At 33.9% G+C, this 65,612-nt stretch overlaps 1 protein-coding gene and 1 long non-coding RNA gene across 3 annotated transcripts; one reads left to right on the top strand and one right to left on the bottom strand.

Moving 5' to 3' along the window:
- Nucleotides 1-10,122: 10,122 nt before the first annotated feature.
- On the bottom strand, nt 10,123-30,458 carry LOC119068575 (probable cytochrome P450 313a4). 2 transcript variants are annotated; one of them, XM_037172221.1, is made up of 10 exons: nt 30,269-30,458; nt 30,006-30,212; nt 23,464-23,652; nt 23,340-23,406; nt 22,981-23,281; nt 22,258-22,495; nt 22,038-22,202; nt 21,957-21,974; nt 21,702-21,892; nt 10,123-10,171 (listed from the first exon to the last, which is right to left on the bottom strand). In XM_037172221.1, the coding sequence occupies exons 1-9, from the start codon at nt 30,420-30,422 to the stop codon at nt 21,726-21,728; spliced, it is 1,506 nt and encodes a 501-aa protein (XP_037028116.1). In that variant the 5' UTR covers nt 30,423-30,458; the 3' UTR covers nt 10,123-10,171; nt 21,702-21,725. The 2 variants fall into 2 exon arrangements, 1 of the variants encoding a protein (XP_037028116.1); XR_005086182.1 differs by lacking the exon at nt 10,123-10,171 and adding an exon at nt 20,498-20,606 and having other exon boundaries at nt 20,659-21,892.
- LOC119068604 lies at nt 12,103-36,179 on the top strand. The gene is made up of 6 exons (XR_005086188.1): nt 12,103-12,230; nt 16,084-16,087; nt 26,093-26,099; nt 29,622-29,628; nt 34,189-34,194; nt 36,169-36,179. It is a non-coding gene; the product is annotated as an uncharacterized LOC119068604 (long non-coding RNA).
- The last annotated feature ends 29,433 nt before the right edge of the window (nt 36,180-65,612 follow it).

Genomic DNA, 65,612 nt, shown 5'->3' with positions numbered 1-65,612 from the left:
TCGTAGGACAATTAAATTTTTCTTCTACTTCCAAAACATGATAGGGACCTATTCCGTTTCGTTACGGTCAAGTAAGTCGTCAAAATTTTTGATGTTATTAAGTGCAACTGATTGCTAACGCCGTTCGTGCAGTATGTTGCATGGTATGTAAAATTGGTATTTTCAACGAGGAATAATAGCCCTCGTCTTCGGCTCTGGCTACAAACCTTCCTCTCGGCGCAATAAAAGTCTCCAAACAAGGACGTAATGTACGATTACGTTGCCTAATCATGTAAAGGTCAGTTCTGTGAAATTTCAGCATGAATTTACTTCAGCTGTTTTTCAGCTGATCCACACATGCAATTCAATTGTGAGTTGAAGCTGCAACACGCACGCGCCTGGTAGTGGTAAAACCGTTTTGATTGTATATGTGGATCAGCTGAAATATGATTCCAAATTTTTATTTTGACCCCTTCGGGTCGAGCTATAACGTGTCTTGATTAATTCATGTCATGGGTACGAAAATTTAAGAAGCAGAAAAAGCGTAGGGTATGTGGAAACCCTTCAAAACGAGGTTGTTACACCGAAAAAGAAAATCTATTTTAGGCATTACATGAGGACGGTGACAACATACATTATCCACATCAGAATCGTACCGCTGTAAGTAAGTCAAAATGCAATCTACGTGGATAGTTGTACTGTCCCGCTATGTACACTTCGAGACGGTCCCGATTTTTATAGGTGCACGTTAGACTTGGTCAAAATTGTCGTAGAATACGCAAGTTAATAAAACGATAAAACTGCTTTGCATAATCGCTAAGAAAATTCGGCACTGTGTTAAATGGGAAATTTCGAGGCAGTGTACTAAATTTATCCGAATACAATGATCAAATTATCACAGAATCATTCTATTTTTAAAGAAAGGTAAGAAGTAGAAGTAGAAAAATGTCCAAATTAATTCGATAAACACTTATTTTGTTGACCGCACACAAAGCACATATAATACGCTCTTAACGGGGAGGAGGATGATCATTGATCAGATGAAACTGTTGAGTGTATCAATATATTCAAAAATGTTTAACCACAAATTTCATACTTAACATATATACACAGGTTGTTCATCTTGTTTCGAAAATATGTACTTTGTGAATCGCACCTAACGCTACGGGAAGGTGTTAATTTTCATTATGCAAATTTATTAGATTCATTTCTTCAATACTTTCGTAAACTAAATGCGAACGTGTTGTCTATTTCGGTAATCCCTATTCTTAATACCATATTCAGTAAGTTGATATTCGCCGTTGAAAACAACACATTTAATGTATATTAATAACCATTGTTCAAACGAAAGCCTATAAAATTTTCTTTGAGAAGGATTTGTGAGTCATGATGTGTGTTTTTCCACGTACCGACCATTCTTAAATATGAAACAAACAAAAAAAAATCGTTTTACATCATATTTTGCGCGTGTGGCGCGTATTATAGGTGTTCGCCTCCCTAAAATTCAGATTAACATTTTTAATTTTGATTCATCCGTTCTTGACCTATATCAATATTTTAATCTATTTTCGATAATGAAGCAGAACTTAAGTCTAAAAATAAACACGCTCTGCCATAAACCCATTCTATTTACAGATAAGTCAATTAAGTTTTTTCTAAAAAAAAAAGAAGAAATTAATTTATTGTTAAGATTATTACAAACAAGGCGGATATAATAAAGCTCTGTTCAAAAAACTATATTTCATTATCAGAACATGAAATCAATGTGTTAAAATTGTAATTAAATGTATCTCTAATGCGGGGATTCCGTTTTATTATTCATCTATTCAAATATAACAAAAATAAGATACAAACGGTGTTATAATGTATACGTTGAAATGTGTGCACAATTACAAAAGATGAAGAAGAAGAAGTAAAAAAAACCTATACATTTCTGAGGTGATCTCAGTTTGTGTCAAAAGACGTCATTTATAAGTGAGACGGTGTGTTTGGTGTGTTTGTACTTACATTATGTTTGTAATTGATGAGAATTGAAAAAAGCAACGTGCTGCTTAGTCGTGATGATTTGAACGTTTGGTATTTTCGTTTATATTAAATAAACTGTACTGTACGTAGAGCACACGCTTTCGGAAATTCTATACAAATTTGATTTCCAGAAGAATGTTTTTTTTATTCTAGTTGATGTGCTTAGAGAATTTCAGAGAATCGGTTTGGATTTCTATTTTTTTCTGTTTCTTTTCGATGGTGGGCTTTTTTTATGTATCCAGCTTATTGAAATGGTTAATTATAGATACATCTCATTATAACATTTCTTCTCCATTTGATTCGTTGAACTATTTGCTTCGAAAACAAATTGTACGTATAAATAATGATGTTGGCATATTCGCATCGAACAAATATTATATCCTCTAATTGACTGATGTCATTATCGTCCACAAATTGATGCATAATCGCCAAAGAATTACACTTCTCGTGAGAATTTTACTTATTAACTGTATGTTGCACGCACGGATAATAACTTAATAAAGCTTTCATCAATTATTATTAGCATTTTTAAAACGCGAATATTTTATAATGCTAGTGATTAGTATAAACAATTTCAATGAAATTTAGTGTCAATTTTTGAATAACAGTAGTAAATAATACATATCACAGCCAATTAGTTAAATTTAGATTTGTTTCAACTTATTATTGAGGGTGGATCGTTTTGAATTGTAAATTTCCTTTGCAACGAACCATATCTTTGAGTTCGCAAAGTCCAAAGGCACCATCAATTTTTGTTTGCTCTTCGACACATTTACTTTTTGTACACACCACGGATTCGCCTTGGATCACAAAACTTAGCTTTTCAACTTCACCCCACATTGCTAAAGCAAAAATGACATGAGGGAGTGAAGTTAGTTGAATGTTATTGTACTAACATTTGACACCGAAAAGTGGTCCACTATATGTACCTATAGATCTCTTCGTTTGGTGAAACTGATGACGGACAATGAAAGTGTAAAACAGGTATGGTCTATTGTCCGCCCGGAGGACATAAAAATTTTCGTACTTAAACACACTCATTTTCATATTATTTTGACATAAAATGTGAGTGCGTTTAAGACGAATTTGGCGATCGACCATACCTGTTCTCTACTTTCATTGATGACGGAAACGTGAGGAATGGTGGGAAAAATTGTGCAAACTAATCGAAACCAACTTCACAATTTCACATAGTAATGAATAAGTGAGTGCGTCCAATTCTTTGAAATGAATGCAAATGAACTAAATACGGGGAATTCCATTAGAAGCAAAGTTGGTTGTCATTAGTTCGCACACAAAACCGAACCGTCGATCGTCACGCCAGCGGTCATTTTAGTGATCTTAAATACCTACTCCTAAATAATAATACCTAAAATTTTCTAAACTTTGCTTTTCAAAAATTTGCTAAATATAATTTGGGATCATTAATGAAAAAGGCAACTGGTGAGGTTAGATCAAAGGACTATCTTTTGAAACGAATTTCAATCGCTATCCAACGTGGAAACGCTGCCTGTATTTTGGGCACATTAGGGAAAAGCAGGATAGATGATTTTTATTTATTGTAAATTTAATTTTAGAAAAGATCGCTTTTTTACTGGCTGCGTCATTATTGTGAGCAGTCTTTTTTTGCGCATTTTCCTTTAATAAAAAATAATTTGGGCAAAGTTTTAACAAATTTTAGAAAATCTTTAGCAATTAGAAATTAATTTTCCCTGGTTACACCCTAGTTACAGTAAATACTAACCTTTTAGGCACGAATAGTCAAGTCATCTGTTATCTAATATCAACAACAGAAATATGTAGTCAGAAACAGTCCGTGTGGAATTTATTGCATGAGTTCTAAATACACTGTTAAAAAACGTTCCACCCTATATAAAGTAATTATATGAAACGATTTGTTCCCATATTAACCATGGACTATAGAAAGCTTACGGAGAAGCTTTCTCTTATGGATAAGTCGTGACGGTTATTATAAATGGTTAATTTTTAATTTTGCCAGTTTGCGTATAGGCATCCTTGGTAGAATGTTTTTTTATGTATAAATTGGTCAGATCGCTTTCACAGTTAAATGAAGAGGGACGTTCTGTTGATTTTTTTCTTTAGTAAAAGACAAATATAACATACAAAAAAACCAATTCAAGTCCAAGGCCGGATTGGCTATCCGGAAGCCCGAATGCTTATAGTTTCAAACCGGATCCGATGTTCACTCATTGACCAAATTTTGCTCTTTTGCAATGGGAAACACAGTTTCGATCTATATACTTACTTACTTTCAGTTTAATCATTTTGGCATTGTGAAACACTCTTGAATCATTGTTTACAATTTCGATCGAAGGAATTCCGTCGTCCGGAAGCAGCTGGTTAGAAATTAAGATTGCAGTCAAGAATCTGTAAGTCAACATAAAATCACCAAGATGGACCTACAGAGCTATTATGGTAACGAGAATGTTTGTTCGTAATGCACTGTTGTTTCGCGTCTGAATAAACGGAATAAATTGAATTCAATTCATTCCGAAAATTCTCCGAAAAACAATATCACTTCAGGAGAAATTCATGTTACAGTTTTTCGATGGCGTAATTGTCTCTGATAACAACATTTTTAAATTAATCAAAGAATGATGAATTTCGGATGACTCAATGTCATACCAATTCCGAGAATAATCGATTGTCTTATGAGAACTAAAACAATTGCTAGTTTTATTAACGCCAGATATGTGTGTGCAACTCACTTTGACCAATTTTTTTTTATTTTGTTTTTCCTTTTCATTTCAGAACGAAAGTGTAACATCATCATCATATATTCGTTCGTTATACACATTAAAAATGGTACCGCGCGGAATGCGTGTAGGTTAATATTATAGAGAATTTTGCTTTGGTATATTTATGTAAGATCGTTGTTATTTGTACAATTTATTTGTTATTTGATTTTCGCTAAATACGTCATACCCTAGGTCATACCTTTATAAAGATAAATGAACAAGTACAAGAGTATGCAATCAATGTAGTGTAGCATCGAACACGATTCCTAAAGAAGTATGATTTGCTATTTAGTCAATGAGTTTGAGTAGGTATCGAGGATATAATATTATAGAGTTTTTTGGCCCATATGATATCGGTTGATTCATGTTTGTTACTTTACATCAAAACATTTCGGTATAATAATCATCGCAATGTATACGCTGTGTATGACTTACGTTCATGCCAGTGCTAGCTGCGTTAGAGAGTTACATATGATAGCGTTTGGGTTTGTTGAAATACGTCATAGCGCATTGTAAGTCAACATTTAACAGTTGTGAATTGTGTCGATAAATATGTAGAATGGTTTTTTTTAACATTTTGTTTGTCGTGGACAGATAGACAAATAGAGGTATAATCAGAATTTGATTGATATACAATATTTGTGAATGAAGATATTTTAATATTTGATTTTTTATTTGCGTCAATTTTTTTCCCATGTTGCTTTTCACGTTAATAATCTGATGTGTTAGCTCAATTCTGTCTGTTATGGTAACGCAAAAAAGTAAATTGTTTACTTTTCGGCATTTTATGACCATATATGAATATGACGAGCGTACGATAGTTGATAGCAATTAATTAGTGTATTGATATGGATTAATTGGTCTCAATTGTGGGCCATTACTGTGATTGCGAAATGTATAGATGTTTGGACGCGGTTTTGTTTGCGTAGGATGGCTGGCTTGCGTAGACATTTTAAATGTCCTGATAAAATGAACAGCTGCCAGAGACAGTCAGAAATAAATTATTTTGTATTGATTGGGACACATATACATTTGGCGTTTAGATGATTAGATGGACGTTGATGTTTTAGATTGTCCGAATTCAGATTGTTTTCAGATGTACGTTCTACTTCTTTAGAGATATTATATGATGTATGGAAACCTATATCGACATCTCCGCAAAACTGTTTAGAAAGTGTTATCGTTACAAAGCTGAAACTTGTCGAAACGTGAGCAGAGAGCTCGAAGTTCTTAAATGCCTTTCTATATAACCGGCGAACAGATCGAAAACCATGAAAAAATGTACAAGAAATTCTTATTAATAATCGAATTCATTCAACAACAAGTAACTTCTAGAATCCACTCTTTTTTCTCTGTAGTTATTCGTCAGATGCTGATTAATGGTCGATTGAAATTTTGACCACTTCGACGCAGAACATTATTCTAAACAAAAAATTGCTCTACGGTATGCCTCTAAAATGCAAAAAAAAAACATATTTAGTTTACAAAGTGCGACCCCAAATCGATCCAATTTTGTCAGCCGCCTAAAATGCGCCGGAGGCCGTTTATAGTCTCGATGAAAACAAGTATGTGTAAGCCTTCACGGAAAATCCCAATACACGTGTGAGATCTATAAGTGCCCCTATTTTTTGGCACATAGCTGTGATATGTATATTGCGAAGACTGTAGTTAAAATAGCTGTGTAACTTATATTATAGCTGTGAGCCGCATTTCAAATCTATCACGATAAATAAACTTTTTTTTCCCTAAACTTTCATGAATTTTACGGTCACCCAAGTACTAACGGCGCCGATTGATGCTTAACGCGAGAAACTGAGCGTCACCTATGCTGCCGTTGTGTTAACTTTGCTTGTGCTTAACACGTTCTTATTTCGAAGCGTTGCTACCACAATATAAATTCTGCACTTCTGCAGCTATATTATGCGGCACACAGCCTAATTCAAGTTTACAGTTTTTATATTAAGCATTTTTACTTTGGTGAGTTATCACTTAGAGCATTGTTTTAGGTTCTGAAAGAAAGTGAATTGAAACTGCGTGAAGAATCGCCAATTCAATTATTTTCCATGAAATAACGATTTTGATTTTTAGGAGCAATACTTAACTAATTACTTAATTCGTTTCTAATGTAGTGAAATTTCTGATATTTTCGTTCGTCTGTGTTTCTATGGATTGTGACTATTGAAGGGGCGTTACCATTTACCTGATGATGAAGCCTCATTAAAATCAGCCACGCTATTTTACAACCGTTTTTTGTGCGATTTTTCTTTATCCATTAACATTAATGTCAATCGAGCATCAGCACGGATGACTTGAATGCATGGTCCCATACATTTTATGATATGCAGCCCACTGCTATATTTTTCTTACGTCAAATATGCGTTACACAGCTATGATATAGAGTACACAGCCGACAGCCACAATATGCAAATCCTAGCTATAACATATGTTGTCGGTGCGTAATGTAACTGTGTAATCCATAGTTGTGTAACTCATATTGCACGTAAATAACCAATGTTAATAGAATATGCGTTCAGTAGCTATATTTTTATAAGTCTTGCAGCTATATTATGAAAATTACAGCCACATTATAAGTTACCCAGCCTTTATCGAAATCCACGAATTTTTCGTGTTACTAAGGTGTTCTGCAGCAAGAAATACATGGGTATCGACAATTCTGATCATAAGAATTTCCAAAAACAGTGTAAAATCAAAAATATGGGGCCGCCATTCTGTAATTTTCTTACTGGCTTCCAAGTTCAGATGAACTTTTGAAAAAATTAGTTCATTTTAGAGACATGCTGTTGAACAATTTTTTGTTTACAATAATGTTTTACGTCGATCAAAAATAAAAAAAAACTTGTCAAAACTTCAGTCCCCTATTAAGTAATTGTATATTTCAACATACCCCAATACACACAAGATGTGTGTGCACGCGTGGGCGAAGCCCAAGCGAAAACACACATCGAGTATGTATTGGGGTATTTTGAAAGATATTTTTCTGTAATAGTGAGAGTATGTTGGTGCATTCCTTTCCAACCGTTACTTTCCTTCTCGACCGTTTAATTTCACTACCGACCGATTCATATCATAGCTCACCAATACACTCTCACGTATACAAAAAAATTTATATTCTTCATCCAATTCTAGCTTCTGCTTTCAACAGTTGAAGTACTGTATATATGTACAGTACATTGAGATCAAAGTAGTGCGTATATGGATTTTCATAAGTGACTTTTGGAAAAATGAAGATCGAACTTCTGTACATAAAATCTTGTTGCTAACTTGTGCCTAAATTGGAATTTTGCGCATACGATGTGTTGACAATTTTCACATCTGTTGCGCAAAATTTCCATTAAAGCACAGGTTAGCAAAATAGCTATTGATGATATGGCGATACGTTTGATGTTGCTTAGTTCGCTTAGTCTAGAAATCGTAATCCAATAAATTGATCAGACGAACAAAAAAAATGAATCAAAAAATGCATGTTAATCTTTTTTCTGTAACATTGTTAAACTTTTGTTAATTATGCATAATTGTGCATCATCTTTATATAAAATGCACGTATCCATTGCCGTTCCACAATTAGATGTATTTGTTTATATTCGCAGAATTATGTATCTAATAATAGCTATCATCGCAGAAAATACCTCTTCGATTGCTTATAAATAAAATTTTATTTTTAATTATTTTATTTTTAAAATAGATCAATTAAACAAGTAATCTATTTTCAGACTTCAATTCCTAAATAACACACAAATATTTAAAGAGTTATTACACCCGAAATAATTTATTGTTAAACGGTGAGAGAATGCTTAAAATTACTTACACGAAGAGTATACCCGCGAACAAAACCTACTCGAATCAAACGTTTTGTTATTTTCAATTTTTCTTCGATATTTTCGATACAAAAAAGTGTTATTGTTGCACAGTGTTTTCTGTAAAATATACAAATGAGCAAAAAAATACATTAATAATAAAATCTCATGAGGCACATATTTAAAAACTGTCAGATTGAAAAATTTACATGAGCACCAGTTCGATTTCGTATGGACTCTTTTGAGCGGAGTAGTACAACGGGTTATATGTATTTTCAAAAGTTAACAAAAGTCTACTTTAAATGATCTAAATTTTGTATACATTACATTACATACATTACCACAAAATCACGACTCACTGAACTCACAGACTTCCTGACTCACTGAACTTTTAAGTCTGCTAGTCACATAACGCCTTTTTTAAGGAAGATCGAGGTAAGATTTAGTCAGATTTATTTCAACAAGCAGCGATTCATTCACATTGATGGTTAAAACAACAACAACAGCCACCGACGGATTAACAAACGGTAAGAATAGAAAACCACTCTAAATTTCAAATACAATTTTTTTTACTTCATTTGTTTTAAAATGCATGGTCTATTTGTCACAATTAACTGAAATAGATATTTATGCTACTAGAACTAGAACTGTGAAACGGTATCTCGCTTCGAGATGGAGTAAACGGTACGAGACGAGATCGACAATCCTGATGTGTACTATATTCGATATAGTATATCGAGGACCAAGATACCGTTCTACATTTCTGGTAGAATAAATAGTTTTATGCATCGAGCGTGTGAAATCGGCCAAAAGTAGTGACAATATTTCGCACAATTCTCCTGGCATGGCGGTGACTTCGAAGCATGTTCTATCAGTTATTGTCACTGGGAAATGCTTTTTAGTTCTCATGTCAATTAAGTAACACATTTTTAAAATAATTTAAGTAAAAAATCAGAAAAAGTAAGTTCCTTATACAAAATGTGTCATTTTGTCAATTAGGTTCTCTCCTAAAATTTTTTGTATTTTATTTGGATGTCGAAAATTATTTTCAGCGTTTTCATATTCTATCATACATCAAAATTTTGCTAATTTGTTTTCCAATTGTAAAAAGTATTGGTAAAGTTAGCAGAATTACCAACGTTTGTCAGCATGCGACCAGCGCGCCATCTTAATTATTCACAAGAAGCTGGTACAATTTACATGTAAAAGTATTGGTATTTTTAGCAAAGGCTCAAACGAAATCTCCTTTAAATTTTCGAGTTCGACCCTTTAAATTTTGTTATTTAAATTCGTCACTTTTAATCAACTTTATAAAAAAACAGCACATTTTTATATGGAATTGAAATAAATTCATATGCGAGAGCCTAATTATTGTGAATGTGACGCGAAATTCCTAGCAGCCATCGAAGGTACCGAGCCGAAGGCACAATGTAAAGCTCAGAGAAATGAGTTGTAACGGTCATATCAATGTAGTAATAGCACATTTTTCGGGGGTGCAGTGAGTAAAGAAGATATAAACACTCAGAAAAAGTAATGCAACTCCGTGTAAACAAACGAGAAATTTTATTTGAATATTGATATCCAATTCACATATATTGGCCTGGAACAAATAATTTAATTTTGCCAATTGTTTTTCAATTCTGAGTGGATAACAGGATAGATAACCTTGGTTCGTTTTCAACACGACCATCCACTTAAGTGATAACTCCTCGAATTTCAGGTCGGTGGTAAATTTAAAATTGCGCACCAGCCATACGATAAACATACGAACAACAATTTGAGCGTACTTCTTGCCTGCAACTGGGGATGCGAATCAGTAAAAAGAACGTATTTCAACCTATGCAATTCCTGAGGCCTGCAAGTGAAAAGGAAAATTAAAATAGGAAACTGAACGAGAAATATACTCGAATGAATTTACCGGTACTGTATGGTATGTATGAGTACGGATGTTGTTTTTCAAATCTTTCCAGTAAGAAATGGTCAGGATTGTATGTATTGGCATCGTTTCCCCAAACCTTTTTATTCCGATGCAACTCATATAAAGATACGACGACTTCACATCCGGCTGGCACATACGTTTAACCTGAAAAACATTTTAAATTCAGATGTTAAAATCAAGGGAACTATCCTTACCGACATAAAAATCTTCCGTAGCTAAACGAGATGTGAGCGGCACCGTTGGGATCAATCTCATTGACTCCTTAATACATTGTTCTGTGAAAAACAGTTCTTTCAAATGTTCTGTTGTTACACCTTCATCGATGTTTGGGCAAATTTTTTGAATTTCCTCGTAGATCATCTCCTGGTACTGTGGATGCATTTCGAGCATTAGAACAACGTTCATAGTCTGCTGCCATTTCGAATCGCTAAAATAAGCAAAAATAGCACGGAATTACTTTGAAATCAGTAAAGAAGAACATAAGCTTTCGCCGACCCGCAAAAAGCAAAGTCCGTCTAAATCCGTTCAAGTTTGACCGACCTACAAGCAAAAACTGCTTGGCGCACTGTATCTGGTTCACGAATGGCTCTAACTCACGAGTCGGTCATCCGATTTCTATAAACTTTTTTTTTTGTCGATCGGTATTGTAAATACGTAATTAACGTACAGACGGACATCTTTTTTCTCGCTGATGGCATCTCTGGACAACCACAATCGGCTTCCCTTAAAAAATCTCTTCTACTGCCGCACAGAGGCGCTTCTAGCATACTGCGCGCCCTGGACCACTACAATCTAGCGCCTCGTTTTTGATTGTTTTTATTTTGTAAATATATTTATAGGTCAAAATTTATTTGTGAGATTAGAGTAAAAAAATTGAGACATGCGTCTTCGACTTCAAGCAAGCCTTTACCAAACACTACCCTTGATCATATCTGATTCAGTCTTCCAGGATTGAACAAATACCCCGAGAAAATTTTTCTTTCTTTAGGAGACATCAATGCTTAGCTAAAATTACAGCCATTTGTGTGTCACGTACTTCATTTTTGTTAATATCTTTTCATCAGAATCTGATTTAAAAAAATGTACGACCGCAATATGTGTTACGAATGTGTAAGCTTTAAATAAAACTTAGTTTTCGTTGTATTCGTTTAACCACTGGTCAATGACCAACTCCAAGAAAAGTGAGCAAAAAAATTTAACGAAATTTCCATAAACTGCTCAGTTTCCTCAGAGCTGTTCAAACTGCTACAGCCAAATCTATTCTCTGTTGAAAGCTAACAAACTCGTGGTCGTTATTGCGGTCGTCATTGGTCTACATTTTTGAGAAAGGATTCTGGTGGAAAGGTACAATCAAAAGTAAATGGAAATCCAGTGTCCAAATGTATGTTTCGTGTCCTGCAGCAGGACATGTAGGACATTTTTTTGAGATACATGAAAAAAGCAGGATTCCAATTAAGGTTCAAAAACTGCCAGTCCCTTAATCCATTCACATTATTCTGCGGTTAAGCTCGAAAATAAAAAAAATCCGTTACAGTCGAAATATAGATTTCGGGATTTTTAGAGATACCATCGTTTCTGTAATTCTCTCAATTGCCATTTGAAATTACATGCGAAATGAGAGAATACAGAAAAACGATGAAAACGATGATGCCTCTTAAAATCCCGAAATCTATGTTTCTCCGACTGTAAATTGAACCAGAGACGAGGAGAAAAGTACATTCCGTTTTGGCGGATTTGCACTTTGATTCCTATTATTTCCTATAATTCCTAATAATTTCTAAGAATTCCACGATATTTTCTGTTACTATCCAATTCATTGTCTACTTTTTAGAAACAATTTTCTAAAATTTTTCTTTCCTTTTCTTTATTCCGATAATTTTCTAAGATTTCCTCCAAATTTAAAGAAAACGAACAAAAACCGTCGAAATTACTGCAGTGTCGTAGCTGCCGAAGTATCCGGTAAATAATAAGAATTGAAGTAAATACTAGAAATTGAAGGAGTTACAAGAATTGACTGGTAATACGAGAAATTGAAAGTAAATGAAAGGATCAATCAGTGAGTGAACTGTATTTTACAAACCGAACAGCTAGGACCGGAAACCTGCAGCGAGTGAGAAGATCAAGTTTTTTTTTCATTCGCTTAGTTCTTTCGTTTGTCATAGTTATCCGTATTTCCTTTCATTTACGTCAAATTTCTCGTATTTCCAGTCAATTCCTTGTAACTTTTCAACTTCTAGTATTTCCTTCAATTCCTCGTTTAGAGATATGATCTAAATCAATAAAGTAAACTATCAATTTCTACACTGACGGGATGACGATAAAGACTTGAGCGGTCTGCGTAATTTCCTCATACTGTATTCGAAAGATGTCAGTGTTATGATAGGAAGGCCGCGCAGCGGACTTTTTTTTCCTTTGAGGCAACATCCCATGAATTTTCATGCAAAGTATGAAATTTTTGTTCGCATATTCCAGCGCCCCATTTTACCAGCGCCCTGGACCATGGTCCAATTGGTCTCTATGAAGAAGCGTCACTGCTGCCGCACTAGGCAATTCATGCGATCCCTTTTTCATGGGGCTAAAGAATTTTTCAATAGTAATCGCCTCATAAAATCATAACTCACCGTCATTAATATAGTCAACGCTTCGGTAATCAACTCATCTTCTGTAAAGCATTTCTGTTCGGTCGTCAACTGAATGGCTTCATCGACAAAGATTCTTAATCGTTTATCATATTCGTCGTCATATTCCTCTCGATGGCTCTGATTGCTACTAGCGAGCACGGCCATTCTTTTTCAAATAATGTCTTGAACGACGGCTCGCATATCTGAATATTGGTTTTATATTATAGATCGGCTCGAACACTCTTTTACGTACAATGAAAAGAGTTCTGAAATATACAAAATTAAATTTATTTTCCACTCCATTAACTCAAGCATACTCGTTGAGTGATTCAAAAAATGAACAATGCTCCCTCTGAACGTTGCTTGATAATAGCTGTTCAGAATCTTGGTATTTTGAATCGTAGCATCCAGAAGTTTTCTGTGATATTTCCAATAATCGCCTAAATAAATAAAAAAAAGTCGAGTTTCAACCAAAAATGTTGGAATTAGTACCTCCTTTAAGTCCCCGACAATTTTTGTGATGACAATTTTTGTGATGTCACAAATAATTTGTGACAACACAAAATATTTGTGACAACACAAATTATTTGTGACATCACAAAAATTGTCATAACAAAATATTTGTGTTGTCACAAATAATTTGTGACAACACAAATGTTGAGCATCACAAATATTTTGTGATGCTCAATTTTTGTGACAACACAAATTATTTGTGACAACACAAAAATTTTGTGATAAATTTTTTTTTTTAGAAAACGGGAAAATATGGGTTATTTGTAAATAACTGAGGGTGTGGGGGTCAAAAGGATTAGAACGTTTGAATGTCACTAGAAAAACAGGTAAGTCGAGCACACATTTATAAGTTAGACGACTCGATCTATCTGACTTCTATCTCAAGATTCTGAGATAACAATGACAACACCTACGAAATCCGATGTTATCCAAATTATACTCTTGATTTTCTTACAATGAGAACGAAGAAAACTTAGACGTCGCACAAGAAAAGTGTTTGGCTACTGAATTAATCCTTCTATGAATCGTAGAACGAAGTTGTTTGGTTCAATCAAACTGAATTCATCCTTCTACGAATTGTACAAAGAAGGTGTTTGGTTCGATCCTACTGAATTCATCCTCATACGAATCGTACAAGGAAGTTGTTCTGTTCGATCCAACTAAATTCATCCTACTACGAATCGTACAAAGAAGGTGTTTGGTTCGATCCTACTGAATTCATCCTTCTACGAATTGTACAAGGAAGGTGTTTGGCTCGATCCAACTAAATTCATCCTTCTACGAATTGTACAAGGAAGGTGTTTGGTTCGATCCTACTGAATTCATCCTTCTATGAATCGCACAAGGAAGGTGTTTGGTTCGATCCTATTGAATTCATCTTTGTACGAATCGCACAAACAAGGGGTTTGGTTCGATACCACTGAACTCATCCTCCCACGAATCGTACAAATAAGGTGTTTGGTTCGATCCTACTGAATTCATCCTCATACGAATCGTACAAGGAAGTTGTTCTGTTCGATCCAACTAAATTCATCCTACTACGAATCGTACAAAGAAGGTGTTTGGTTCGATCCTACTGAATTCATCCTTCTACGAATTGTACAAGGAAGGTGTTTGGCTCGATCCAACTAAATTCATCCTTCTACGAATTGTACAAGGAAGGTGTTTGGTTCGATCCTACTGAATTCATCCTTCTACGAATTGTACAAGGAAGGTGTTTGGTTCGATCTTACTGAATTCATCCTTCTACGAATCGCACAAGGAAAGTGTTTGATTCGATCCTATTGAAGTCATCCTCGTACGAATCGTACAAAGAAGGTGTTTGGTTCGATTTTACTGAAATCATCCTTCTACGCATTAGACAAGGAAGGTGTTTGGATCGATCCTACTGAATTCACCCTTCTACGAAATGTACAAGGAAGGTGTTTGGTTCGATCCTACTGAATTCATCCTTCTACGAATCGCACAAGGAAGGTGTTTGGTTCGATCCTACTGAATTCACCCTTCTACGAATTGTACAAGGAAGGTGTTTGGTTCGATCCTACTGAATTCATCCTTCTACGAATCGCACAAGGAAGGTGTTTGGTTCGATCCTACTGAATTCATCCTTCTACGACACGAATTGTAAAAGGAGGGTGTTTGGTTCGATCCTACTGAATTCATCCTTCTACGAATTGTACAAGAAAGCTGTTTGGTTCCATCCTATTGAATTCATCCTTCTACGAATTGTACAAGGAAGATGTTTGGTTTGATCCTACTGAATTCATCCTTCTACGACACGAATTGTACAAGGAGGGTGTTTGGTTCGATCCTACTGAATTCATCCTTCTACGAATCGAACAAGGAAAGTGTTTGGTTCGATCCTATTGAAGTCATCCTCGTACGAATCGTACAAAGAAGGTGTTTTGTTCGATTTTACTGAAATCATCCTTCTACGCATTAGACAAGGAAGGTGTTTGGATCGATCCTACTGAATTCACCCTTCTACGAATTGTACAAGGAAGGTGTTTGGTTCGATCCTACTGAATTCATACTTCTACGAATCGCACAAAGGTGTTTGGTTCGATCCTATTGAATTCATCCTTCTACGAATTGTACAAGGAAGGTGTTTGGTTCGATACTATTGAATTCATCCTTGTACGAATTTTTAAAGAGAGTAAAAGTTTTAAATGGGCGCGTGAAACGGAAAGCGGCTGTAAAGCGTAGAATGGTTTTAAATAATTAAAAATTTGAATATCATTTGTAAATTGTCGATTTATTTGTTAACATTGCAGTTCCTTTGAAAATGTTCTAAATCGAGCTCGCACCCAATTCCAACTTTCAGCTCCTTTGTAAATGCTCTAAATCGATTAGTACAAAGAACGTGTTTGGTTCGATACCACTAAATTAATTCTTCCTAGGTTCTGAAAGAACAGGTTAAGACATCCACGAAGGCGGGTGACACCGAAATCGATAAACGCACTCAGTACAGATTGTGTGTGAAATCAACTTGAAGAAAATGCTTTTTAGGAAAATTCGGAATTTTGTTTTTGTTACGTTGCCTTTTTCATATAAACTTCGTAACCACTGAACTCAATTTGTGTGTCACCGCCTTCGTGATCAACTCAGAGTTGTCTTAACCTGGTTCTTTCAGATTCTTGAATTCTTCTACATAATGTATATAAAAATGAAAAAGAAGAGAACTTTGAAAATGAAGATAAAACAGATTGAATAGCCTACTTGTGCTAATAGACGGATTCTAAGCTCTTAACTACGGACATAGACAAGACCAATAAGATGCAAAAACGAATGCAACCTTCTTCACTGAACTAAAAAGACTGCTCAAAGACGGCTTCCTTCTGGAGGAGTTACTATTCCCAACTCAGAAATTCCGTGGAAAGATTCCTTGAAGTACTGAAGTGTTATTCTAGATAAAACTATTACTTTCAAGATTATTTAAACGAAAGGACTTAAGTTCCTGGGAGTGCTTTACCCGTTTTTAAACAAAAGATCGAGGTTAAATACTTCTAAAAAAGATCAGAATTTTCAGTGCAATAATTCAGTCCTGCTTAGCGCTTGCCCAGTATGGTGCGGCTGCGCCCAGATCCACGACCAAGAGCTTCAGATTATTCAAAACAAGTGCCTAAAAATAATCTAAATCTCCCACCACATTATGAGGGTAAAGATTTGCATAGAATAGCTTCTATACCCTTGAGCAACACTTGATAAAGTGTCTATTTTTTAGGCAACGCAATCCTTCTTCATTTTTTTGTAAGTTTTATAGAAGGATTGATTTAGTGGGATCGAACCAAACAACTTCCTTGAACGATTCATAGAAGGATGAATTCAGTATCCAAACACTTTTCTTGTGCGATGTCTAAGTTTTCTTCGTTCTCGTTGTATGAAAATAAAGAGTTATAATTTGGATAACATCGGATTTCGTAGGTGTTGTCATTGTTATCTCGGAATCTTGAGATAGAAGTCAGATAGATCGAGTCGTCTAACTTTTAAATGTGTGCTCGGCTTACCTGTTTTTCTTGCGACATTCAAACGTTCTAATCCTTCTGACCCCCACACCCTCAGTTATTTACGAATAACCCATATTTTCCCGTTTTCTAATAAAAAAAATTTTTATCACAAAATTTTTGTGTTGTCACAAATAATTTGTGTTGTCACAAAAATTGAGCATCACAAAATATTTGTGATGCTCAACATTTGTGTTGTCACAAATATTGAGTATCACAAATATTTTGTGATGACAATTTTTGTGACGTCACAAATAATTTGTGTTATCACAAATATTTTGTGTTGTCACAAATTATTTGTGACATCACAAAAATTGTCATCACAAAAATTGTCATCACAAAAATTGTCATCACAAAAATTGTCGGGGACTTAAAGGAGGTGAATTAGTTTCAGAATCTTTTCTTGTCACGCTTAATGTATTCTTCAGGTAAAAGAATTTGGCAAGAATTTGCAAAATTGATTTACTGAGTTTGCTAAAATTGTCCAAGATTTCACCAAATTTACAGAAAAAAATCCCAACAAATTAAAGTCAGTGTTATCAGATTTCAGGAAGTTTTAACACAATGGAAATTATATATTATTCGCATTGAAATTGACCACATTTCAATTGATTACATGCAAACAACAAGGATTCCTCCTTATACAAATGTTTGGGAGAAAAACCATAATACAGAAAATTATACTAAAAGAATAAAGAAGTGAAAAACAAATAGTGAAAAGAAGAAATGCCTCAACTGCCTGAAATAACAAAAGGAAATGTACAATTAAAAGCTCGGACTGTACGGAAAAATAATGATAGACTGTAGAACGTGATTGGCATGCAGTGGTAGCTATGAAATTCCATGTTACGAGACCAAATGGTCGAAACAGCATCTTTTGAAACTGTTGATAGCGCGACACGTCTTGATGGAATGCGGCAGCATATTATAACTAACAGCATCATTAACGAAGAATGACTCGAATTGTGCCGTGGCAAAATCAGAAGTTTTGATCTAGACGACCTCAGCAGTTTGTTGAAAAGATATTCCGGTTCCTTGTAGATGAGGACCTTAAACATGAAGATCGTTCTGCGGTAACTGAGGAATTTGATAAACCGGCACCCCACAATTCGCTTGACAGGCTCATCGATGTTGTCTCGTCTTCCAAATGCAAATACAAATCATGTACACGCAGCAAAAGCTCTCCTCCAGCACATGTTGTGATTTTGCATTCAAGTTTGTGGAGTAAACGGAATCGCAGTACATGAATTAGTATGCACCATTGCACAATATATCCCAGATATTTGGATATGCAAATACTAACTGCAGTTTTAGCAACGTTTTTAAAGGCTGACTTTTGACAAAGGGAAACAGAAACGTGAAACAGTCTTTTCAAGCGGAAAGAGATGGAAATAATGACTGATACGAGAATTATTATTTTTTTAAAGAAAGACACACGTTTTTAATGCCCGAAATAGGCTCTGAGCGATGTACCACTCTGGTTTTAGCACTTTCTCCTCTATGTTATCACAATTCATCATGAAAATGTTGGCAACTTGTGTATAAACAACTCTTGGAACAACTGAACCTTTATACAGGTATTGAATTGAAACAATATTTTATTCCTAGAATAAAATGAAAAATAATTATATTTATGCCACTCAGCATCATAATATGCAATAATAATTATTTATGCAACTTGATAACATAATGATAGAAAACTGCGAACTTTGGATCCCTCTATTGCATAAAACGTTGTATGAATCTCGGTGCGAAGTACTTTATTAGGCTCTAGATGTGTAATTATGACACGAGGCCGCATCTAGAGCCTAATAAAGTACTTCGAACTCGACGTCATAAATAACTATTAATGACTGAAGGTTGACAATTAAAATCGATTACTATTTGCATTCCCTTGATTATATTGTTTGTATGTTGAATTGTTATTTACAAAAAATCACCTTATGTGTTTGACAATCAAAAGTTTCACACTAAAAAATCAAATGTCAAATAAATACCGGGAGCAGTAAGCAGTTCTGGAGCACCTATCCCTTCTGCAGCAACTTCATAGAAAGCGCCCTTATGCATCGAACTGGGGTGATTGATAACGATTTCAGCATCTTGTGGACTCGTATCCAGGAAAATTTCTAATCGCACAAATTTACTCAAATTATTCTGAGTTATAGCTGTTGAAAGGACGAAAAATAAACCGGTAGATATATGTTTTCTAGCATAGACGAAATCTCCGACGACGCAAAAAAACTTTGAAACTTTGAGTTTCCTAAAAAATTTAAACGAAATATTTTACTTCTAAAATTTTTAATTTTTTGATTAAAAGTTTTTCCTTCATAATAGTAAAACTATGAGAAAGAGAAATTTTCTATTCGCTTTTCTTTGACTTTGGGCAATTAGTTTTTTTCGAAATAAATCCGTTTTCAATCAAAACAAGGCATCAGAACAGTCGGAGCGTTTGCTACGACTTAGCCCCGTACGACCAGTAATCCTATTTCGTCCGTAACTATAATACGTCCGTAGCCGTAATACGCCCGGAACCCTAATACGTCTACAACCCTCTAATGCATCTGTTACCAAAATGCAAGTCAAGTTGGGCATTGTCAAATTTACTGAAAGTGTTCATTTTTAAAATTGCGCATAGCGCAATTACGAAAGCCCGTACGAAGTACCTCTCAAATAAAACCAACAATTTACGATATTATTTTAGAAACCCAAAATTTTTTGCCAACTTTCTATTGGGTATTCAATTATCTCTCAAATGAAACAAAAACTAGCAAAATCGGATGAGATTTACTCGATTTATGTGCAAAAAACACTTAGGGCCGAGTAGCGGCCTTAGTCCAAGGGCCCAAATTTGAAACTTTTTTCGCCACGTTCTTTTCGGTATTCAATTACCTTCCATAAAAAACTAAATCTGGCAAAATCGGATGAGATTTACTCGATTTATGTGGAAAAAACACTTAGGGCCGAGTAACGACCTTTGAGCCCTCCCAACAAGCTCGCGTTGCATCCTACACAAAAACAATGTTCTACTCGTCAATACCTTTCATTTGATATATCACAAGCAGCTATTGCGTGCGTATTTCGGTAGATATCGTCGAAAGACTGAAAAACACCTATAGGGCCCTAGCTCTGGAAGGGCCGACCATACCATGCCCATTTTCGAACTTGACCTTACTTTTGTCGATACCAATCGGGGAAAAAAAGAATTTTGAAAAAAGGTTGTGATTTGCTCAAGCTAGAGGGGTCACGGACGGACGGACGGACGGACGGACGGACATTTTTTTTATTGCGGATTCGTCATCTATGAACATAACCAAATGCTTTGCCCTTACTGTCTGCTTCCAATTCGACGTGTTACAAACGGCATATTAATCTTATAAGCCCCCAGTACTTCGTACGGGGCTAAAAATGAACCTTAACTTTCTCCAGGTACTTCGACGTTCTCGCCAAGACATCTAAACCAGTATAGCTTGAAATTCTAACACCGTTTTCAAATTATCAGAGTACCTGTTGTGTTCCAAAATATGTATGCTCCACCAATTATGGGCAATGACAAGATACCGGGTAGATTCCAAGAAGCGCGATACCAATTTCGCCTTTTCCAGCAATAATTTAGAAGAAAAATCAGAACCACAGTAATGAAAATGTTGAACACAATCATCTTTCCACAAAAAATCGATGACAGTCTCAACAGTATCAAGTTACTTCGAAGTATGATGTCGTGTCAAAGGAAAAATATTTTCTTTACTAAGTTTCGATTAGACTGGACCAAGCAGACTGGTTTTTTCGATTTCTATGTGTTAAAAGCTTTAAGCCTGAACCATAGGTAAATTGTTGTAAAAATTAGCGAAAAATTAGTCCCTGTTGTTTTTGGTCGTCTTTTCGAAAAAAAACTTCCCTCTCCCTCAAGTTTTGACATGTTTCACGGATGCCCCTTAATTATAAATATATTACGAAAAACGAAGGGAAAATTTCGACTCAGTGTAATTAGGTCTATTTAACATCTGATGAACATACGATACATAAAACTAAAACTGGTACGTGGATATTTTTATTATAAAATGAAGTAATTCAAGGCTGCGACGCGACGTCGGAAAAAAAATTCTGGTAGCCAGACTGTTCAATATTTACCGAACCTTATATAACAATAAAATAAGAAAACGAAATGTTTTTCCAAGTAGGACGTGGCACATTCATTGTTTTAATAAAACACATGAATTTTAAGTTTTAAATGAACAAACTTCTCTGCAAGCAGAAGGTGTTTAGACGGTTTTGTCTAATCAAATCTTTGAAGAGCAGATGTGTAAACTAAAATTACGATAGCTAGCACAGTTTGTCTGGCGGTAACTTCGAAGCATCTTCTATCAGTTATTGTCAAATATACAAATGTTTTTAACACAATATTAGGCTTGATATTAGGCACAATATAAAGCTCAGCAATAGAGCAATAGCACATTTTCCGAGGTTGCAGTTAGTAGAGAAGATTTCGAAACTCAGAAAACGTAATGCAACTCCGTGGAAAGAAACTAGAACTTTTTTTTTTGTAATATTACATCGGAGCGGAACAAACAATTTTATATTTCCAATCGTTTTTCAATTCTGACTGGATAGCCTTGGTTCGTTCTCAACACGACCATCCACTTAAGTGATAACTCCTCGAATTTCAGGTCAGTGGTAAATTTAAAATTTCGCACCAGCCATACGATAAACATACGAATAACGATTTGAGCGTACTTCTTGCCTACAAACGATTGGAAAATAAAGTCAGTTAGGGATTCGAATCAGTAAAAAGAACGTATTTCAACCTATGCAATTTCTGAGGCCTGCAAGTGAAAAAGAAAATTAAAATAGAAAACTGAACGAGAAAAATACGGGAATGAATTTACCGGCACTGTATGGTATGTATGAGTATGGATGTTGTTTTTCAAATCTTTCCGGTAAGAAACGGTCGGGATTGTATGTATTGGCATCGTTTCCCCAAACACTTTTATCTCGATGCAACTCATATGCAGAAAGAACGACATCACATCCAGCTGGCACATAAGTTTCACCTGAAAGTCATTTAAAATGCATTGCAGATTGTAAAATTAAGAGAAATATCCTCACCGATATAAAAATCATCCGTAGCTAAACGAGATGTGAGCGGCACCGTTGGGATTAATCTCATCGACTCCTTAATACATTGTTCTGTAAATAACAGTTCCTTTAACTGTTCTGATGTTACATCTTCATCGATGTTTGGGCAAATTTTTTGAATTTCCTCGTAGACCTTCTCCTGATATTGTGGATGCATTGCGAGCATAAGAACAGTGTTCGTAATAGAAACTGCTGACGTTTCGAATCCCTGAAATGAATCAACGTAAGAAGTGCACTGGAAGCGTGTCTTTTAATTGACATATTAGTAGGTCTTAAGCTATGTTAGTTTATAGGGAAATGCTATTTGGAAAGTAACGCTCAAATGTAATAGCTCCCACTTTATAGGTGGGTCAGGGTTCTTGACTGACGAAGTTATCAAAATTATTTTGTTTTAACTTCAAAACTCCTTTCTCTAAATTAATGTTCCTATTACAAGTTATTTCATAACACATAACTCAAAAGTTAGACATGATTAGACATTACGGTGATATCTTGCCGTCTGTTAACGCAATTGTTAAATCACATGAGTTCTGAAAAATGCTGAAGAGATAACGTATTTATCTCGCGAATAAAAAATGCAACTCGTGTGAATGACGTTCCCCTCTTCGCTCTGGTCGCAATCCCACTCGTTTAAGTCTCTTATTTTATTTGACATTTTCCGATACTTCCTCGCCTCATCAAATCAGAACTCACCGTCATTAATATAGTCAACGATTCGGTTATCAACTCATCTTCTGTAAAGCATTTCTGTTCGGTCGTCAACTGAATGGCTTCATCGACAAAGATTCTTAAGCGTTTTTCATATTCGTCTTCCTCTCGATGGCTCTGATCGCTACCAGCGAGCGCGACCATTCTTTTTCGAATAATGTCTTGAACGACGGCTCGCATATCTGCTGTCGCTCTTTTCGCCATCGGATATAATTTGGATAATCTAAATATTGGTTTTATGTTATAGATCGGCTCGAACACTCTTTTACGTAACACGAATAAACCTCTAAAAAAAATTAAATTTATTCTCGAAATGACGGATCCGTCAGCTAAATGGTAAATACTCATTGAGTGATTCAAAAAATGAACAATGCTCCCTCTGAACGTTGCAATCGACTCCCAATGTGCTTTCTGAATGTGTAAAAATCGAATTGAAAGAGAAACGAGATAGCAATAACAAACACTCACTAGCAAACAGGTCGAAACTGCAAGCATCGATACGTGGAAAAATATCAAAAGTTTCCTTTGGATTCCTTTCGTTCAAAATGTCCACCAAAATCCTTAAAGTGCTGTTTATGGTGGGATAATAGCTGTTCAGAATCTTGGTATTTTGAATCGTTGGATCGAGAAGTTTTCTGTGATATTTCCAATAATCGCCTAAATAAATAAAAAAAAGTCGCGTTTCAACCAAAAAATTTTTAAATTACTTTTAGAATCGTGTCTCGTGTAAGCGTGTAGTTAACCTCAACTAAATTTGTGACGCAATTTGCTTCAACTATTTTTTAGCTGACCTAACTGTAATATACGTGGTATAGTAATACCCGCGCGTGGTAGTGGTAATATTGTATAAACAGGTATGACACGCTGAGGTTGTATGCGAAAATATCTGAAGGATATTGTGTCAAAAATTTGATTAGATTAATTATATTCCTGATGTGAATGATAGTTTCTAAATTTAATTAATCTTACAATTACTTCAACCTACAGCCATACAGCCATTCTTTCAATTATCTCTCCTCCACAATTCAAACCCACATTTTGACAGTATATACATTGTATAGTGACAGTCAAAGGATCATGCATGTGTACATAGGTGGAATTTCTAACTCCCTATGTTTTAAAATTTAGAATTTACAGCTTGAATACATTTTCCTAGATTTTTTAATTGTTCTTCATAAAAACTCACAAGTTTCGTATTTGGAAAATATTTTCTTTAATTATGTGTACGATAAGTTTTCAAGGTTGAACACTGAGCGAAATTTCTTAGGTGCTATGCGTACATCATTCGTGCCACCTGTTAAAAAGTGTGGTAAGGTAGTTATACAGCGGGCTCGAATATAATGCGTGAGAGACGTATTTCGCTTTGACAGATATTTAAAAATATGAATTTTATTGAATGTACGATTTTCACCATATTAACCAGTTTATAGTAGATATTATACATTTTAGTGGTCATTGGTAACAAATACTTTAAATTAAAAATTGACTTCTTTGGGATTTGAACCGGGGACCTCTCAATCATGAGCCAACGATCTTTCTAATGTAGCAGTACAGTAGTGTTGGTGGACATTTCGAATTGTTGAAGCGTACTTTGAAAGCCATAAGCGTGTGTGGCGTATAAGTTACGCACACGTTATAACGTAGCGCACAACAATGGTGATCCCGGGTAAAAATTTCAGTCTCAGTGAGACCTAAAAATACGTAGTCTCAAGGGTCTCATTTCGGTCTCATTGACTTTTTCAGTTTACGAGAAGTCTCAATTTTAATTTATTTTATGTAAATGAACAAGAATGAACGAGAGAAGCTGAGTGGTCTCGTTTCGACTACTTTTCGAGAATGTTTGAGGATGAATGAGTAGTCTTTTTTGACTTTTATTTGTTAGGCGTGATGAGACTGTCCGAGTGGTCTCGGATTTAATACTTTCCGAGACTGGACAAGTGGTCTCTTTTCGAATAATTTTTCCTTACACTTTCCGAGACTGACCGAGTGGTCTCGTTTCGACTACTTCTCGAGAATGTTTGAGGATGAATGAGTAGTCTTTTTAGACTTTCATTAGTTAGACGCGATGAGACTGTCCGAGTGGTCTCGGATTTAATACTTTCCGAGACTGAACGAGTAGTCTCATTTAAAAAAAAAAATATTCAAATTTTGAGAACGGAAAAGTGGTCTCATTTCGAGAAAATATTTTATTCGAATTTTGAGAACGGAAAAAGTGGTCTCATTTCGAGAAAATATTTTCTTCCAATTTTGAGAACGGAAAAGTGGTCTCATTTCGAGAAAATATTTTATTCGAATTTTGAGAACGGAAAAGTGGTCTCATTTCGAGAAAATATTTTATTCGAATTTTGAGAACAGAAAAGTGTTCTCATTTTGAGAAAATATTTTATTTGAATTTTGAGAACGGAAAAGTGGTCTCATTTCGAGAAAATATTTTATTCGAATTTTGAGAACGGAAAAGTGGTCTCATTTCGAGAAAATATTTTATTCGAATTTTGAGAACGGAAAAGTGGTCTCATTTCGAGAAAATATTTTATTCGAATTTTGAGAACGGAAAAGTGGTCTCATTTCGAGAAAATATTTTATTCGAATTTTGAGAACGGAAAAGTGGTCTCATTTCGAGAAAATATTTTATTCGAATTTTGAGAACAGAAAAGTGTTCTCATTTTGAGAAAATATTTTATTCGAATTTTGAGAACGGAAAAGTGGTCTCATTTCGAGAAAATATTTTATTCGAATTTTGAGAACGGAAAAGTGGTCTCATTTCGAGAAAATATTTTATTCGAATTTTGAGAACGGAAAATTGGTCTCATTTCGAGAAAATATTTTCTTCCAATTTTGAGAACGGAAAAGTGGTCTCATTTTATTCGAATTTTGAGAACAGAAAAGTGTTCTCATTTTGAGAAAATATTTTATTTGAATTTTGAGAACGGAAAAGTGGTCTCATTTCGAGAAAATATTTTATTCGAATTTTGAGAACGGAAAAGTGGTCTCATTTCGAGAAAATATTTTATTCGAATTTTGAGAACGGAAAAGTGGTCTCATTTCGAGAAAATATTTTATTCGAATTTTGAGAACGGAAAAGTGGTCTCATTTCGAGAAAATATGTTATTCGAATTTTGAGAAACGGAAAAGTGGTCTCATTTCGAGAAAATATTTTATTCGAATTTTGAGAACGGAAAAGTGGTCTCATTTCGAGAAAATATTTTATTCGAATTTTGAGAACGGAAAAGTGGTCTCATTTTATTCGAATTTTGAGAACAGAAAAGTGTTCTCATTTTGAGAAAATATTTTATTTGAATTTTGAGAACGGAAAAGTGGTCTCATTTCGAGAAAATATTTTATTCGAATTTTGAGAACGGAAAAGTGGTCTCATTTCGAGAAAATATTTTCTTCCAATTTTGAGAACGGAAAAGTGGTCTCATTTCGAGAAAATATTTTATTCGTATTTTGAGAACAGAAAAGTGTTCTTATTTTAAGAAAATATTTTCCGTTCTCAAAATTGGAGTAAAATATTTTCTCGAAATGAGACCACTTTTCCGTTCTCAAAATGGAATAAAATATTTTCTCGAAATGAGACCACTTTTCCGTTCTCAAAATTGGAAGAAAATATTTTCTCGAAATGAGACCACTTTTCCGTTCTCAAAAATGGAATAAAATATATTCTCGAAATGAGACCACTTTTCCGTTCTCAAAATTGGAAGAAAATATTTTCTCGAAATGAGACCACTTTTCCGTTCTCAAAAATGGAATAAAATATTTTCTCGAAATGAGAACACTTTTCCGTTCTCAAAATTGGAAGAAATTTTTTTTTTTTCGAAATGAGACCATTTTTCCGTTCTCAAAAATGGAATAAAATATTTTCTTCAAATGAGACCACTCAACGGGTCTCACAAAGCGAAGAAAATATTTTCTTCAAATGAGACCACTCAACGGGTCTCACAAATCAAAGGAAATATTTTCTTCAAATGAGACCATTCAACGGGTCTCAAAAGTAGAAAAAACTTTAGAAATGAGACTACTCATCTGGTCTCGGAAATTGCAACAACGGTTCAAAATTAGATCCACAAATACATATATCTGATTTAGCAACATGAGTAACGTCGATGGCCGTCCAGATTGAAAGTTAAGCATCATTCGTCGCGGTTAGTACTTGGATGGGTGACCGGAAAAAACATTACAAAAAGGTAAAAAAAAAATATTACTAACGATTCTACATAATTTCAGTCAATTTGATCTAGCGAATTATAAGAAAAGTAAAGGGCAGTGGCCATCTATGAACTCAACATAGAAGTACAGATATTCACATAAACAAATCGTCCGATAAATAATATCGAAAGAAGAAAATAGTCTCTAACAGCATGGCCAAAGCAATGAAATATGAGGAGTCTCAAAGGGTCTCGGAAAAACTCAAAAATGAGAAGTCTCAAAGGGTCTCGGAAAAACTCAAGAATAAAAAGTCTCAAAGGGTCTCGGAAAAACTCAAAGATTAGAAGTCTCAAAGGGTCTCGGAATTACTCAAAAATGAGAAGTCTCAAAGGGTCTCGGAAAAACTCAAAAATGAGAAGTCTCAAAGGGTCTCGGAAAAACTCAAAAATAAAAAGTCTCAAAGGGTCTCGGAAAAACTCAAAGTTTAGAAGTCTCAAAGGGTCTCGGAATTACTCAAAAATGAGAAGTCTCAAAGGGTCTCGGAAAAACTCAAAAATGAGAAGTCTCAAAGGGTCTCGGAAAAACTCAAGAATAAAAAGTCTCAAAGGGTCTCGGAAAAACTCAAAGATTAGAAGTCTCAAAGGGTCTCGGAATTACTCAAAAATGAGAAGTCTCAAAGGGTCTCGGAAAAACTCAAAAATGAGAAGTCTCAAAGGGTCTCGGAAAAACTCAAGAATAAAAAGTCTCAAAGGGTCTCGGAAAAACTCAAAGATTAGAAGTCTCAAAGGGTCTCGGAATTACTCAAAAATGAGAAGTCTCAAAGGGTCTCGGAAAAACTCAAAAATGAGAAGTCTCAAAGGGTCTCGGAAAAACTCAAAAATGAGAAGTCTCACAGGGTATCGGAAAAACTCAAACAGTCTTTTTTATCCTATTTCTTCTTATCAAAATGAGACCACTCATCCATTCTCATAACGTCTAACAAATCCATAATGAGACCACTCATCCATTCTCATAACGTCTAACAAATCCTTAATGAGACCACTCCTTCAGTCTCACATCGTCTCAAAAAGTCAAAATGAGACCACTCCTTCAGTCTCACAGCGTCTCGAAAAGCCGAAATGAGACCACTCCTTCAGTCTCACAGCGTCTCGAAAAGACGAAATGAGACCACTCCTTCAGTCTCACAGCGTCTCGAAAAGACGAAATGAGACCACTCCTACAGTCTCACACCGTCTCGAAAAGCCGAAATGAGACCACTCCTTCAGTCTCACAGCGTCTCGAAAAGCCGAAATGAGACCACTCCTTCAGTCTCACAATGTATAATCAGGTCGAAATGAGACTTCTCACCAGTCTCTTGAAGTCCAACAAAAAGTATTCTCTTTCAGTCTCAAACATTCTCGAAGAATATACAAAATGAGACCACTCTGACATTCTCATAAAGTCTCGTAAAAGTTTGAAAAGAGACTACTCATCCAGTCTCAAACATCTCCGAAAGACATTTAAAACAAGACTTCTCAACAGTTTCAGATGAATTCGGATGAATTTTGGATGAATTATGAGAACTAATCCAGTCTCAAAGGTCAAAAAAGAGACGTCTCGCCTCCATACAAAATAGCTGTCTCGAAGAGACGTCTCACAACCACTTTTTTTTTACCCGGGATATGTCGTTTTTTAACATAATTGAATTTAAGTTCATAAAGCACGCGTAATTAGCTACGACTTGATGGCAAGATAGTTATGGACACTTATTATCAAAATGAAATTACTTAATAAAAAATGAAAGTGATCCAAATTCAATGTCTGAGACCAGCATCCACTATATATGTACGTTTAACATACTTGATGTGCGTTTAGCTTCCGTCCCACTCGTAAGTTATTCATATTCCACGTGTATAACCACAATACGTAACACATCAATATTCAAATCTGACAATCGAAATACTTAACTACGTTTTCAACGTGTTCCACGTATAGAAGACATTGTACATGTATCGTATCATATACATTAATGAAGTACATATATTCCACCTTTCCGAAGAATTTTACACATACCCGGAGTATTGTATGAATTTTCTTTTTCTGGGTGTAGAGCCACGTAATTTTTATTGCAGTTGATTATAACAGTTTACGAAATGTGTTTTTGAACAACTATTGAAACAGCTGAAACTGCATGGAGGTACCGAATGGCAAGAAAATTTTATTTTTAGAATAAAATACAATAGTTTCTAGAGAAACACTATATTCCGCGACGAATTCTTTTTAATTTTCAGCTTAAGAAATACTACAATCGAATTGGATTTGAAATAAAAATTTTGATGTACACGCGTGTGACACGAACTCACAACCTTTTACTTGCCGGGCTGGGCTGATGAAAAAATGTCCTTTTACAAAACTAGGGATAAAAAGATGAAAAGTAGAGTTTTCGTGTGGATTCGGTTGATCTGAGGCGAAGTCGAGAGTTTTTCGAAGTTTTTTTTTAGAATGTACGTCACAGACATGGCCTGTGTGTGGTACGTTTTGATTTAATCTTCGACCAAACCGGGCCAATAAAACACTTTTCCTTACTTTAAATTGTGCTAATTACACGTTTTATTGGCCCGGTTTGGTCGAAGACTTAATCAAAACTTACCACATACCGTAATTGTGCTGTGATTTCGCGCCCATCTGTTAGTTATATTTTTAAGTTATCCGAATAAGAAATATAACGAAATAAAAGACAAACCAAATAGTGGCCTGTATGATAACACTGAATTCCAATTGTTACAAAAGACTGTCCCTTTCATACACAATAATTATAAGTCAACAATTAAAGCAAAATTCACTGCTTACGTTTCACAGAAAAATTGCAATGAAATAATAAATACCAGAAGCAGTAAGCAGTCCTGGAGCACCCATCGTATCAATAGCAACTTGATAAAGAGCGCCCTTATGCATAGAACTGGGGTGATTGATAACGATTTCAGCATCTTGTGGATCCTTAATGAGGATAACGAACTGTGAACCTAGCCAAAAGCCCACTGGCGTTGTAGCTTTATATGACTTCAAATAATCCGAAATTCTTGCCATGACATCTAAACCAGTATAATGTATAGCTTGAAATTCTAACACCATTTTCTAATTCGAGTACCTGTTGTGTTCCGAAATATGTACGCTCCACCAATTATGGGCAATGGCCAGACGCCGGGTAGATTCCAGGATGCACGATACCAATTTCGCCTTTTCCAGCAATAATTTAAAAGAAAGATTAGAGTAACTGTAATGAAAATGTTGAACACAATCATTTTTCAACAGAAAATCGATTACAGTCTTAACAGTAGCAAGTTACTTTTAAGTATAACGTCGTGTCGTGGGATAAATCGTTTCTGCAGTAAGCTTCGATTAGACTGGACCACGCTGACACAATTAAGACAAAACAAAACATTCGTTGAAATGAGAACTTTACACGAGCGGAATTTTGAAAGCCAACACTATCTGTATTTTCGCAACAAGTGACGAAAAATAGGACTTTCCGTTGCCTTTATTGCGAAATACAGTGTATACAACTCGATGATAAATGCTTTTTTAGGCACACAATCTTCACATCTAGTGCCTAAAAAAGCATTTATCACTCGGTTGTATAAATAACTATTGTGCTTGAATATAAAAATATATGCAAAATTCACATAAAGGCACAAAAAAATTTTGCACGACATTACTTAAAATGTTACTGCTACGAACAAATGTAGCGTAATGTAATACAATGTGAGAAACGACGGAAACGCTCTGACCTAATTATATTAATTGAAATATAGCCATTGTGTGCTGCTTGATGAAGACAAACAAAATTTTGACCCAGTCTAAACCATCTGACTGATATCTGTTGAACAAACGAACCAAAAAAATTTGTTACATAAATAAATTTTTGTTCAAATACACATTTTGAGACGCTGAAAAAAAAAATTTTCAACCAATATGCACCGACGAATACTTCGTTAATGATAAAACGAAGTAAATTATCAAGTACAACCATATTCACTCTGTAACTACGTGACAGAATTTGAATTTGGAGTAAACGAATACATAAACTGATGGTCGGAAAATTAATTCTAACGTGGGAATATCGTGAATGGGTGAATGTTATTTAACGCTGCGTTAGTCGTTAAACTTTCCATTTTGAATTATCAGCAGGGTTCAAAAATCAAAATCAAATCAAAATTCTGGACATCAAATCAAACTTGATCATCAAAATTTTGCACTTGATCATCAAATCAAATTGATTTTTTTGTCAAATCAAATCTGATGATCTGATGATATCAAATTGATGTAATGATCATCAAATAGGTTTTTCAATCTTCAACTCGTTTTGATGATTAATTTTTTTTTTCAAAACAAATCAAAATTTTTCGAACCCTGATTATCAGTCTCAGCGATGTCTGATTACTTCCCATAATAAATCATAAATCCCATTATACATTTGTCGTATGTAGTAAAGACTCTGTTAACTTCTGCCCTAATTTGTAAAAAAAAACTTATATTTTTTATGCAAATTATTTGTGGCCAATTTTTGCCATAACGTTTTTTATGTTCTTTCCAAAATGCAATATCAAAATTTGCATAAAACACTTTCTTTCATTCTAATTAAAATCGCATAAAAAACGTTTTGCCAAAAAATGACAACAAATAATTTGAATAAAAACTTTGTGAATCTGATTTTCTATCGTAATTTAAAAATAAAGTGTTTTATGAAAATTATTTGTAATTAAACGCTTCCTTGCAAATTATTTGTTGCCATTTTTCGACATAAAGTCTTTTATGCGATGAAAATTTTTGGAAAAACAATATTAAAGCCCGGTTGAAAAGCTTTTTTTACAAATTACAAAAGAGCTTCTTAGTTTCGTGTGGTGTTGATATGTTATAGTACATTAAGGTACCGGTGAATATACCGAGAATTAATACTCTTCTGTATATTACACAAACACGAGTGTAACGAGTGTACGTGTAATATACAGAAGAGTATTCGTTCGTGGTATATGCACTGGTACCTTATAATGTTTTATTGTATTGGCGCAAACGATCAACTTATCGACATATTAATGTAGGATATATTTACCTAGATAAATAATAATGACGTCATATCAATGGAATAATTGAGAGAAATATTGTTGTGAGAAACAGTGTTTAATGTCGATATATACACGCCAATGCAATAAATATATATATTTTCATTACTATTCATTTTCATTATACGGTACTCGTCATCGAAACCCTACTTTAGTTTTCTTGTCTGACATTTACAAGGTCATGCAAATGATATATATACGTATCTCAGAAGTATTAGAGCTCGTACAGTAATTCTTCAGTAATTCTTCGTTAAGTTTAACCAGTGAATTTTGACATATAAATTAATATGTGTAGAACTATCAAATTTTTCACAGTGAACTTCACTGGACATCACTGTATGCACTTTTGTTATTTAGCTTATTATGGTTATTATGACAGTGACTGAGAAAAACCCGATTTTTTGTTGGATGTAAAATAAACAATTTCGTCACGATCTTTGTAAGTAGCACGAAATGCAGGTACAAAAAAATGTTGCATTGAAGATCCACAAAAAATTGATATTGATGTTGACACGATTGACACAGTCAGAGTGAATCTAATTAAAAACGATCTTAAGATCATTCAATCATCCGCACACTTTTTTTTGCAGTCTAATGGCTTAGCTCGGAAAAAAAATGCTACGAAAATAACACTTACAGATATAAAGACACATACAGGTATTTACGGTCAGTATACTTACCTCTCACAGCCACAGATTTCTGCGTTAATATTATCAATGAAAAGAAATCGAGGATTAGTTTCATCAAATCGACGTATGATATCTTTTCAATTCTATTTTAATAAGCGGTTAACCTGTCAGTTCAGATCTGAGAAGTTTTTTTTGAATTAATGACTGCATTTTGTCGAACGTGTTAATTGGTTGATTAATCATTAAGTAAGACTTTGATCATTTGCAATTTTTGAAAACTTGGAGATGTATATACAGACGTGTGATACATGATTTCATCATATTTCTGCTTTTAATTTTCAATTTTTTTATTGTCAATTCAGCCAATGTCCATAATAAAATTGTTGAGCTTACAGTGAACGACATCTCAAATGTCTCACTGTCAAATTTTTCTGAGAATTTTATTGTGTCATTGCAAATTCACAATGACATTTTCTGAAAAAAATGACAGTGAGACATTTGAGATGTCTCATATTAGGATTCTCTTCTACAAATTCGGACAATTCTTCCATATAAGTCAGGCTTAACGTCGTTGAAATATATGCCGTAATTTTTCAAAGCTTCCAATCTACGATTTTTAACTGTATGTCAACGCATGCCCTGTTTTGGGAAACATGATATTGAAAAAATCGATTTAGCTTTAAGTCTTTTTCGAGTGTTGTTTTTTGCTTGTCCAAATGGCCATTTCTTTTCATTATCAAAAATGAACTCTCGGTGATCCCCAAATTTCTTCTATCTCTTACTTTGATTCTCAATTGTATATTAGTTGTTTATTGACAATTGCATCTTCTTGTGATGCATGATAGGGAGATTGCAATTTTCACTTCGTTTTTGACGTAACAGTTGAAAATTAACAGTAACTGCAGCTACCGGCTACCAGTAGCAACGAAAAAGAGACCTAATTCAAATTTTTATTTTGTTAATCAAAGTTTTGATAGAATAACAAAATACAAATTTAAATTAGGTCTCTTTCGCGTCGCTGTGTGTAGCACATAGATCATCTTCAAGATGATCTATACAAAATATAGGGAGAGTGAACTTAAAAAAAATCACAATCTCTAATGTTTATATGTGCGATAAATATTAGGATTAACGATCTGCACCTGCTAATGCTGCTAATGCTGTGAATGAGCTGTATCAATAAATGAATAAATACGGCAAAACTTCCCAAATGTTTATTCTCAAATAAAATGGTAAAATGGGAAAGACCAAGTTTTCAAATAATTACCCATAATTGTCACAATTGATACAATGGAATGCAAAATATAGTTTAACGCAAGCAATGTGTACATTTTGGGTTAGTAGAAAGACTTGATGTGTAAAAATCAATACTTTCACGGAAAATCCTGATATGCGTTATCACGAATTCATTTATATTCTGTGAAATGACGAGTTTGATTTTTATGATTTGGCTAATTAATTAATTCGTTTCTAATGCAGTGAAATTTCGGATATTCTCATTCGTCTGTGTTTCTACGGAATCTGACAATATTGAAAAGGTATTACTATAACCTGATCATCAAGCTTCATTACAATCAGCCAAGATATTTTAGAACAGTTTTTGTCTGTATATTAACATTGAGTCCGACCAGCACGAATCATGACTTGAATGCATGGTCCCATACATTTTATGATATGCAGCCCACTGCTATATTTTTCATACGTCAAATATGCGTTAAACAGCTATGATATAGAGTACACAGCCACAATATGCAGATCCTAGCTATAAAATGTGTCCACGGTGCATAATGTAGCTCTGTAATCCATAATATAGTTGTGTAACTCATATTGAATGTAAATAACCAACATTAACAGAATATGCGTTTAGTAGCTATATTTTAATAAGTCTTGCAGCTATATTATAAAAACTACAGCCACATTATAAGTTACCCAGCCTTTATCGAAATCCACGAATTTTCCGTGTTTAGTTTTCAGTGTAATTTCATAGTTCTATAGTTAGTAATATCAATTGCTTCAGGCACTTGTTCAGGTGCTTCAAGTGCTTGTTTATGTTGCATGAATGATCACAAAATTTTGTTCGGAAAATTCATTTAAAGCCTCGAAAATCTCTTTTGACAAAAAGGTTCGAGAATTCGAGAATATATTCCAATAGTACATTGCTCCTATTTGATGAATTTTTTTGTAGATGAATCAGTAATTTGGCTGCGGTATCAGGATTAAGATGGATTCTTTTGAAAAAGAGCCTATTGAAATCGGGCCTATTTTTTAGAGAAATCATTTTTATATGCCTAGACGGGGCGTGACCCCTAGAGTACAAAACCACCTTCAAAAAAAATTCCGGCCATTGTGTCGTCAGTGGGAGTTCAACGAAAGCCGAAAAGTGCAATTTTCTTACCTGTTTTTCTCCCACGGCTGACAAGGGACTGACACACAGTACAGTATGGGCAGACGTTTTATTTATGTCGAATTACGTTTTAGAAGAGCTACAACACTCTACATAGTTCACCCATTTTAGTCTGAAATCGTCATTTTTCAAAGTGATGTTGCTCACTGTAGATGGCATCGACAACACACACAACCCATGTTGGCCCCTAACTACATGAGCTCAGCTATCCAATGATCCCATGGTCGACTATGTCCCTCGTCAGCCGTGGGAGAAAAACAGGTAAGAAAATTGCACTTTTCGGCTTTCATTGGACTCCCACTGATGACGACACAATGGGCGGATTTTTTTTTGAAGGTGGTTTTGTACTCTAGGGGTCAAGCCCGATTTCAGTAGGCTGTTTTTCAAAAGAATCACTCTAAAAAAGGTTTTTTCTGGGCTTTAAAATTTTGTGAACATTTCTAGACGACATCATTGGAGCTCAAAATTTCACTATGAAATTAGCATTAACTATTTCGTTTCTATTTCTTTGTATCGTTATACCAATAGAAGGCAATAGACTTTTGGAAATAGGTGACACCCTTCGATTTTACATAATGAAATACTGAACGAATCTATAATATTCTTCCAACAAATTTCGAAAATTGTCGTTTGTAGAATTGTGCAGAATTCTTGAGAATTTCAATTTAATCAAATTTTACATTAGAGAAAGTTCCTTGTAGCGGTACTGTCAAAGAAAATTTTCTTACCAAATTTTTTTATGTCCGGCTTGTTGACTAAGATATAAATTTTCAGAAATGATCATCATCATTTGGTTCCTGGAATTGCATTCGTGTACTTTCTTGGTCAAACAGTGCGGTAATATTTTTGCAAACATTGACATGTCTAAGTTTACTTATCTTAGTTCGTAAGAAAGTGTACCTGCTTTCCACGATAAACTATAATGTTTATTACCGAAATGATGAGTTGATCATTGTTTAGCGACAAGTTGTCACTGTCGTCATACAGTAAATTATTTGAATATTTGTCCAAATTTGATTTTTTTTGGAGAGGTCAATGAAAAGAAAAAAAAACTGAAAACAAATCACAAACCAAGTTCTTTCAACTATTCCTTAAATGGAAATTTGAATTTTATTTAAAAAAACCTCAACTATTTGGTATGCATGAGTGTGCAGCATATTTCAGTTGAGAGCAGAGCAAGGTCGAATGAACAAATTGGTATGCTAAAAGACGTTGATGACAGCGTGAAATTGATTTAATTATTTTTCGTATAGGTTTTGGACACGTCATGCTTTTGTGTGAGTACTTGCTGCGAAAGTGGGTATGGATATATGGTATCATATTTGCAAACACCGGAATTCAATGTAGAATGTACTCGAGAGAGGATGACGAATTACAGTTATTGATGTAATAAGATTTTAGGAATGTAGCACTACCATTTGTTACCAATTTCTAAAAGTTGTGAGATATTATCATGAATCACATGTCTAGGTGATTGCCTTCTGTACATCATTTTCCTTGAGCCATTTTAGTTTAGCTTAGAATTTCGAGTGGGTTATTTGAATTCAGACTGTTATGGATGGTATAAGGTAGCATCCAAAACTTATTCAATTTTAGGATGTTTCGCTCCACAAAAACGAATTGAGATTGATTGCAGCAAAAGTAAAAACATTTGTCTCCGACTGTAACCTAAGACTGTACAAAACATCGACGTATCATTGCTATAATTGGTACACCCATTACCATTCGCAATCGACATATAATTAAATTTATTAGACAGAAATTTACGACAAATTCGAGCAAATAGAGGAAATGCTGTCAGAATGCAATACCCACAGTCTTGTTAGAAATTTTGTCCTCCACTCATTAGCCGACGTAATTATAGCTTACACCTTGAAATGATGCAGAGAAATTGTAGGCATCAAAACATTGGTACATAATACGACATAACATTGTATACCATTGAGACGACTGATTTGTTGTTGGTTTTTTCCTCGTCTTTCTTTCTTTCTTGATATTTTACTTATACGACTCGACGCGTATATGGTACACATGCATGACCGTATGTCATATATGCATTTACATTAGCATTAACCGAACAACAGTCGTAATAATGCATGCAGATTGTATTATAAATGTTACTTGAATTGCAATAATAACTTATACTTAAATAACATGATTTTTTATGCATTCCATCCAGAAGCAGCATTTTATGTTTGATTTGAAATATCGCTAAAGGGTGTCTCTAAACGATGATTTTATCCATCCACAACAGAAAAATGTTCGCCAATCAAATGCTTAAAGACAAGCTTTCGCTTAGCGTCAGATTATTGTCTGTAGTAAGATGTTTAGCAGGCATCATTTAATAGCAAATCGGTGATAGAAACTCACGATTTATACGTTTTGTATTTAATATCTGGCATAATTATTGAAAGGTAATAAAGATATTGAGTTTAATATCGACAACAAAGGAAGAAGAATGGTCGGTAGTCGTCTGCTGTGTCTGGAATGTACGGCAACTAGAAATTTTATTTGCCAGCCTTTTTCAAGTTAATAAATTTTTTGAAAAAGAGTTATTTATTTGAAAGACTTGGCCTTATCAGTTTCTTGACTAAAATCACAATAATCAGACGCATTGATAAAAGAGTTCTTACGCAACTCAGTGACGAAAAGTAAAACTTTCATTACTGAGAAAAACGTTGGACACAACTAGGTGATAAATGCTTTTTTTTGACACATCTAGTGCCTAAAGCCACGGCAGAGTAAAATAAACTTTACTCTGTCATGCTAAAGCATTTATCACTCCGTTGCATACATAACTATTTTGGTATCACTGTCCACTTTGTCTACCTCACCATAGTATATTAGACATGGTGTACGTAAATTGTACGGTTCTAACGAAGTTAATGTACTATTGTGATGAAGACAATCAATGTACGTTCCAATTGTAATACCATAAAGAAAACTCTTTCATCAGTGTTGCACACAGCATTTAAACATATTCATTATTTTTCCAATGGAATATAATTTACAGACTATCCCGCCGAGAAAACAGTAACAGTCAAAGGCGGTTAGACTTTTAGCTTGGTTGCTACATTTCATTGCTGATAAAGAAACTTGTGTGTTTCTTTAGATGTCCGATTAACGAATGAAACATTTGATTGACGTAAATGACCGCTGCTGACGTTGAGCATTATCCAGACCCAGGGCATATTTTAATTTTTTTTTTCAATTTTCCGAAACTTGTTTTAGTCTAAGCAATTGGCAAACTTTAGCAAATTGATGCCCCGTTTTGGGGTTAAGTCTATAACATTTGGATGATGGCCCAAACATATTTTTAAAAAAACGATCTTGGATAGCTAACTTCTGTGTGATTTTCAGCCTAAACAAGATCCCATTTAAAAATCGTATAGACCCTATTGCATATAATATATAAGTCCTGTTCTATACCCACTTCTTCGTTAACATAATTCATCACCATCAACACCCTATAATTGTGTGACCAATTATTACAATTGATCATATTTTCATACATATACGCGTAGCTTATACGTGTAATTGCGAACGAGTACATTAATTTCCTAATGACAATTCACGAAAAAAGCGGTTCAACCGTATAGGATTAAAAGAAAAAAAAGTTTTTTTTTTGTTTCTAATTAGTAGTATCAACATGCCAACAATCTTGATACGCAATTCAACTGTAGTTAGTTATTAAGTACCACACATTCATTTGTCAACTTACCGCCATATTACCGACATGTTGTGTGATTCAATGAGGAGTAAATGTGATTTATATAAACGCAATTGAAATCGGACAGACGCGATTATTATTTACATTGTTAAGACGAAAGGTGAACTTTTTCATAGGTATGGACCATTTTCATCTGGCAGTCAGATTCTTGCAGGTCAATCTTTTTCCATTGATTTTGTAGCTATACAATGGTTAGTATAGTTTTTTGTTCATTAATGAATATGTTAAATTTAATGAAAAACTAAAAGTTGATATCGCATTGAAAAGAGGCGACAAAATGTTTTATTAATTACCCGTGAAAGCCGTTTCCAATGTAATACGAACTTTAAGCATATAAATGTCAGTGGTCGTACAAAGCCATGTAGCGGACAGTGTATTGCATCAATTATTATCATACATTGAACATTGCCTTCTTATGCAGCTCGTATTTTTTGTTATATATATTACAATAGATATTAAATCGATATATATTTTGTAAGATCGGCACAGGTACAAAGCAGAGGTAGTTAATAATTATATCCGAGCACGCAACTACATCGAGATGGTGATTGACGATAACGATACTATAACTTCACTTTCGTTGTATTTTCGGTTAATTTATTTACAATAATTTTTTTTTTGCTCATTTTTATTTCATTATTTAGTAAAAGGCATAAAAAATTGGACATTTTGCTGGTTAATTGTTTTACATCGGCATAAAAGGTCCTTGAGTACATTGTTCATTTAAACGAGACTATATAAATTATCTGACAATTTGGTGAACGAAATTTCATGCAATTGAAAATGAACAATGAAATGGTGAACGAAATTTGACACATCATTTGTTTATAATAATGGTCGATTATGTACTTCTGTCCAAAATATTTAATTTGACGATGTGGAAGTTATGTACCGAGCCGAAGGCGTGGCACGCGTGGTACATAATCCAAAACCGCAAAATAAACATTTTGGAGATAGTTGCATACGCTATTTTATATGCCTTTACCAGATATGTTGAGATAAACAGTTTTGCGCTAGAGGGATAAATGCGAGATTATCGTTCTAGGCAGACAAAATAAAATTTCTAATCACTTATATGAGGAGGATTTTCTGTTTTTGGTTGATTCAAGGATTTTCTAAGGAATGCTCTGGGATTGACAAAAGAGAACTCCATCGTATGTCAATGGCATCGAAAGAAGAGCCGATGCTAAGCTGCTTTGAAAAAAGGATCCTAAGATCGATATGTGGACCACAACATGATTCAAACGGGTGGACAATTCGAACAAATAGAGAATTATCCGAAATTTTCAGAAACAATGTCATCACAGCTCCGACCAACAAAGTTCAAATCGGCTTGTGTCATGGATATGTGAAATAGTCAAAGAGGAGGAAAGGATGGATTGTGTGGTCGACGATATTAAATCATTTGAGGGTCGCGGATTGGAGAAGGCTGGAAGAAGAAGCTGATCAGCACGTAAGCAATTCCAAACTTAGTATACTTAAATATAAACAGATGAAAATCAACCTACTGCAAAACAGGGCCAATTTTTGATAATTATCCTTAATTTTGAGATTTTTTAGGAATTTTGAGAATATTACGGAATATAAATTACCAAAAATATGCCCTGCTACAAAGTAGGATGAGAATGAAAATGTCGACTAATCTTACCCTAGATCATATTATTACTCCCTATATGAGACTTTAACTAATATTGAGATACGGATACGATTATCAATGAAAAACCAGATGGAAATTCTGAACTTTAGCGCCACGCATAGTACACTCAACAGTAAGCCTTTTTTTGGGTAAAATCTTTTTCGAATTCAGATCTGTCGTCTTACAGGTGACACAAAATTTCAATTCATAAGCAAATTTGCAAGGTAATTTTCCACACAAAAAAATCGTTGGGAAACAAATACTTATTCATGACAAAGACATAAATATTATTTGTAACAACGGTAGAAATTTCAATTTAACGCTATTGCCACCCTCATTCCTACCAGCCATTCAATCTCAGCCATAAGCACCAAATCAAATCGATTACATACGGATACAACAATAACCATGGCAATATCTTAAATTTTGTTTCAATGCACACAGTTATTCATCTATATTTGGTAATATTGATCGTTTCGGTTCACACTGTGGGCTAAAGAAAATAGATGTACCTTACAAAATTCTAGGCAATAAACAAACACCATCATTTGAATAGAAAAAGTAAAAAATAGAAAAATTCTTCCGCCCTTCAGCAATACCATAACCCAAAAATTATGACATTTTAACGTATTGTTCTCGCATCTCATCCATTATAACTTAATTTAGACTTGTCCAGGCTTAAGAACACCTAACATGCTTAGCACTAAGTATATAATATGTTAACATCTCAATTATTCTCCATCATACAATGCGTATATCTATGTATAATGTATATCTATACGGTCATATAGCTACAGATACTCTTTTTTTTGTTAACTTGAATGTTTTACTGCTTACTGAAGGTGCTTCAACAAAATGGATAAAAAAAGATTTTTTTTTTCAACTTCTTCATCTTTTAATAAATTGAATAGACGAACAACCAAAAATATTATCGGTTCTTTCCTTCTTCAACTACAGAAGAAGAAAAAATGCGTACCTCATTGCGCCTTACGACACAAATAATGTATGGATAGGTAACAATGAAGTGTGTGAGGTCGCACACCTAAACATCCATTTTCATTCTTCATTCTTCTCAATTTTTTTTATTATTATTATATATATAACCGAGTAAAAAATTTGTTTCATTTTATGTTAACTAAGCTCTAAAAACACCGGTTGTTTTGTTGTTTACTGAAGATTTATATTAAGTAATTAATTATAATATTTTGTTTGGTTACTTAATGCTCTTTGGGATGATTAAGTCTGGATGATATTAGTAATTAATACGTAAACCGTGATACACTCCATCTTTCTTTTCTTTAACGTAATTTCTTTCCGTTGGTGTCTTGGTGATTTTCAGATCTTTAGATTGAGATGTAATAAACGGAATAGTTTACCTAAGCATATCGATAAGGACCACCACCTTACACGATCGTTTTTTTTTCTCTTCTGTTCATTAAATTTCAAAGATTTTTTTCGGTCAAAACAAAAATTTTATTTTTTTTTCTTTCGTTTACAAATGTTTTGTGTGTGAATTTTTGTCCATTGAAACCGATGCAAATGCATATATCACAGCATGAATTCGAAGTAGAATGTTTTTCGGCAAATATTGACATAAAGAAAACACCTTCAAAAAATTATATAAAAAATATTATAACATGCATTAACAAAGGTGAAAAAGTGCCTTCTTGTTTTATTGTTTTATGACAGGATAAGGTTGTGAGAGGGCAAAAAAAAAATATTGTTGAAATTTGTGTTTAGCTGTGCAGTCAAGAGGACAAAATATTGTGGTACATGAAATAGGTCCTTTTAGAGCTCTTCACAGTTTTTTTTCCTCTGAAGATTTTTTCTCAGGTTTGGTGTTCGATCGTAAATTTTATCAAGCTTGTAATGTAAGCTTTACAGTTAGTAAGGGGTTATTTACACCGTTCCTAAATGATGCGATTTTCAGTCCCGATTCCATGCGTGTCGAAATGAATGTAGCTGGGAAAACCGTTTTAAACATATAGAGGACGTATCTGTCCCAGCTCCCTCCTAAACTTGACCTGTACTGAAGTCAAAAACTGATCGGATCTGAGTCTGATTAATTTAATTGTGCGATCAGGTTAACCCAAGTTACCTGACCACGGTTCATCTGTTCCGAATCTTAGTAAGATTTCATAAAAGTCTATTTCTCAGCACATATGGACTCTCGTTACAGGATGCAGTATTGCAGTCTGAACTCTCGACTGATATTGTAAGTAAATCAACATTTCATATTTCAAATTGAATAGAATTAGTCATCACTTATGGTAAGGAATTAGGAACTCTGTAAATAGGCAATCCATTATGGCACAGTCAATGTCACAAGATGTTTTAGCAGAAAATCTGATGCAAAAACGTTACACTAAAGGATGGAAGTTGACAAGTAATTTTGACAATCTATAAAACTGGAGCAGTGGCTCCGACTTCCATAGGGCAGTAGTGGTGACTGAAGCTGGTCGCCATACTTAAATTAGGAAAATCCGGAGACAAATTTTTTAAAAATTGGCAAATTCTAAGACAACACTTTATTTCGCATTTTTATGCAATTTCGTCGCAAAATTAACATTTTCATGCTACAGACAATGGTATGGACAAAAATATACATAGAAATGATGCGTGTGATGAAAAGGGGACATTTTCCGACAGAATTACATACAATTTTCCGATGTTTTATGATACGGATTCCCAGTGGTGGTTTGTTTAAAGTTATTTTCTTAAAACGTGTGCTAGAATACTAGCATCTCAATGTTCTCTTATACCAAAATCTGTTCACTTGAATTTAAAATCTGATATGAATGAGTAACAACTCAAACAACAAGAGGTAATAAATATTAAGACTTTATACCGACGATCCATTGAGATTTAACGTTATGAACGGTTTCTTTTACAACTGCAATAATTTTTACGGAAATTTTATTGCATTTTTTCTTAACCTTTACAAAACTTTACAACAAACACTATGACGTGCAGTAGACCAACACGTTATACTAATTTTTTCCGATAATGTCATTGATAATGCACCTCTCAAAATAAATAAATTTTTAATAAAAAAATTAAAAAAAAAAAAAACTAAAATTGGACGCATAAATTCTTCAATCCTTCTAGATTTCAATTGTATCGTTTCATTTATCCCCAATGGGATGATTCAGTAATCAGAATTTATCTATCAATGTCTAGAAATGTCATATTTCGACTTTAAACATTCCATGGCTTTGTCGAAATGTCGGTACTTTCATAAAAGCCCAGCTTAATATTATATTTTTTTGATTTTATTATTTTGGGTGATATATCAGAGATACGCTACCTTTGGGAATTATTTCTTTGGACACCTTGCTGTGAGAACGGTATTCGAATGTGTGTAAGTTTTTTTTCTCGTCTTCTTCTCTCTGTTAAAATGTTATAAATATGCAGTGGACAGTAAAAATCAAATAAATTAATAAATAAAATGAGAAATTAGAGGTACACCGAACTGTTTTTTTTTCGTTTTGATATTTTTTTCAAGGTTTATATTTTGCAAATTGTCGTTTGTCAAAAAAAAAAATCTCTGGGACCCTTACGTTGGAAATTCAAGAATATTGTGTCCACGTATTTTGGCTGGCAAATAGAACCGTATATATTGCTGATGATTAAGTGTCGAAATTTGAAAATGTTTATGGTAATCATTAAAATGCAAATAATGATGAAATGAAGATGTTCAGTGAAAGCTGTACATATAGATAGAGTCTTAGTCATTCAGTAAATCAAATGAACGTTTTATTAACAAATACACATCAAACCTCAGTCATCCATATAATTCACATAAAGTGGGCTGAGCTACATGGTTCCTTTATTCCTTGCATATTGTCGGACACAAAAAGTAAGTCAATTTAAGCCTTGGAAGCATTTTTTTTTCTTTCTTTTATAAATAAATTTCGTCAGCTTGTTGCCAAGTGAAATAGCAGGAAGCTCAATTTTTCATAACCAATTAAATTATGAGATCTAACCTACTCACGATCCCATAATAAAAATACTAACGCAAAAGTTTTTGACTTTGAATAAATCCGATGTAAAGCGATGATGTGGAAATTAGCAACCGAAAATTGAATTTATTAGTTTTGACAAGATATTAACATGTTTATATATCAACGACGCTCATGGTAACAAAGAGGAGGTCTGGTTGATTGGTTTTAAATCTCAGGTTGTTACATATATAGGTCTTTTTTTGTGTGCTGTGCTGTCGTTTCTCTTCGCTTCTCCTTACAGATCTCTTGTATTATATTGTGTAAATGACGAATTATATGCATATTTTCTTGGTCGTCGAATATTTGCCTCAAATAAATTATGAAAAGTTTGCAATAAAAATTTAAGAATTTAATTTATTTTTTATGACTCTCCGCATGATATTGTTTTTGCATAAAATAAATTTATGCGACTCGTCAGATCTTATATATAGCGGGATTACGATAAAGCCACACTTTTTTTTAGTTCGACATAAAAGAAGGAACAACAACAAAAACTTTAACAAAAAAAAATACAACACGGCCACCACATGAGATGCAGCTCATACGTATATATATATATATTTATATATGTGAGCGATTCATCAGACATTTATTTACCAACCATTTATTTGTCTCTGACTAAAGTGTACAATTTATTCAGTAATTCCTCTTCACATACCTTATGGATAGCCCATTATTAAACAAAATGATTTTTTTATTTCGTATACGATATATATATATATATATATATATATATATATATATAAAGAAACACACACTCTACATAACCTTATTATAAAACTTATACGTGTTATGTTTGGTGGCTAAACGGAACGGCCTTACTTTTATTTAGATAACAATCAGTCATTCGGAATAATGGTAACCTTTGACCTCAAAGCACATTTGGACCCGCGGGAAAGATGATTTTATTTTACATACACTTTTTTTTTCTCTGTATTATTATTTCACCACATTTATGTACGTAATATGTAGTATAAATAAATGGAGACAATAAAAAATGTTCGAACTTCTTTAGCAAGATTGTCTCAGAACATTTATACTGAATGTAAAAATGTTACGTACCGTACATATTATAAAGTATCCTCGCTGTGTGTGTCTTCTTCAGCGGATTTTTTTTATTATATATTTCGTTTCGTTTTTAAATAGATTATAGTTTTATATTAAAATGCCCAGTGTGTATTATGTTGACCAAAAAAAAAACGAAGAATGAGTTTTTATGTAAATTGTTTCAGTTTACAAAATTTTACGTGTTTTGCTATAAGTGTACAGGCAATTATAACAATTATACAAGAAGAATATGTTTTAATGAAATAAATTTTGGCCATTGACACTGACTGAGAGACGTATATACTCAAATTTTAACGTTCTTTTGGCTTGGCTTTTCTTGTTAGTTTTTTTTTTAAATTTTATTTTTAATGAAAAGTGATGGGCTTTTAGTAAGGACAAATTATGCTATCTGTTTTTATTTATTTTCATTATATTTTGGTTCCTTTTAGGTGACTGTGGAATCTTTCTTTCATATTTATTTTTAAAATATTTTTTTTTTTTTGGTTAAAAACAAACGCATAAAAAAACAGCAGAAATATGAAATTCTTTCATAAAGCGATACAAGAGAAATTATTCGCAATAAATTATGAAATGAAGAAAAAAAAATTTGTTTATACGTCCCTTTGTTGTGTCAGAAGAATGGCAAACATTTATAAATTTTGAAATTGGCTCTTTCGATTTAATGGTGAATATATATATGCGCACAGGAATTATATGTTTTTAACGATGTTGTGGTAATTTATAATATTGAGGGACATATGAAGCAAAGGAAGAAGCAAAAAAAAAGATTTTACGATAAAAGAAATGGACATAAAATGTAAGCATTTTTGATTCAATCAAGAAGTATTACAAATGATTAACAAATCAAATGAACCGTAAGCTTTTGCAGTAGTGATAACAACCCGGGCCTTTAATACACACTGAAAAAATGTTTTAAGGAATGTCTAAAATTTATAATCAACATTCACGTCATCATTCGTCCGGGATCAGCGTTCAATCTTTTGTTGCGTTAAAGTTATTGCAGCCAGGATGTTAATTACTACACATGGAAGCAACGCACTGCAAGCAAAAGTTCTTTTAATGACAGCTGTCAAATAGAGTACTATTTTTTTGTTAGATACACTGTTCAGTTTCAGTACACTATTTAGATTACCACTCATGCTTGAAGTGCGTTGATGGAAGTAATGGGTCAATGAACTAGTCAGGGGCGGATCCAGCTTTTGCTCTGACCCAGGCGGATAGAAGAGAAACAGTTTCTGACCCAGGCGGCTTTTGTTTAAAAAAAATGTTTCTATGTAAAAAATCTTCTTCTGACCCTCCGGCGACCGCCTCGACTGCACATAGGTGGATCCACGCCTGGAAGTAGTACATAGTAGTGCTGACAGAGCTTTTAATTTTGTAGTGGAAAATTGCACCTATATACACACAGTAAGTATAAAAGGGGTTGTAAAACAGCTGAAGTTTTTTTTTACTTGAATTCAATTTACCACGTGAAACTCAGATAAACTTAGAGATCGTACATTTATTAAAAATATATTTGCGAGCCGGGTTAAATCGATCCGTCCAGACTCAAAATACAATTTTTTCCTGTCTCAAATGTCGGAAGTTGGCACATTTCCAAGCTAACATTCGCCTTTTCGTCATCCCAACAATGTAGTAGTATGAGATGTTTTTCGTCGTGTTGATCCATCCTAAAAATCGTCCTCTATAAGTTGAATTAAAGACTACTGAAACATTCATGTCTGGACATCTTTGCTGTACAACTAAGAATATCTCGTTATTTGAAAGAAAAAATCTGACCCTTTTTTTGTGATATTTTGAATAAATTAATATCATGTACTCATATACCATGCGCCATCCTTCCACACTCTTTACTGTCGTAATTTTGATTTAAATCCATCTTAAAATGAATGATCTCATCCACAGCTTATTATATACATATATCTGAAACATCAATAATCATTCAAACTTGATTGTTATATTGACGGTTTTCTCACAGTCACAACATTGCAATATATCGCATTTTACATGGCTAACCGTTATTGGATTTTTAAACTGATTTGTTGTTAAAAAAAACGAGAAAAAAACATATTTTTTTTTGTAAAAATAATTAAGGAAATGACATGCACTCCATCGTTCTTCAAAGATTTTTTACAATCATTAAGTGTCAACAACATCGAGTGAGGAAGAAAACAAATTGCGTTTTTTTTTGTGCGGAATGTTTATTGTTTGTTATGATCTGGCATATCCGACTTGAAAAGGATTAAATAATAATGGGTACAGTGCAACAACCAGAACCACAGGGCAATGTTACCAATTAAAAAACAAATTGTGTTTTGTTGTTTTTGTTGGTAATGAAAGGGGCCTATTAATGCGGTACCCGAAAAAAATAAATATTAAAAATTAAATTGTAATGTGATTTTTTGCCGGAAGACAATTGCTTTTCGAACGAAATTCTGATGCTGATTCAATTGTTCAACTTCTGAAAACACACCGATGAGCAGAGATAACATTTAAAGTTCGGAATCGGTGAGGATTACCTTCAACAGTTTTAACCAGGAACTAATATGATCAGTTTCTAAGTCTCGGAACACGTCGAATTTGACCTAACATGAGCTTGAAACAGTCGACCTGACAGTCAGAAAATTTACATAAAAAATCATGGAACCTAAAAACCTATCAGGTCAGGTCAGGCCAGGTTATTATTTTTCAAGTTAATTCAGGTCAGGTTAAAATTAAGACAAATCAGGTTCAAATAACCCGTCTTCAGTTTGAAAATAAACTGACTTGATTCCAAGCCTTAACAATTTTACCCTGAACTAATTTGACCCAAAACCTCATACGTAACCTGAAACCTTACTTGTGACCTGAAAATTTTTTATGAACATTTTAGGTAGCCTGAAATCTGACTCAACAGGTTCGAATGAATATACGTTCTCGGCAGGTTCTTTTCTTAAAATTGCGTAAAATGACTTGAACTTAGAGGTTCGATTGCTGTTGACCGAGATTGACCCATTACGAGCTTGAATTATTTTATAAATCGAAACTTGTAAATAAAAACAAAAATTGATTTTTTTTTCTTTCTCTCGCGCTTTACAATAATTTGCAAAACTTATAACAACCTAAACGATTTCGAAAGCATTGACTATTTACATTCATTTTAAAGTGCAAGAAACTCAATCCTCAAAACAGCTATACATTGATCGTATGTGATGATTAAACAATAACTTGTGTTCAAAACTACACGACATCATCAATTCGATTTATCTGCGGATTTGCAATATATATAACAATCGAGTAAGAAAAAAAACTCCTTTCATTTAACACAAAATATTATACTTGTGGGCGACATGAGCATCACATTTCTGCTCTCATTCGTTTCATTTCTTTTTCTTTTCTTTTTTTTGTTTGAGTTTGCATATTTTTTTCTCGTCTAATTACAATTATTGAATTGTTGCTGACAAATATATAGGTGCTGTTCAATGCATGCATGGCAATGCAGGAATTATATGTGTGATCTGAAATTATAATTTTGCAAGTTTAAGCCATTTGATTTTTTTTTGTTCTTGTTGAAATTTTAAACCTTTCACATGGAAGCGCAATATGCATCATTACATTAATGCAATCATTGTGAGACGTAAGGTGCAGGTGTTCTGAGAAGTCTGTGGAAGTCAATAACTGTTGTTTGTACGTTTAAAGATACATTAATCTGCATTGGTTGATTATTATTTTATTGACGTAAAGATAATAAGGATTGAACATTTCGCATGACTTTACGGTCGATCAATTTTTGAATAGTGCTTTTGAATAGAGTTGAAAGAATTGGTATTTTGGAAATGTTTACATTTTTTTAACATCCAATCTTCTTTGGATTCTAAAATTTTGAGCAAAGAAGGCAACGTGGTGTTAAAAAACTGATTAAAGTTGTCTAATACTAATTTTCAACTGACACCAAGCTACTGCTGAAACCTAGATTTTTTTACAAATACATCTTTTAACAGGTTAAAGCTGAAAGCTAAAACTATCGTAATTCACTCAAAATTCGGCCTCCTTTTTAAGGAATAAAGGAGGATATTTCGATAATTTAAGGAGCATTTCAGGAGTTTTAAAATATGAGATTTTGGATTAAATTTGACGAATTCGAAATTTTTTTGATTTTCCAAAGTCATATTAAGGATATATGAAGCAGATTTTTTGGTGATTCTCAGAGAATATTCTTTGGAAAATATTTTCCGAATTTTTCACAAATAACACGAAAGCAAAATAAAATGATCGAGTCTGGTTTTTGACAATTGCAATTCAATTGTCAAAAACCAGACTCGATCATTTTATTTTGCTTTTACCTTATTTTATCGAAGATTTTTCCAAAAAATATTTACTCTAGATAAGATACTAAAAAAAAAATTAGCCTAGTTACTTAATTTTTTGTATCTTTTTTACATTTTTAGCCCCGTACGAAGTACTGGGGGCTTATAAGATTAATATGCCGTTTGTAACATGTCGAATTGGAAGCAGCCAGTAAGGGCAAAGCATTTGTCTATGTTCATAGATGACAAATCCGCAATAAAAAAAATGTCCGTCCGTCCGTCCGTCCGTCCGTCCGTCCGTGACCCCTCTAGCTAGAGTAAATCACAACCTTTTTTCAAAATTCTTTTTTTCCCCGATTGGTATGGACAAAAGTAAGGTCAAGTTCGAAAATGGGCATGGTAGGGCCGGCCCTTCCAGAGCTAGGGCCCTATAGGTGTTTTTCAGTCTTTCGACGATATCTACCGAAATACGCACGCAATACCTGCTTGTGATATATCAAATGAAAGGTATTGACGAGTAGAACAAAGTTGCTGAACATTGTTTTTGGGTAAGATGCAATGTGGGCTTGTTGGGATGGCTCAAAGGTCGTTACTCGGCCCTAAGTGTTTTTTGCACATAAATCGAGTAAATCTCATCCGATTTTGCTAGATTTAGTTTTTTATGAAAGGTAACTGAATACCGAAATGAACGTGGCGAAAAAAGTTTCAAATTTGGGCCCTTGGACTAAGGCCGCTACTCGGCCCTAAGTAGTTTTTGCACATAAATCGAATAAATCTCATCCGATTTTGCTAGTTTTTGTTTCATTTGAGAGATAATTGAATGCCGAATAGAATGATGTCAAATAAAGTTTCAAATTTGTGCCCTTGGACTAAGGCCGCTACTCGGCCCTAAGTGTTTTTTGCACATAAATCGAGTAAACCTCATCCGATTTTGCTAGATTTAGTTTTTTATGGAAGGTAATTGAATACCGAAAAGAACGTGGCAAAAAATTGTTCAAATTTGGTCCCTTGGACTAAGGCCGCTACTCGGCCCTAAGTGTTTTTTGCACATTGCTCGAGTAAATCTCATCCGATTTTGCTAGTTTTTGATTTATATGGAAGGTAACTACCAATACCAAAAAATACCAAAAAGAATTTGGTGAAAAAAATTTCAAATTTGGTCCCTTGGACTAAGGCCGCTTTGTGGCCCTGTGTGTTTTTGGCACATAAATCGAGAATATTTCATCAGATTTTGCTACTTTTTGTTTCGTTTGACAGATAATTTAATACCGAAAGAAAATTGGTAAAAAAAGTTGTAAATTCGGATTCCTTAGATACATCGTAAACTTTTGTTTTATACTTGAGAAGTACTTCGTACGGGCTTTTGTAATTGCGCTAAGCGCAATTTTAAAGATGAACGGGCTTATTAGGGCTAGAGACGTATAATGGTTTCGGGCAAAATAGGTTTACGGGTCGTACGGGGCTCAGTCGCAGCACACGCTCCGACTGTTCTGATGCCTTGTTTTGATTTTATCTTCTCGCTACTTGTAATGCCCTGCATTAAAATCGTCTGTGCCTTGGCCACTGATGATTTTTCTAATTTACGTTCGCTAACTACAGCTGACGAAGTGTTATTACCATCATTAATTAACTTTTCGGCCACTTTTAACTTTAAAGTCTCCTCTGCTATTTCAGCTTCGATGCTTTCAATTTTTCCCTCTTTCTTATGCTTTTCGTTTTTGTCTGACTCGTTTTGTTTCGATTTTGCAAACGCCTTTCGCTCTTTTTCCACATCCAAATGTAAAAAATATCTTTTACGGGCCGACGAGCAATTTTCAAATAATTGGAAAATCTTCCACTTTATCGTAGGGCTGCTCCTTGAAATTTCGGGAAACACAAATTTATTTACGCTAAATCCTCGCTCAGGATCAGCATTCCTATGATTGAGGAATAAATACTCATTGGCTAACTTAACCAGATGGCCAACTTTTCTCAAACACGATACACACCAGACGAAAGTTAACAATTGGTTGACAATAAATGATTAAGTTGCCAGCAGCATCAACACAATCGATGAAAAGAACAATTGAAGCAATAGGGTTTTGCAAGTACCTTTAAGCACTATCGATCTCATTTGTTGAATTATTTAGGTTTCATGAGCTTTTTTTGGTGAAGTAATCGAGGAACGGTTGTGAATATAGATGGTTCCCTAGTCAGAATTAAAATGTTAGATGTTTTCACTAAAGTGAAAAAAGGATTTTGAGGAGATTAAGGCGGTTTCAGGAGGATTTTTGAATATCAAGGAGATTTAAGGAATCAAGGAGAAGTGGTCTCCCTGACTGTACATTTCAATGACCCAGAGCGTATTTTAGGTGAAAATTCTCTAATTTTTCCGTCACGTTTTATCTGTTTCTCTAAATAACAATCTATGGAAGTGCCTCTATAGTGCCTTTATAGTTGCTAAATCGATTGCAATCTCGGTGTGTTTGGGACTAAACCTGCCTTGCCCGTTTCTCTTCTATATACTCATTGAAGAGTATAACCTGAAGTGAATCATAACTCGCCGATCCATGAAGCAATCGTCTCCTTCTCGTCTTTTCTACCTGTTAACACATTCTTTCCTGAACCCAATACCACATTTGTCGCCTTAAGAGAAAAACGCATTCGGATTGTATTTAAAGAAAATCCTGTTTTGACGCGAGGATATGGACGTGGGAATTCAGCAGTTCTGAAATAAAAGGAAGCATCCCAGTTCTAAATTCGAAGGTATTGAGAATTAACGTACTGGCGGGTACTACTTTTACATTGCCATTAAAAACATTTTTTAAATTTTGAGACGTAGAAAATCCAAAAGAAATAGTTAGAAAATCATTTGAAAATTTTTGGAAACCAGAAAATCATTTGATCATATGAAAACAAGCCGACGATTTAATGATTCATGTGCGAGGTCTGACTTCGAACTCATCAGAGCCATAACTACAGTGTGATGAGCCGTCGAGTCGAATAAACAAGTGGACTTCTCCAGCTCCGTGGAGTTGGTGAGAGTCTTACCGTTAAGCCTCATTGGTCAAGGTCGAAAGTTATAAACATTTATACGTTCTTTAAACGTATAAATATTTATGTGTTCAGCCGTTTCGGGATTTAGTCTTAGTTTTCTTGTTTTTTATATAAAGGTCATGTGAAGGTTTTCTTTGCCTTTTCCCTTCAAGAAGAGTCGTGCTTCCTTAGCAATTCTGAAGTTTTCTTTTGTGCGTAACGTTATCACTCGCTGAAAAGTTTCCGTAAGGGGGAGACTACATCTCGGAAGGCTTATTATTTGTAAATGATTATGGTTTATGTATCTGGGCAAATAAAGTGAATTGAATTGAATTGATCATTTGAAACTCAAAGAAAACCTTAACGTATAAAACGAAAATTTAATAAAAAAAATACTTTTGGAAAATCCTAAAGTGACTTTATTATAGAGTTGTCCGCTAATATCCGCTCCTCGCCTACCGCTAATTATAATCGCGATCCTTCAACCATTCAGAGATGACGTCATTCGTAACAGTAGAGTTTTTGGAAACTTGTACTCATCGACGACAAGAAAAAAATGAGATCTTCTGGGGAGAATTCTCGTATATTGCCGACTCATGTTTAAGCTATTGAAGTTTCAATAAAATATCAGGCACCACTCTCTCACTTTAAACAAACTACTCACTTTTGAAGTTAGGGACAAGAGCACTTAGGAACACGAAAAATCTTTGAGGAAAATCGTAATTATACTGCTCAGTTTTTAAAATGCGAGGTCATTCCAGGCGGCATCGGGGAATCTGGCACACGCGATCATAGTATGCATCCTTTTACTACATGTAAAGAAAAGTCATGACTGTGCCAGATTCGCTCCTTAGAGGTGAATCTGGCACACCATTAATTTGTATGGTGTGCCAAATTACCCTACGCCTTCCAGGCAATATAATCCTAAGATCTGGAAAGACGAAGAAAAATGCACCAACAACAGGATTTCAACCTTTAATAAGACTATTTTTTCTTAGGTGAACCACAACCTAGAAACTCGGGTTTAGTCCCTTGCAATATCAATAATTAGGGGGTCGAAGGATTGATGTTGAAGACCCATTGTAACACACTATATTGATAGATTGACCATGGAGCTTTAGGAAGTTCATATACAATTCTATAAGTAAAATCCTAACATTGAGGTTGTTTTAAACATCTTTTATACAGGATATTGCTTTGCTTCTCTCATGGTCCACCAATTCTTTTTCACCTAAACTTATGTCAAACAGTGTAAAAGCGATCGCCTATATTACGGATACGGATACGGATATAGTGCTTTTGTCTATGAATGAGAATGTCGTAAAGTTTCCATCTACTTGAATCAGAAATTCAATTGTTGCGCAGAATGCGTATTAGCCATTGTGGATAACATTGACTAAATTAATTAAGTTGTTTGAATAATGTAATTGGCTTGACGTAAGTGAGTAAATGTTCGTTTCATTAAACGGTTGAAATTCCCCTCGAAAAACCTCGAACATTTTTCATAAAGATCAATCAGCTAAAATGATTTTAAAAACATCAAAGAACATCAAATCACTGGGCGGTAACCGGCACGTCAAACGCTATTTAATAATAAAAATTAGATTATACGAAAAAACGAATCTCTCGAAAATATTATGCAAATCATAAATCCATGAGAGTGGAATGTCTGAAACGGAAATGGCTAGTTAAATGAACAGAAACAACAAAAGCAGAAGAAAGAAGACAAAAAAGAAACCATAGCCATGGCTAGATTCGTTCATATAATTCTAATATTCGAATTACGTCCGTCTCTCACACGTCTAAGCCAAAGATGATCGGATTCAGGATATATACAAACATTGTTGTTATGTACCATTAATAGAGTAAAATAGGTATTATATCCACGTTGATTCATTGCTCACGTATTTATAATTTTATTTTTGTTTAATGTCAACGATGAACTAATATAATCCATCGGAAACAACCGGAAATAAATTCGTCAACCAACGTCATGCTTATTGTTCGAAAGGTTAACTAAATTTTTATACCAAGAATTCTGAATTAGTAGTTCGGTATCACACATTGATATCATTATTATACCCTTTTTTTCTACCGCACTTTCCCATCAAAAAACAAACTCTAAATCATAACAGAATCGACGTTGTCTGCAAATAAAAATTATTTAACGTTTTATTTGATTATGTTGTGACGTAACGACTTTAAAAATAACCCAATTTCTGCTATCGCTTTTCTGCGTAATAAAATGTCATCAAATGGACGTGTAACAGCAAATGTATAAATGTTATAATAAATAAACAATCCACACGAGAAAAAAAACAGATTGACAACAATGACACGCTTTCGTTCTGATAAGAAATTCCATTCATAAATTTTTATAATTGTAAAATTGTAACAACTTATAACGTTTTTTTTTTTGCGCGTTCGTGAGTTTTGTGTCAGCGACAACCCAAAGTGGCTGAATACGTCATCGTGATAATGGACATAAATCGAGGTATAAACGATAATTTGTTTTGATAAGAGAAATGCTACTAATATCAATGGAATGTAGGTCTTTTTTTTAATGCTTATTAGTTTATTGACACTTCAGTGAAGTGAATTTCGTTGTGTGTACGTAATTCTAAATTTAGCTGTCGAAATATTATTTTTAGAATTTCATCGGTTTAGTCGGATTGATATCAGCAAAATCCTGTTGCAATTATTGGTAAATTCGTGCAAACGAAATATGGGAATGACATAGAACTTTTTATGGTTGTGATATACGGGAATGATTCACACTTGGCGCCTTTTCTAGACTTCTTGATCCATAGGCGCCAACATACAATTGCAGGAATCAGAATTTATTGTTCCATTCATAGTAGAATAAATGGTTCGAATCATAAAAACAATAACATTTTGGATTCATGTTCGTATATCGAATTATTGCATAGGTCAATGATATTTTTTTGCGAATCGTAATGAAATTATGATAATTACGGTTTTTTTTCGAAAACCGTTTTAAGGGTGCCGTCTGAGCAATATTCGACTAAAAATGCGTTGTCAATTTTTCAAACATAGTTCGCGTCCAAAGTTTATTTTAGTTAGTTTAGTTTAGTTTAGTTTATAAAAACTCTTTTCGGCAAATTTAAGATCTCTTAAAGTTAAAATTTTGTTTAGCTTTCCATCGAAACGTAACATGCTATTACTTTTTCAGAATTAGAGTGACGTTTCTATGTAAGCATCTTCTACTCTGACGTATAGTGTACGAGCGGCACCCTAAAAGTTTCGGAAATCGGGTATTTCCGACGCATAAAAATATTTAATTTGAACATATTGGTAAATTTCAACATTTTTAAAGTAAAATGACGTTTTAACACATAGTAAAAAAAAGATTTTGATGTGAGTTGAGGAACATTTATAAAAAGGCTTGTCGGCCAGTTTCGAAAATGGAGGAATTCATTTTCTGAGGTGCTGTTCGTTTTTTATTTTTAATTAAATAATTATTTTTTATTAAAGTATTTTTATGTTTACATGTAAAGTATGGTCCATCTAAATGAAAATAAGTATATGACGCGGCCTTCAAATGTTGACACTTCGTAGTAATGCGATAAAATAAACATACCTACTGCTGACGGATTCAGAGCTCCACAGATCTGTCTCAAAAACAGGTTTTGATGACTGAATGTACTTTGCTGTTGCATTGGACTCTCAGCTATCAGAAAAGTCATAATTCATGTGAAATAATTTGATATACGCAGATAAAACTAGTTTGATCTTAGTCAGTGTCCCTTGGCAAATTGTGTAGTCCTTGAACAATTTCACTAAAAACTTTCCGGGAACTTGTGTTTTTACTGTATTTTTAAATTCCTCGCGTTTACTCAAAGCAAATTAACCACGAAACAGCCACGAGATGGGCCTTAAGGCCTTAACGCAAAATGTGATCTCAAAGTGAGACTTGAGTATTAGGCTTCTTCGTGATCTAAATTTCTCAGCCTCAATATCCCAGAACGAAGGGAAAAAATGTTCTGCCTCGAAAGGGATGGACTTTCATAACTGAAACATAAGCTATTGTTTCACAAGGAAACAGGCCATGTTCCATCTCAAATTTTATGAAAAAGCTGATCCGTTTTGTAGGGCCGCTCTCGCAGTGAAATTGAATGTGAATCTAATTCTTTCGATTTTTCCGGAAATTTCTGATGAAATCTGTTAGGATTCCTTAGATACATATTTTTAGGATTCTTTTATCGAATATCTTTTATCGATACTGCGACCCAAACAACAGAAACCCTGGTCTAAACTTGCCAAAGTCGTGAAATTTTAGTTTAATGATAAGCCCTAATGACTGAGTACAACCTTTTTTCGAACTGAGTTGGCTATTTTATAAAAATGTTGAAATTTACCAATATGTTCAAATCAAATACTTTCATGAATCGGAATTACCCGATTCCCGAAACTTTTAGGGTGCCCCTCGTAAGTCTCTTCTGAAACTGAGAATTTTGAAGTTTCTATTGTCTGTACGGCATAATTAGAAAGAAGAAGATGAACCTGTCTGAAAAGTTACTGTAGCTAAACACATCAACGCGAATCTGACATAAAATTCTTTTGTTTTTCAGGTCTTTTATAATTGTTTTGAAATGAAAAACTTGTGAAAGCTACGCAATTTGAAATGAATCAATCGACCAAATTGCGTTTCTTTCGCAAGTTTGACATTTCAAAAATTGGATAAGGCTTAAAAGCAAAAGAATTTTTCATACATAGGACCCGAAAAGTGCGACGATACAATATGAAAAATACTATTCGTACCACGGACTAAAAGCCTTTTTAGCGTATTCGATTCCAAACCTCGCCTCGCTGATGGAAAAACCGATTATCTTCCCGGGAGTGAAATAGGCAAAAGCTTTACGATTTTGAATAAAATAATTTTTTTTGTACCGAATGGGAAAAGTTTCCCGGGAACAAAGCTCCCGTGCTCCCTATGATTTTCCATCAGCACCTCGCCTTCGGCTCAGTCTAGAAACTTATCACACGCTAAAAAAGACTTTTATCCCTAGGTACGAAATGTACTATTATGTCACAGACTCATTGTCTTAAATTTTTTAGAATAATTTTCGTTCGAGGCAAAATTCTTTTTTTTAAGGGTCTTTTTGGCATGAAATTGGACACTAAATTAATTGTTTACAAATCATTGGTTCTTATTGTATCTTATGTATTTGTCAAAATGTTGTTGTGGAAAACACGCTAAGTACAGTATAGCTCCTTAGAATTGTTTATATACGCGATTCATTTGTTTAAGAACTACAGTTTCTTCATCGTTTCTCTACATAGAGTTTATTGTTGTTGATATGGTAAAATTGATCGATAGATTGATAAGACATACGTCCACATATTTTTGATACATTTTTGATACCATTTGACACTTGCCCCATTTTTATGAAAAAATCAACCTGAAAGCATTTTTTAAGGCACAGCATGTGTTACCCACCTCTGGAGAAGAAAACCAATATTCGTTTTAACAACAACAAAGACTTCAAAGTTTCTTTCTATTAATTCATCTCAAAATCTCTGAATACGCAACGAAAAGTCATCTAATATGTGATTTAGTAATAAAAGCGCAACTTTTACAGCTGCTTATACATAAAATGTTCTATTCTAGTATAAGTGCAAAAAAAAATAACGTGGAAGTCAACGTGTTGTGAAAGTGATTTTGCTGCACAGAAGAAATGTTATATTTGATTTCAATTACTTGTGTTATTACTGCGACTAATACCATAAACACATCTTTTAGTAAATCAATTAAAAACGAACAATAGAAAATCTGTTCTTTACAGTCGTAAAATCTTTATAATTTACATATAATAAAAGCCAGACATTCCAGACTATGTGCATATCGAGACCACCGTACTACCATGACACAATGGAGATTTCATCTTGTTCGATTCACAGCAAATAATCCAAACAAATCTCTTCAATTCTTTTACACTTAAAAAAAAGAAAAGGATTGGTCAGCATGGTAAACAGATTAGACACACTTATGCATAAACACGTTCAAATAGTCATTAAAACACCATAAAAATGGCCAATGAAGCTTAAACACTATGATTTTTGAATAAGGTGCTAATAGCCGACGTGTTAGTTATTAAATTTCAGATAAAAGTTCATTGTTAGTCAATATTACTGGTGTATTGTCTGAATATTATTCACATTCACATGAACCGAATCAGATTTCTGTATGGAGGTAACACACAGTGTTTAAAAAAAATATTCTCAACTTCATCAACACTCAATTGATCCCATGGCATATTATATGCAATACTTGCGATTTGCGCGGTTCGAAATAAAAGAAAAAAAAAATGTCTCAGTTCCATCAACATCTTATTCTCGTTTTGCCGTTTTGCGATGTTAAATATTGCATTACAACGTAATATTATTTATGCTCGTTGTGTATGGTTTTTTGTTGTGATTTGTGCATGAGACACCATTAAATGAAAAATTTTTAATGGGACCATCTCGAACAGACCACCCTAGTTTCTTTAAATACGAACTCATTGCTAGACCGTTACCTGTTCTAGAGTAAATGTGTTGCATTTAAATGAGAACATTGTTATGCTTAAATATTTACTTTGCTGAGGAATGAGAACGTTAAATGGAGGTTCTAGATGCGATAGTACACACGTATTCTCGTGTATCTAATGAAAATTTATATTTCTATTTGTTGGCACTAAGTTACGTAGAATAATGAACACATAGGTCCTTGTACTGTAAGGCTCAACAGCTGAAGAGTCAATTTGTTGCCGAAATTTTGGCCTATCAATTAAGCACCTAACTTTCCTCAGATAGTATTTACATACTTCGAGGTGTAGGCTCGGAAGTCACGTTAAGAGGAATCTTCACATGACTAAATTGTTGCCTACATTTGGGCACAAAATTATTATTATTTTGATGATAATTTTGGGCTCGCATCCTTTTTGGAAAATGTACGACCATCGTCAGCTTCGAGTCAAAATTTGAAATGTTTTCGACGATGTAACCTAAGTCAGAGAAAACTCAACATTTCACGAAAATTTACAAATATTTTGAGTTTTCTCGGGACATCTAACATTTATAATTTTGCGCCCAAATATACACGGAAAAAACACAAAATGTCGATGTACGTTTGAGTCGATCACGTTTTACGTGTGGGTCGCAAATGCTACGTCTCGTACGTAGTATGTACATCGAAGTCGTAAAATTCTACGTCTACATCGTACAATAAACGGCTGAGTGAACCATTGGTTTTGTCCTCACTCAACTACAATGTACAAAACCAATGGTTCAGTCAGTCGTTTATTGTACGATTTAGACGTAAAATTTCACGACTTCGATGTACATACTACGTAGGAGATGTAGTATTTGCGACTCACACGTAAATCGTGATCGAATCAGACGAACATTGACATTTTCCGTTTTTTCCGTGTAGACAACAATTTGGCCATGTGTAGATTCCTTTTAAGCCAGTGGTAAAATCAAATCATATTCATTCAAGGTTTGGTATATATTATTGTTTTGATCTTCATTATCTTTAACCTTTTGCAGGCAGTACGAACAATGCGGTAAAACACATTCATTAACCTTTCGCGTACTGCTTTTTCATCTGCTAAAACGATAGAGACGATGAAAATAGGTGATTAACATCGTTGTTGTGTAGAAAAGGCCATGTTAAACTATTGAAGTACAAGATTTCATAATGATAGCGTTAGAAATACATAGAAAGAAAAGATTCAATAATAATTCGTTCGCCGTCTGTGATACAGCAGGAAAACGATACTTAACTTATTTTAACATACATTCTGTTTACAAATGGCGTTCACTATTTTACCATAGCGTTAGACGCCCCATCTTGCACTCTTTGTCAGTACCCCATACCACCTCAAATTGGACGAATACAATCGATCATCAAGTCTGTAAGTCAAATCAAATTTTATTCCAGGCTGGTTTTCGAATGAAAAAACAAGATGATTGAACATCGATAACTTTGTTTATGGGTAAACGGTCTCCAAATATCACCGAATCAAAACATTTGTCGTAATAAATTAATAAAAGAAGAATCGTAAAACTTTTTATTATTAATTAAGTTTTTTTCCCTCCACAATAAATTAGTCTTTAGCGGGAAGTTTAGCGCACATAAATGTTGTGATAAATTAATTTAAACAAAATTCGAATTCTGGCGATGTCAAACAATTTGTTACAATGTTGGATTTTATTGCCCAAGTGATCAGAATTAGTAAAAATGCTTAATCATTCCTATAAAGACATTCACCATTATTCCCTTGACTGAAAGTCAAGGGTCTTATGCCAGAAAATACCCTAAAATGTTAGTAATATAATATAAGCATACAGTGTATGAAAAATTATCAAATCTTTAATTGTTTGAAATAATTTTTTTTGTCACGACGATAACTTGAGTAATTCTTAACCGATTTTGATGATTTTTTTTTAATCGACGAGGAATCAAATTCCTGAGGTTAAGTTCGAAGATGAGCTATGTCGGGATAAGGTTCTGGAAACTATTCCAGAAAAACATGATTTTATTGATAATTGTAATTGATAATACATTTCTGGTAATTGATATTGTGATAATGATAATTGAATGTGTTGTGGTGATATTGGTGATATTATATAAAATGTTATTCAAAACATAGAAGAATGGGATTTCTGAGGTTAAGTTCGAGGATGGGCAATGTATAAGGTTCTGGAAACTATTTCAGAAAAATAAGTAACTGATAATTGGTAATAATATTTTTAATAGACTGCTGATATAGTAATTGATATAGATAATTTAATGTTTTGTGTGATATTGTATGCAAAGTTATAAAACTATCAAATATTCCATATATAAATAAGCAAGATAGACACTTATATCATCATTCGTTACGCAACTCCACACAAGTAAACATTGCAGTCTTTATCAATTATCAATTATTTGCCGATTATCAAATATTTGCCTATTATCAACTATTATCAACTATCAAATTTTTGGGATATAAATAGCGGAGCAAGACAAGTTACTTCATCAATCTATGTTCAGCTCTCGACCAATAACAATCTACGTCATTATTGTTAATTGTCAATTTAATGGTTAATTTTTTAAAACATAATTGCCATGAATATAACATCTTTGTTTAAGAAAATTCTGTTAAATATCGTGGACAAAACAGTGTGCGCTTTGAGGTCAATTATATTAAAATTTATTTTTAATTCCCTTGACTGAAAGTCGAGGGTCTTACGCCAGAAAATACTCTAAAATGTTAGTAACCATACAGTGTATGAAAAATTATCAAAACCTTAATTGTTTGTAAGCATTTTTTTTTGTCACGACGATAACTTGACGAGGAATGAAATGTTCGAAGATGAGCCATGTCGGGATAAGGTTCTGGAAACTATTCCAGAAAAACATGATTTTATTGATAATTGTAATTAATAATACAGTGCTGATAATTGATATTGTGATAATGATAATTTAATGTGTTGTGGTGATATTATATAAAATGTTATTAAAAACGTAGAAGAATGGGGTTTCTGAGGTTAAGTTCGAGGATGGGCAATGTATAAGGTTCTGGAAACTATTCCAGAAAAACAGGATTTTACTCTGTTGATACTTGATAATGCATGATAATACACCGCTGATAATTGATATTGTGATAATGATAATTTAATGTGTTGTGGCAATATTGTATGAAATGTTATCAAAAACGTAATTGTTGGCAACAATTTTTTTGTCATGACGATGATTTGAGTAATAATTCTTAACCGATTTTAATAAAATTTCTTTTAATCGACGAGGAATGGAATTCCCGAGATTAAGGTCGGAAGCTATTCCATTTACTATGTTGATAATTGATAATTATTATTGGTAATTGATCATTGATGATTCCCTTCACTGAGAGAAGAAGATACGTCTGTTTTGAATGAAGTCGTTGTCGTTCCTGTTGTCAAAGTTCGGATTAACAGTTAATTGGAACAAACCTTTAGGACAAACCTTTAAGTAAACAAAATAATTTACCGCTTTAACTTAAGTATGGTTGCCACTCAACAAAAAAGTACTCCTTGAGATAGCAAACTGTAGCAAAAATTCATTTTTTTGTGGTAAATGGTAAATGGAGAAATAGAAATGGTTCCTACAGTGGTATTATTGATATTTAAGTATTTATCTTCGCTCTGGTTACTTCATTTTTGCATTAATGCCACAGCGAAGAATTCTCCTAATTTAAAATACAATGCAGTATCGGCAATTATTTTTGATTAAATGCCACCACGAAAAAGTCTGTTGGCGCAACCTTCTAATAATACAACCTTGGAAACCACAGCGGATCATACTGATACAGAGTGTGAGCTGTGTGGATTGAGTGGAATTCATGTTGGCCACTGTACCTGAAATTACATATGCAGTGAGCATATAGTATTACATTTCTAACATTAGACAACTCGTACGAGTGTGAAGTTTGCGGCCCGAGCGAAGCGAGGGTCGTAATTCACACGAGTTGCGGTATCGTATTGCAATATTAGGTAGCTCGGACGAGTGATAAGTTTGCGGCTATAGCGAATCGAAGGCCGTAATTGACACGAGTTGCGGTATCTTACTACATTATTTAACAACTCGGGTCTTATTGGATTATTGCACAATTTGAACGAATACAAAGTGACAACATTTCATTTTTGTAGAAGTAAATATATCAGATTGAGAATTGTGTTAGATTATTACATCCATACCGTGACAAAAAGGTTTGGACTTCAGGAATTGTCCATTCTCACCCAGATGAAAAATCAGTTAAAATAAATTAAGATAATTATAATCAAGGTTAAGACAACCCTGAGTTGATCACGAGTTCTTTCAGAACCTTGATTATAATAGTGTGTAATACGTGTAATATAAGGTAAAACCAAAATGAAATGATCTAATCTGGTTTTCGACAATTGAAATTCAATTGACAAAAATGAGGCTCGATAATTTTATTTTGCTTTCACTTTAATTGATTAATTATTTTGGAAAAATTATCAGTCAAGGGACCCGACCCGCCCAAAAGGTGGGACCTAGTGACGTTAGAGTAACAAAAAGCTTACAAGTATTTAGGTGAAAAATCTTGTAAATTTCTCATTTTATTATTGTAAATAAGGACTATTTTAAAGCTCACAACCAAAAAATGCTGTGCTCCTTCCTAAAATGTTATTTTATAAGCTTATTTTGGGCCTTTAGGTCATTGATAATGATCCTAAGAATGGTTTAAGACGTGGAAGCAAGTGAACAAAAATAAACATAAAAAGTTACAAATTACGTTTCATCATCCAAACATCTTCTTTTTCTCTCTAACATTAAAAAAAATCAATTGCCTCTTTCACACTAATTAACGTTGGATTTGGTACTGTTTAGAAATTATCTACTCATATGTTGGTGGTACGTTCTCTGTGTTGAAGTTTTCAAACAACGTTTTGCAGCCGGCTACTTCATCTGTAAACGATAACGACTACAAAAATAGGCGGTGAACTAAGTTTAATACTGTTTCATATAGTAAAGTACTAATTGAAACATTTGAAGTACAAGATCTCGTTTCAATGTTTTTAAAATACTTACAGTTGGAGGCAGTGAAATTTCGACTTACATTTGCTTCAGCTGTTTGCAGCTGATCCACGCATAGAATCAAAACTGTTTATACGTCTTTATACGGTTTTAGCACAACAAAGCGCTTTCGTGTTGCAGCTTCAGCCGTATTAACAAGTACAAAGAATGTTCATTGTATGTGTGGGTGGATCACCTGAAAAACAGCTGAATCAAATTCATGATGAAATTTTACTGCCTCTGAAAAATAAATAAATAAATAATTGAAAGTTCGAAATTCTTGTTTCTGTCCACAAATGCGTAATTTAAAAAAAATACTTCGGTTTGCTTCTATGTCACGGGCTTGTTTAGCTTTTGTGGTGGTTCAACCACGTACAGCCACGAGTCTGCAAGGATAGTGATGAATTGGAATCTCATTTCGATTATGATTCGCTAGACATGTTCGTGTGAAAATTATATAGTGTTTCTAGATCATTGTATCAAGTTCCATGGCATTAAAACAAAAGCTTCTTTATCCGTCAATTGAGACTGTATGCACATCCCAAAATCAAATTATCAAATGCAGACACGATTTTGACGCTGAACTTTGACCATATCATAAAGATGGGTTAATAAAATCTCAAACATAAACCACATCAACAACATCTATCTGTGAGAAAATCGGTGATTCGCTTTTATATATTCAACCATATAAATCTATTTTATGTTTAGTTCATCATCTGTTAACGTAAATATTTAAAAATTTAGGAAAAATTGACCCGTCTGACCATGTTCATACGTTGTTATATATATGAATGTTTATATATGTTACCGACATTTCTCATATCTTGAGTTAATTTAAATTATTAATATATTTTTTTATCCACCGCTCTTATCCCGTCGAGCAAGTTCTGTGATAAACTTATAAAGAGAATCCGCCGACCAGTTTATTTTTTTTTTGTGAGTTTGCTTATTGTGTTACCTTTACAAATAAATTAAAACATGAACTGAAATGTCATATTATTTTTATAGCAAAAAAATTTATGGGGTCT

This window comes from Bradysia coprophila, assembly GCF_014529535.1.
Source record: "Bradysia coprophila strain Holo2 chromosome X unlocalized genomic scaffold, BU_Bcop_v1 contig_20, whole genome shotgun sequence".
Lineage (NCBI taxonomy): Eukaryota > Metazoa > Arthropoda > Insecta > Diptera > Sciaridae > Bradysia > Bradysia coprophila.
This window is presented reverse-complemented; position numbering and strand designations above follow the sequence as displayed.

What these genes read in the sequence shown, in the direction of transcription:
- LOC119068575 (XM_037172221.1), bottom strand. Translation starts at nt 30,422, where the DNA reads ATGATTGTGTTCAACATTTTCATTACAGTTACTCTAATCTTTCTTTTA. An exon ending in CAGTTTCGACCTGTTTGCTA is followed by an intron (nt 23,407 to 23,463) that starts GTGAGTGTTTGT and finishes TTACACATTCAG; the next exon opens with AAAGCACATTGGGAGTCGAT. An exon ending in TTTTTTGAATCACTCAATGA is followed by an intron (nt 23,282 to 23,339) that starts GTATTTACCATT and finishes AATTTTTTTTAG; the next exon opens with AGGTTTATTCGTGTTACGTA.